Source organism: Hypanus sabinus, chromosome 6 (assembly GCF_030144855.1).
Source record: "Hypanus sabinus isolate sHypSab1 chromosome 6, sHypSab1.hap1, whole genome shotgun sequence".
Taxonomy (NCBI): Eukaryota; Metazoa; Chordata; class Chondrichthyes; order Myliobatiformes; family Dasyatidae; genus Hypanus; species Hypanus sabinus.
This window is the reverse complement of record NC_082711.1, coordinates 11,048,250-11,120,338: the sequence shown is the minus strand read 5'-3', so window position 1 is coordinate 11,120,338 and position 72,089 is coordinate 11,048,250. Positions and strand designations below refer to the sequence as shown.

The 72,089-nt window shown below is 48.4% G+C and overlaps 1 protein-coding gene and 1 non-coding gene across 2 annotated transcripts; one reads left to right on the top strand and one right to left on the bottom strand.

Annotated features, from left to right (window-relative positions):
• Window positions 1-12,090: 12,090 nt before the first annotated feature.
• Window positions 12,091-66,734, bottom strand: naprt (nicotinate phosphoribosyltransferase). Its single transcript, XM_059971706.1, has 13 exons — window positions 66,355-66,734; window positions 60,923-61,050; window positions 56,137-56,219; window positions 53,392-53,522; window positions 49,492-49,607; window positions 43,708-43,904; window positions 39,784-39,924; window positions 39,618-39,702; window positions 39,073-39,153; window positions 35,252-35,354; window positions 33,288-33,445; window positions 18,093-18,200; window positions 12,091-15,406 (listed from the first exon to the last, which is right to left on the bottom strand). Exons 1-13 carry the CDS (start codon window positions 66,605-66,607, stop codon window positions 15,212-15,214), a joined length of 1,779 nt encoding a protein of 592 aa, XP_059827689.1. The 5' UTR covers window positions 66,608-66,734; the 3' UTR covers window positions 12,091-15,211.
• A 3,850-nt stretch (window positions 66,735-70,584) lies between these two features.
• Window positions 70,585-70,709, top strand: LOC132396231 (small nucleolar RNA SNORA26). The gene has a single exon (XR_009512922.1). It is a non-coding gene; the product is annotated as a small nucleolar RNA SNORA26 (small nucleolar RNA).
• The last annotated feature ends 1,380 nt before the right edge of the window (window positions 70,710-72,089 follow it).

The window sequence follows — 72,089 nt, the reverse complement described above, 5'->3', positions numbered from 1 at the left end:
CTCATCCCCATCCTACACTCCCTCTCCTGACCCTTCATCCCCATCCTACACTCCCTCTCCTGACCCCTCATCCCCATCCTACACTCCCTCTCCTGACCCCTCATCCCTACCCTACACTCTCTCTCCTGACCCCTTATCCCCATCCTACACTCCCTCTCCTGACCCCTCATCCCTACCCTACACTACCTCTCCTGACCCCTCATCCCCATCCTACACTCCCTCTCCTGACCCCTCATCCCCATCCTACACTCCCTCTCCTGACCCTCATCCCTACCCTACACTACCTCTCCTGACCCCTCATCCCCATCCTACACTCCCTCTCCTGACCCCTCATCCCCATCCTACACTCCCTCTCCTGACCCTTCATCCCCATCCTACACTCCCTCTCCTGACCCCTCATCCCCATCCTACACTCCCTCTCCTGACCCCTCATCCCCATCCTACACTCCCTCTCCTGACCCCTCATCCCCATCCTACACTCCCTCTCCTGACCCTCATCCCCATTCTACACTCCCTCTCCTGACCCCTCATCCCTACCCTACACTCTCTCTCCTGACCCCTTATCCCCATCCTACACTCCCTCTCCTGACCCCTCATCCCTACCCTACACTCCCACTCCTGACCCTCATCCCCATCCTACACTCCCTCTCCTGACCCTCATCCCTACCCTACACTACCTCACCTGACCCCTCATCCCTACCCTATTCTCCCTCTCCTGACCCCTCATTCCCATCCTACACTCCCTCTCCTGACCCCTCATCCCTACCCTACACTCCCTCTCCTGACCCTCATCCCCATCCTACACTCCCTCTCCTGACCCCTCATCCCCATCCTACCTCTCCTGACCCTCATCCCCATCCTACACTCCCTCTCCTGACCCTCATCCCTACCCTACACTACCTCTCCTGACTCTCATCCCTACCCTACACTACCTCTCCTGACCCTCATCCCCATCCTACATTCCCTCTCCTGACCCTCATCCCCATCCTACACTCCTGACCCTCATCCCCATCCTACATTCCCTCTCCTGACCCTCATCCCCATCTTACACTCCCTCTCCTGACCCTCATCCCCATCCTACACTCCCTCTCCTGACCCTCATACCTACCCTACACTCCCTCTCCTGACATCCCCATCCTACACTCCCTCTCCTGACCCCTCATCCCCATCCTACACTCCCTCTCCTGACCCTCATCCCCATCCTACACTCCCTCTCCTGACCCTCATACCTACCCTACACTACCTCTCCTGACCCTCATCCCCATCCTACAGTCCCTCTCCTGACCCCTCATCCCCATCCTACACTCCCTCTCCCGACCCTCATCCCCATCCTACACTACCTCTCCTGACCCTCATCCCCATCCTACACTCCCTCTCCTGACCCCTCATCCCCATCCTACACTCCCTCTCCTGACCCTCATCCCCATCCTACACTCCCTCTCCTGACCCTCATCCCCATCCTACGCTCCCTCTCCTGACCCTCATCCCCATCCTACACTCCTGACCCCTCATCCCCATCCTACACTCCCTCTCCTGACCCTCATCCCCATCCTACACTCCCTCTCCTGACCCCTCATCCCCATCCTACACCCTCTCCTGACCCCTCATCCCTACCCTACACTCCCTCTCCTGACCCTCATCCCCATCCTACACCCTCTCCTGACCCCTCATCCCCATCCTACACTCCCTCTCCTGACCCTCATCCCCATCCTACACTCCCTCTCCTGACCCTCATCCCCATCCTACACTCCCTCTCCTGACCCTCATCCCTACCCTACACTACCTCTCCTGACCCTCATCCCCATCCTACACTCCCTCTCCTGACCCTCATCCCCATCCTACACTCCTGACCCTCATCCCCATCCTACACTCCCTCTCCTGACCCTCATCCCCATCCTACACTCCCTCTCCTGACCCTCATCCCCATCCTACACTCCCTCTCCTGACCCTCATCCCCATCCTACACCCTCTCCTGACCCCTCATCCCCATCCTACACTCCCTCTCCTGACCCTCATCCCCATCCTACACTCCCTCTCCTGACCCTCATCCCCATCCTACACTCCCTCTCCTGACCCTCATCCCTACCCTACACTACCTCTGCTGACCCTCATCCCCATCCTACACTCCCTCTCCTGACCCTCATCCCCATTGTACACTCCCTCTCCTGACCCCTCATCCCCATCCTACACTCCCTCTCCTGACCCTCATCCCCATCCTACACTCCCTCTCCTGACCCTCATCCCCATCCTACACTACCTCTCCCGACCCTCATCCCCATCCTACACTCCCTCTCCTGACCCCTCATCCCCATCCTACACTCCCTCTCCTGACCCTCATCCCCATCCTACACTACCTCTCCCGACCCTCATCCCCATCCTACACTCCCTCTCCTGACCCCTCATCCCCATCCTACACTCCCTCTCCTGACCCTCATCCCCATCCTACACTACCTCTCCCGACCCTCATCCCCATCCTACACTCCCTCTCCCGACCCTCATCCCCATCCTACACTCCCTCTCCTGACCCTCATCCCCATCCTACACTACCTCTCCCGACCCTCATCCCCATCCTACACTCCCTCTCCCGACCCTCATCCCCATCCTACACTCCATCTCCTGACCCTCATCCCCATCCTACACTCCCTCTCCTGACCCCTCATCCCCATCCTACACTACCTCTCCTGACCCTCATCCCCATCCTGCACTCCCTCTCCTGACCCCTCATCCCCATCCTACACTCCCTCTCCTGACCCTCATCCCCATCCTACACTCCCTCTCCTGACCCCTCATCCCCATCCTACACTACCTCTCCTGACCCTCATCCCCATCCTACACTACCTCTCCTGACCCCTCATCCCCATCCTTCACTCCCTCTCCTGACCCCTCATCCCCATCCTACACTACCTCTCCTGACCCTCATCCCCATCCTACACTACCTCTCCTGACCCCTCATCCCCATCCTACACTCCCTCTCCTGACCCTCATCCCTACCCTACACACCCTCTCCTGACCCTCATCCCCATCCTACACTCCCTCTCCTGACCCTCATCCCCATCCTACACTCCCACTCCTGACCCTCATCCCCATCCTACACTCCCTCTCCTGACATCCCTACCCTACACTCCCTCTCCTGACCCCTCATCCCCATCCTACACTCCCTCTCCTGACCCTCATCCCCATCCTACACTCCCTCTCCTGACCCTCATCCCCATCCTACACACCCTCTCCTGACTCTCATCCCTACCCTACACTCCTTCTCCTGACCCTCATCCCTACCCTACACTCCCTCTCCTGACCCTCATCCCCATCCTACACTCCCTCTCCTGACCCTCATCCCCATCCTACACTCCCTCTCCTGACCCTCATCCCCATCCTACACTCCCTCTCCTGACCCTCATCCCCATCCTACACTCCCTCTCCTGACCCTCATCCCCATCCTACTCTCCCTCTCCTGACCCTCATCCCCATCCTACACTCCCTCTCCTGACCCTCATCCCCATCCTACACTCCCTCTCCTGACCCTCATCCCTACCCTACACTACCTCTCCTGACCCTCATCCCCATCCTACACTCCCTCTCCTGACCCCTCATCCCCATCCTACACTCCCTCTCCTGACCCCTCATCCCCATCCTACACTCCCTCTCCTGACCCCTCATCCCCATCCTACACTCCCTCTCCTGACCCTTCATCCCCATCCTACACTCCCTCTCCTGACCCTCATCCCCATTGTACACTCCCTCTCCTGACCCTCATCCCCATCCTACACTCCCTCTCCTGACCCCTCATCCCCATCCTACACTCCCTCTCCTGACCCCTCATCCCTACCCTACACTACCTCTCCTGACCCTCATCCCCATCCCACACTCCCTCTCCTGACCCCTCATCCCCATCCTACACTCCCTCTCCTGACCCCTCATCCCTACCCTACACTCTCTCTCCTGACCCCTTATCCCCATCCTACACTCCCACTCCTGACCCCTCATCCCTACCCTACACTACCTCTCCTGACCCCTCATCCCCATCCTACACTCCCTCTCCTGACCCCTCATCCCCATCCTACACTCCCTCTCCTGACATCCGCATCCTACACTCCCACTCCTGACCCTCATCCCCATCCTACAATCCCTCTCCTGACCCTCATCCCTACCCTACACTACCTCTCCTGACCCCTCATCCCTACCCTATTCTCCCTCTCCTGACCCCTCATCCCCATCCTACACTCCCTCTCCTGACCCCTCATCCCTACCCTACACTCCCTCTCCTGACCCTCATCCCCATCCTACACTCCCTCTCCTGACCCTCATCCCCATCCTACACTCCCTCTCCTGACCCTCATCCCCATCCTACACTCCCTCTCCTGACCCCTCATCCCTACCCTACACTCCCTCTCCTGACCCTCATCCCTACCCTACACTCCCTCTCCTGACCCTCATCCCCATCCTACACCCTCTCCTGACCCTCATCCCCATTGTACACTCCCTCTCCTGACCCTCATCCCCATCCTACACTCCCTCTCCTGACCCCTCATCCCCATCCTACCTCTCCTGACCCTCATCCCCATCCTACACTCCCTCTCCTGACCCTCATCCCTACCCTACACTACCTCTCCTGACCCTCATCCCTACCCTACACTACCTCTCCTGACCCTCATCCCCATCCTACATTCCCTCTCCTGACCCTCATCCCCATCCTACACTCCTGACCCTCATCCCCATCCTACATTCCCTCTCCTGACCCTCATCCCCATCCTACACTCCTGACCCTCATCCCCATCCTACACTCCCTCTCCTGACCCCTCATCCCCATCCTACATTCCCTCTCCTGACCCTCATCCCCATCCTACACTCCCTCTCCTGACCCTCATCCCCATCCTACACTACCTCTCCTGACCCTCATACCCATCCTACACTACCTCTCCTGACCCTCATCCCTACCCTACACTCCCTCTCCTGACCCTCATCCCCATCCTACACTCCCTCTCCTGACCCTCATCCCTACCCTACACTCCCTCTCCTGACCCTCATCCCCATCCTACACTCCCTCTCCTGACATCCCCATCCTACACTCCCTCTCCTGACCCCACATCCCTACCCTACACTCCCTCTCCTGACCCTCATCCCCATCCTACACTCCCTCTCCTGACCCTCATCCCCATCCTACACTCCCTCTCCTGACATCCCCATCCTACACTCCCTCTCCTGACCCCTCATCCCTACCCTACACTCCCTCTCCTGACCCTCATCCCTACCCTACACTCCCTCTCCTGACCCTCATCCCCATCCTACACTCCCTCTCCTGACCCTCATCCCCATCCTACACTCCCTCTCCTGACCCTCATCCCTACCCTACACAACCTCTCCTGACCCTCATCCCCATCCTACACTCCCTCTCCTGACCCCTCATCCCCATCCTACACTCCCTCTCCCGACCCCTCATCCCCATCCTACACTCCCTCTCCCGACCCTCATCCCCATCCTACACTCCCTCTCCCGACCCTCATCCCCATCCTACTCTCCCTCTCCCGACCCTCATCCCCATACTACACTCCCTCTCCTGACCCCTCATCCCCATCCTCTCCCGACCCTCATCCCCATCCTACTCTCCCTCTCCTGACCCTCATCCCCATCCTACACTCCCTCTCCTGACCCCTCATCCCCATCCTACACTCCCTCTCCTGACCCTCATCCCCATCCTACACTCCCTCTCCTGACCCTCATCCCCATCCTACACTCCCTCTCCTGACCCTCATCCCCATCCTACACTCCCTCTCCTGACCCTCATCCCCATCCTACACTCCCTCTCCTGACCCCTCATCCCCATCCTACACTCCCTCTCCTGACCCCTCATCCCCATCCTACACTCCCTCTCCTGACCCCTCATCCCCATCCTACACTCCCTCTCCTGACCCCTCATCCCCATCCTACACTCCCTCTCCTGACCCTCATCCCCATCTTACACTCCCTCTCCTGACCCTCATCCCCATCCTACACTCCCTCTCCTGACCCCTCATCCCCATCCTACACTCCCTCTCCTGACCCTCATCCCCATCTTACACTCCCTCTCCTGACCCCTCATCCCCATCCTACACTCCCTCTCCTGACCCCTCATCCCCATCCTACACTCCCTCTCCTGACCCTCATCCCCATCCTACACCCTCTCCTGACCCTCATCCCTACCCTACACTCCCTCTCCTGACCCTCATCCCCATCTTACACTCCCTCTCCTGACCCTCATCCCCATCCTACACTCCCTCTCCTGACCCCTCATCCCCATCCTACACTCCCTCTCCTGACCCCTCATCCCCATCCTACACTCCCTCTCCTGACCCCTCATCCCCATCCTACACTCCCTCTCCTGACCCCTCATCCCCATCCTACACTCCCTCTCCTGACCCCTCATCCCCATCCTACACTCCCTCTCCTGACCCCTCATCCCCATCCTACACTCCCTCTCCTGACCCTCATCCCCATCCTACACTCCCTCTCCTGACCCTCATCCCCATCCTACACTCCCTCTCCTGACCCCTCATCCCCATCCTACACTCCCTCTCCTGACCCTCATCCCCATCCTACACTCCCTCTCCTGACCCCTCATCCCCATCCTACACTCCCTCTCCTGACCCCTCATCCCCATCCTACACTCCCTCTCCTGACCCTTCATCCCCATCCTACACTCCCTCTCCTGACCCTCATCCCCATCCTACACCCTCTCCTGACCCTCATCCCTACCCTACACTACCTCTCCTGACCCTCATCCCCATCCTACACTCCCTCTCCTGACCCCTCATCCCCATCCTACACTCCCTCTCCTGACCCCTCATCCCCATCCTACACTCCCTCTCCTGACCCCTCATCCCCATCCTACACTCCCTCTCCTGACCCTCATCCCCATCCTACACTCCCTCTCCTGACCCCTCATCCCCATCCTACACTCCCTCTCCTGACCCCTCATCCCTACCCTACACTCCCTCTCCTGACCCCTCATCCCCATCCTACACTCCCTCTCCTGACCCTTCATCCCCATCCTACACTCCCTCTCCTGACCCTCATCCCCATTGTACACTCCCTCTCCTGACCCTCATCCCCATCCTACACCCTCTCCTGACCCTCATCCCTACCCTACACTACCTCTCCTGACCCTCATCCCCATCCCACACTCCCTCTCCTGACCCCTCATCCCCATCCTACACTCCATCTCCTGACCCTCATCCCTACCCTACACTCCCTCTCCTGACCCCTCATCCCTACCCTACACTGCCTCTCCTGACCCCTCATCCCCATCCTACACTCCCTCTCCTGACCCTCATCCCTACCCTACACTCCCTCTCCTGACCCCTCATCCCTACCCTACACTCCCTCTCCTGACCCCTCATCCCTACCCTACACTCCCTCTCCTGACCCCTCATCCCTACCCTACGCTCCCTCTCCTGACCCTCATCCCCATCCTACACTCCCTCTCCTGACCCTCATCCCCATCCTACACTCCCTCTCCTGACCCCTCATCCCCATCCTACACTCCATCTCCTGACCCCTCATCCCTACCCTACACTCCCTCTCCTGATCCCTCATCCCTACCCTACCTCTCCTCACCCCTCATCCCTACCCTACACTCCATGACCCCTCATCCCCATCGTATGCTCCCTCTCCTTACCCTCATCCCTACTCTCCCTGACCCCTCATCCCCATTCTACACTCCCTTTCCTCACCCTCAGCCTACTCTCCCGGACCCCTGATCCCCATCCTACATTCCCTCTGCTCACCCTACTCTCCTTGACCTCTCATCCTCCGTCGCTCCAAGGAGAAAAGGCCAAGTTCATTCAACCTGTTCTCATAACGGGGCAGCTTGTGAGGCCAAGAGTTCAAAACTGAGAAAGACTGAGGAAGGAGAATTGTATCAGGATTTTGGACTGACAAGAGGGATGGTGCACCTGACCACTGGGGGCAGTGTGGTGCAGCATTAATGCCAGAGTCAGTGCTGCCCCCTAGCGGTCAGACTCCTGCAATGTTCATGGACTCCAGGTCTTGGACAGTATATATTTTTTGTGTGACTGTATTTCATTGACATCTTATATGTGATTACTGTCTTGTGGCTAAAACGAGGGGGCATAGTTTTAAGGTGCTTGGAAGTAGGTACCGAGGGTATATCAGTGATAGGTTTTTCACACAGAGAGTGGTGAGTGGCATGGAATGGGCTGCTGGCAATAGAGCCTCCTAGACAGGTACATGGAGCTTAGAAAAATAGAGGGCTGTGCACTGGAGATATTCCAGGCAGTTTCCAGAGTAAGTTACTTGGTCGGCACTATGTAGTGGGCCAAAGGCCAGATGTGCTGCTTTCTATGTTGTGTGTGATAGTCAGCACAATGTCTTGCACCTTGACCCCAGTGTTACACTGTTGTCTTTGCCTGTATTCATAGTTGGATAGATAGATACTTTACTGACCCCAAAGGAAATTACAGTGTCACAGTAGCACTACAAATGCACAGATGTATAAATGTTAGAAGACAAGTAAGAAAGAATAAAAAGTAAGTTACCTACCTCTTCCCCGGCTATAGTCGACTCAGAGAGCCTAATGGCTGAGGGTAAGAATGACCTCATTAGTGCTCTTTGGAGCAGCGCAGTTGTCTTAGTCTATAACTAAAAGTGCTCCTCTGTTCAGCCAAGGTGGCATGCAGATGGTGAGAAACATTGTCCAGAATCGCCAGGATTTTCCATTGGGTCCTTTGTTATATCACAGCCTCCAGTGTGTCCAGTTTGACTCCTATAACAGGAGCTAAGCCATTCTAATCAGATTATTGAGCCTGTTGGCATCACCCATGTCGATGCCACTGCCCCAGCACACCACCACACAGAAGATTGTACTGACAATAACAGATTGGTAGAACAGGTGAAGGAGAGGCCTGCATACTCCAAAGGACCTCAGTCTCCTCAGGAAGTAGAGGCGACTCTAGCCCTTCTTGTACACAGCCTCTGTGTTGGTGCTCCACCCAAGTCTGTCGTCCAGGTGCACCCCAGGTACCTGTTGGTCCCCAAGTCTGTCGTCCAGATGTACCCCAGGTACCTGTTGGTCCCCAAGTCTGTCGTCCAGATGTACCCCAGGTACCTGTTGGTCCCCAAGTCTGTCGTCCAGATGTACCCCAGGTACCTGTTGGTCCCCAAGTCTGTCGTCCAGATGTACCCCAGGTACCTGTTGGTCCCCAAGTCTGTCGTCCAGATGTACCCCAGGTACCTGTTGGTCCCCAAGTCTGTCGTCCAGATGTACCCCAGGTACCTGTTGGTCCCCAAGTCTGTCGTCCAGATGTACCCCAGGTACCTGTTGGTCCCCAAGTCTGTCATCCAGATGTACCTGTTGGTCCTCACCACATCCACGTCCTCACCATCAATAGTAAAAGAGAGCAGTGTAAGCTTAGTCTTTCTAAAGTCCATCACCTTCCCCTTTGTCTTAATGATGGTGAGCTGCAAATGATACAGCTTGCACCATTTGACAAAGTCCTCCACCAGAACCCTACAATCATCCTCCTGTCCTCCTTTTATACACCCAACTTTTGCTGCGTCATCAGAGAATTTCTGCAAATGACATGACGCAGTGTTTTATCTGAAGTCCAGGGTAAACAGGAAGGGAGCCAATACAGTCCGCTGTGGGGCCCCAGTGCTGCTTACACCCATGTCTGACACACAGCTCTGAAGCCGCACGAACTGTGGTCTGCTGGTCCATTATCCAGGATGCAACGGAAGTGACAACCTTCATTGAACAAAGTTTCTCCCCCAGTGATGAGGGCTATTATAAGTGCAGACTATTATCTAATGAGGAGAAAATTCAAACATCAGAGGTGCAAAAGGGCTTGGGAGCCCTTGTGCAAGACTCCCAGAAGGTTAATTTACAGATCAAGTCAGCTGTAAAGAAGGCAAATGTTGGCATTTATTTCAAAAGGGAACAGTATTGAAGGCACTTGAGAAATCAAAACAACACGATCCTCACAGTGCAGTGCTGCGCTGCTTATCCAAATGGGAATCGGCTCTGCTCAGCAGGTAGGTGACAGCATCATCAGCCCCAGTGTTCTCCAGGCAGGGATTGAGGGTTGATCTGACCAGGGGTCGGAGATGAGCCAGGACCAGCCTCTCTAGGGTCTTCATGATGTGAGAGGTCAGGGCCACAGGACAGATTCAAGACTTTATGTTGGCCCTTTTGGGTACTGGGACCACACATGATGTTCTCCACACAGTCAAGACCATTTCCAGGCTGAGGCTCAGATTGAAACTGTGTTGGAGAACTCCACAGAACTGCTTAGCACACTCCTTCAGGATCACACCATCCAGTCCCAATGCTCTGCTGTGTCTGAGTGTCCCCACCCGCTTAAGCACGGTGGGACTAACATCCTTCAATACAAGCAACGTTGTAGGAAAGGTGGTTGAGCTTCGGACTTGAATCAGCATGTGGAATTACGACATTGTGGCCATTAGTGAGACCTGGTTGCAGGAGGGGCAGGACTGGCAGCTCAATGTTCTGGGGTTCCGTTGTTTTAGATGCGACAGAGTGGGAGGGATTAAAGGAGCAGGGGTGGTGTTACTAGTCAGGGGAAGTGTCTTAACAGTGCTCAGACAGGACAGACTGGATAACTTGTCTAGTGAGGTTAATGAGGTGAACTGAGGAATAAGAAAGATACGATCGCATTATTGGGATTACAGACCACCCAGCAGTCTACAGGACTTAGAGGAACAAATTTGTAGAGAGATTTCAGACTGTTGTAAGAAACTTTAGGTTGTGATAGCAGGTGATTTTAACTTTCCACGTATTGATGGCACTCCCATATTGTAAAAGGACTAGATGGAATAGAACTTGACAAATGTGTCCAGGGAAGTTTCTTTAATCATAGAGGTCCCAACAAGCGAGTGTGTGACACTGGACCTGCTATTAAGGAATGAGATGGGACAGGTGACAGAAGTTTGTGTCGGGGAAAGCTTTGCATCTGGTGATCGAAATGCCATTAGTTCCAAAGTAAATATGGAAAAGGATATATGGGGTCCTCAAGTTGAGATTCTGGAGATTAGAGAAAGGCCAATTCTGAAGGTATCAGAAATAACCTGGCAAGTGTGGATTGGGACGGGCTGTTTTCTGGCAAAGGTGTACTTGGTAAGTGGGAGGCCTTGGAAAGTGTAATTTTGAGAGTACAGAGCAGGAAGAAGGCTTGGTTTTTAAGAGATAATGAGGCCCTGGTTAAGAAAAAGGAGATGTGAATAGCAGGTATAGACAGGCAGGAACAGGTGAGGTTTGAGGAGGGTAAGAAATGCCCTTGGGAAGGAAATCAGGAGGGGTAAAAGGCATGAGGCTGCTCGTGCAGACAAGGTGAAGGAGATTCCTAAAGACTTCCATGGGTATATTAGGAGCAAGAGGATGGCAAGGGACAAAATTTGTCCTCTGAAAGATCAGAGTGGTAACCTGCTTGGACCCAAAAGAGATGGGGGGGGGATCTTCAATGGATTTTTTGGATCTGTATTTACGCGGGAGTTGGACAGAGTCTGTAGAAATGAAGCAAAGCAGCAGCGAGGGCGTTGACCCTGCACGGATTACAGAGGGAGACATGATTGCTGTCTTGAGGTAAATGAGGGTGCATAAATCCTCATGGCAGAGAACATAGATCGAGGGGAGATTTGATAAAGGTGGGTGTGGGGGTCAATTTACAGTAAGTTTGGATGGGAGGGTTATGGAGGGCTATAGACTGGATGCAGGTTGATGGGACTGAGTAGTTTAATGGGTCAAAGGTCCTGTTTCTGTGCTATAATGTTCTATGACTCTAAAGGCCTATTAAAATAAAAACTTCATGCTATTTTAAGAAGTTTCTTTCCCCAGGCAGATAACCTAATTCACCATTCTTGTTTCCACCCTCACCTTCCTCTATCTGTTACCTCGTGATCGCACGTAAACACTTCAACCACTTTTTCTAGTGCTGACACTGTAAATAATGCTGTCATTTATGTATTTATACACATTTTATTCCATAACCGTACTTTAACCTCTTATTTTTATATAATTCTTTCTAATCGTTAAATGTTGCGGCCGATGAATTCACAGTCATCCCTCAGTCACACTTTATTTACTTGTGCACAAGGAGAAGAGCCTGGCCTCTCACCAAGAGACCACCACCTTTATACAGAAGTGACCAGCATTTATGGGTATTGATCATTTGATAAAGTGTATATGTTCAAATTCCTTATTTGTATCATCAATCGCCATTCAAATACAGGCGTTAAAAGTTAATAAAAACTACAAGTTATCAATAATACTTTGAGGTTAGTAATCGTCCCCCAGTTGTTTGATTACAGGCAGGTAGGTGGAGATCAGCCACGATCAGGCTCGTGGGGCTGGATGGCCGACTCCTGCCCCCATTTCTTGTTCATCCTCATCTTGTCACAGTATGCCAAATGGCTCCAATCTCTTGCTCAGCAAAGGGAAGCTATGTCCTCCAAATACACTCAGACCCTGCATAGTTCTGATTTGTTACAACACGGTTATTCAATTCTTTATTGAAATTTTTTTAAATGACAAAAATCATTATAAACAACACTTAACAGCTGCTATTACAGTAAACATTCAATCAGCCAATGAGAGAGCTTTACATATGCTCTGAGCCATCACAGCCAATCACGTGTTATTTCACGCTCAGCCTCCCCCTGCGTGTGTACATGTTCTTAATCCCTCAACAATTTATTCCATTTTTTTCAACTTTAAGTCTGGAAAAAGGCCTGTAACTTGCAGTGAGGGTTGCACATCTTCTCCGGCTGTCCATCAAAATCCGATGACAGCATCCACTCCTTTAACTGGGAGATCTTTGATGACTATACAGTCCATCCTGGACCCACAAGCTCTATTGCAGGTGGGACGTGTACATGTGGTAGTGATGGCAACCGTGGCTGCATTTCTCCCGGCTCTCTTCTGCTGTCTTCTGGTTGTTCTTTCCATCTCCAGAATACGAACCCCGTCCCTACACAGGGGTCGCCAAGTGTTACGGTCGGCAGCAACATCCTCCAGGTCCTCAGGTCTGATCTCGCACTTCTTTAAATCTTTCTTCAGCTGATCCCTATAGCGCTTCTTCGGCCCTCCAGCTGAGCGTCGACCATGACGTAGCTGGCCGTATAACACTCTGTGGGGTAGCCGACATGGGGGCATCCTTATCACCTGCCCCAGCCACTGCAGCTGACGCTGGGTGAACTTGGCCCCAATACTTCTGCAGTTGGTCTTCACAAGTATTTCAGTGTGAGGCGTCCGCTCACGCCGGGTAATTCCCAGGATGCGCTGGAGGCAGCTGATGTGGAAGCACTCCAAGGACTTGATGTGACGGTTTTAGGCTACCCAAGCTTCACAGCTATAAAGGACATCGAAGATGTCTGGGAAAGGCATTAGTATGGATGTGAAACTGCAAGGTGATATGGCGTTTGGAAGCTGGTGAGTGTCGAGTTGATGTTAGCGCCTCTTTGAAATTGGCTACGTCGATGATCAGAATCATTTTAAAAAGAAATGCAGACAAGACAAAAGCTTCTGCAGCAATTACCTCAAAGTTACCAGTTAATATTGAAGAGCTTCGAGAATTGGCAGAGATTGACACCGCCTGGGTCAATCTGAGGACACAGATGGAGAAGAGGAAACACCAGCAAGAAACCTCACCACAGAACTCAGCACCAGCATCATCACGATCACACAAATGGACCAGTTCATCGATAATGACCCTGACCGGGAGTGAAGCGATAAGGCAAAGAGGGGTGATTTGGATTTTTTTAAAATCAGGCACACATGTTCATTTATGTAATGTTATAATGACTCTCCATAGTGCTGAGTTACACAGCGTCATCTCCGAGGAATACATCCTCAGTGCTAAGCAGGGGGTGAGTGGACCTCCCTTGTCTGGGGTGTCTGCACACTCTCCGTAAGCAATCCTTGCCTGGATATTACCATAGCCTTTGCTTTGCCACAACTTCCACAGGTGCATGGTGCACCAACACAAGGGCATTGGTGTGTGGTTGAAATGACAATTAAACTTGAACTTGAACGAGTGTACTGGGATGGATACCAGAGGAGTTTATAATAAGTGCATTATAACTTGTTTATAACAAGTTCATTACCAAATGGTCAGTGTACAAGGGAATGGGCAGGCAAGAGGCATAATGGAAGCCAGGGGGCATAATGGGTGGGCACAGGGGCCTACCAGGTCAGAACGAGGTGGAATGGAGGCCAGAGGGCATAATAGGTGGTGTACTTATGGCCTACATTATAATAAGGGACTACTTTATGTTTTGGTAACACGTCGTTGCATGCGCTATTAGGCATGTATGTGTGTGTCAAAGTTTGGACTCTACCAGTAAAGAACCATGAAACTTAGTTCCCGTCTCCAGTGTTTTTATTAATAACTTAGTTTTGTAAACAGGCCACATGCACAGCAGGTGGGCACAGGGCCTACCAGGTTGGACCAGGGCGGAATGGGCGAGCCATGGAGGTGTCACACAGGCGACGACCTGTCACAGGAGCAGGTCAGATGACAATCTGAGGGGGAGTCACCATTAAATGCCCTTCCAGTCTCTGATAATTAGAGGGTTAAGGGGCGAGGAAGGAGGCTTGGAGTGACTGACTCAGTGGCCATTGCCTGAGGAGGCAGAGACAGTACCTGGACAAGCCCACGAATGTGTGAGGACAAGATCGGTGGAGAGAGTGGTGGGTGCGTGGTACAGGGGTGCTGGTAGAGGCAGACTCGTTAGGGGCAGTTAAAAGACTATTAGGTAGGCAGACGGATGGAGGGAAAATGGAGAGCTCTGTGGAAATGAAGTATCGGATTGGTTTTGCAGTAGTTAAGAAGGCGGTGGGCCGAGAGGCCAGTACTGTTTTATGTGTAACAACTTTTAACAGACAGTTGGACAGGTATACGAATTAGAAAGGGTGAAACAGTTAGGTGTTAAACATGGCGAAATGGGTCTAGTTTGGATGGGGCTTACTGGTTGGCACGAATCAGATGGGCTGAAAGGCCAGTTCCCCTGCTGTATAACTCGAGCAAACCGACAATTTAGGATCAACCACTGCAGGTGAAATTGCTTGGTTGCTCTCCCATTGGCTGCACTGCTGACCAATAGGGGAGCAGGGGGTGGGGCAGCTATGGGTTCAGGAAGTCACGTGACACCCACCATCGCCAACCCCATGGGCAGTGGCAGGGGGGAGGTCGAGCCCCTTGGTCTATGTCTGAGAACCCGGAACAAGTGAGGCGATGATTCCCTTCCCCAGGGGACTGGGGCTAAGGCTCTGAACGCATCTGGTTTCGTATCCTCGTGGAACCGAACTTGACTCTGTGCAGCGGGGCTCCACGGGGACCGAGACCCTCTCCTGGGCCAGCTCGCTCAGCAGCTGGTGAAGCTTCCTGGAGATGGCAACCTGCAGGAAGAGATGAACAAAGCCCTGCGTTTAAATAGCCGCCAAGTCAGGTGGAGAGGAGAAGCCGCAACTTTGCAAATCTCTGTCTCCAATAGGGCGGCAGGAGGTCCTAAATGGAAGTGAAACCGACGGGGAAGAGGCAGTGGTTGGGTCTCACTGAAACCATAAGATACTGAACAGCCAGGGTACAGCAGACATGGAGAGGATGTCTCCCTCAATAGCAGAGTCACAGATCGGGGGTCACAGCCTCAGAATGAAGGGAAGTCCCTTGAGGAGATGAGGAGGAATTTCTTTAGCCAGAGGGCGGTGAATCTGTGGAATTCATTGCCACGGACAGACGTGGTCAAGTGATCGGGGGTATTTAAGGCAGAGGCTGATCGGTCTTTAAGCGGGTTGAAGGTTACAGCGAGAAAGCAAGAAAATGAGGTTGCATCTCCTCTCTGTGGAAAGACTTATCCCGCACAGCTCCTTTCAACTTTCCACCCTCAACTTAAGTGCAAGCTCTCTAGTATTAGAGATCTGTCCCTGTCCGACTGACAGATGACGCAATAGCCACAGCTCTACACACCATCCTTACACATCTGGAGAAGAAGGATGCTTATGTGAGAATTCCCTCCAGGCTCAACAAGAAGCTCAGAGACCTCGGCCTTGACCCTGCCTTGTGCAGCTGGATCCTGGACTCCCTGTCAGATTGCCAGCAAGTGGTAAGAGTGGGCTCCCTCACCTCTGCCCCTCTGTCCCTCCACACAGGTACCCTCAGGGGTGTGTCCTAAGACCTTTCCTGTATACCCATGACTGTGTCACCACCCCAGCTCTAATCTGGCTAATTAAATTTGCTGACGATACTACACTGGTTGGCCTAATCTCAAATAATAACGAGGCAGCCTACAGGGAAGAAGTCATTACCCTGACACAGTGGTGTCGAGAAAACAACCTCTCCCTCAATGTCGCAAAAACAAAGGAGCTGGTTGTGGACTACAGGAGGAATGGAGACAGGCTCACCCCTATTGACATCAATGGATCTGGGGTTGAGAGGGTGAACAGCTTTAAGTTCCTCAGCATCCACATCACCGAGGATCTCACGTGGTCTGTACACACCAGCTGTGTGGTGAAAAAGGTACAACAGCACCTCTTTCACCCCAGACAGTTGAAGAAGTTTGGCATGAGTCCCCAAATCCTAAGGAATTTCTACAGGGGCACAATTGAAATCACTCTGACTGGCTGCATCACTGCCTGGTATGGGAACTGTACCTCCCTTAATCGCAGGACTCTGCAGAGAGTGGTGCGGACAGCCCAGCGCATCTGTAGATGTGAATTTCCCACTATTCAGGACATTTACAGAGACAGGTGTGCGAAAAGGGCCCAAAGGATCATTGGGGACCCGAGTCACCCCTACCACAAACTGTTCCAGCTGCTACCATCCGGGAAACGGTACCGCAGCATAAAAGCCAGGACCAACAGGCTCCGGGACAGCATCTTCCACCGGGCCATCAGACTGATTAATTCATGCTGATACAATTGTATTTCTGTGTCATGTTCACTGTCCTGTTGTACATACTATTTATTACAAATGACTAGAAATAGAGTAAATTCATTTCATTTCCCATCTCAAACTGGTCCCATTTGCCTGTGTTCGGCCCATATCTCTCTAAACACTTCCTATCATAGTAGCTTTTCAATGGTGTTAATATACCTGTCCCCCAACCACTTCTTCTGGCAGCTCACTCCATATATGAACGGAAAAGTTGCTCCCTGGGTCCGTTTTAAATCTTTCCCGTCGGATTCTTGGTTCCCTTTCCCTGGTGAGGAGGTCTGTGTGCATTACCCTACGCAAGCCCATTATGAGATACCCAGGTGCTGGGTTACGGCCTGTAGCTTTTGATGGGCTCAGGATCGAGGTCTGAATGCGGATTTTGCTATTGCTTGCACTGGGGGGGGGGGGGGGTCGATGGCACAATTAAGGGTAGGGGGAGGGCGGATGCTTCTGTGTGGGAGGGGGAGGAGGAGGGGGGCTTTGGGGTTCTGATTCAGTCTCTGGGGCTTCCTGCTTCCTGGATGTCTGTGAAGAGTAACAGTTACAGGTTGTATACGTTCTCTGATATTAAATGGAGCTATTAAACCATTTTGACTTCATACATCTCTGTAAGTTCCCCACCTTCTAAGAACAAAGTCCCAGCCTGCCCAACCTCTCCCTAAGACTCAGGCCCTCGAGTCCTGGTGACATTTGTGTAAATCTGGTGGCATGGCAGTTAGCGCAATCAGCAAACAGTGACTGAGGTTCGATTCCCGCTGCCGTCGGTAAGGAGCTTGCTTGTTCTCCCCGCCTTGTGTGTTTCCTCCGGGTGCTCTGGTTTCCTCCCAAATTCTAAAGACGTACGGGTTACAGTTAGTGAGTTGTGGATACGTTATGGTGTCCAGACACTTGCAGACTGCCACCAGCACATCCTTGGACTGCGCTGGTCTTTGACGGAAATATTTCCCCTGTGTCTTGATGTTTGGATACACGTGACAAATAAGTCTAATCTTTATCTTAATCTTAAAACATCGCTGGATTGATTTGACAGAAATTACCTACTTCACTGTATGTTTTGATGTACTTCTGATAAATAAAACTAATCCTTCTCATTCAATTCTACAAGGAAACGCTTCACTAAGCCAACCCAGAACCCCGAATCTGGTCTCCTACCTGGTACGGGACTGGCTCCACGAGGCATTTGTGCTGAGCAGGGAGCTTGTTCAATGAGACCTGGGCATAGCTCCTGATCTCCGTCGTGCTGGGTGCATCCCTGGACATCTGAAACCAAAAGGGATGCAGAGTTAGAACTGGAGGCATCGGTTCCATCCTGCCTTCTAAGACCATAGGAGCAGAATTAGGCCATTCAGACCATCAAGTCTGCTCCACCATTCCATCATGGCTGATTTATTATCCCTCACAACCCCATTCTCCCGCCTTCTCCCCATAACCTTTGATGCCCTGACTAATCAAGAGCCTGTCAACCTCCACTTTAAAAATACCCAATGACCTGGCCTCCACAGCTGTCTGTGGCAATGAATTCCCCAGATTCACCACCCTCTGGCTAAAGAAATTCCTCCTCACCTCTGTTCTAAATGGACGTCCCTCTATTCTGAGGCTGTGTCCTCTGGTCCTATATTCTCCTCTACTCCCACATTCCCTGCAACTGAGAGTTGTCCAGCAGAACGGGCCCTTCGGCCCACTCTGTCCCTGCCAGCCCATCCATACTAATCCCATTCAATCAGAATCATCACTGATTCAGCGTGGTAACAGGCCCATCTGTCTAATGAGCCCCTACTGCTCAGTTACACCCTCGTAACCAATTAACCTACTTCCCCGCACGTCTTTGGAATGCGGGAGGAAACCCACACGGTAACAGGGAGAACATACAGACAATAATGGGAATTGAACCCAGATGACTGCAGATGTCATTCATCCGTTCATTATGTGCTGTGTCGTATGACGTGGGTGATGGCTGTCTTTGACCATGATTGCTCTTGGGAAATTTTTCTATGCAGTTTGCCATTGCCTTCTTCTGGGTGACCCCAAGCATTATCAATAGTCTTCAGAAACTGTTGGCCTGGCATCAGCGGCCACATAACCAGGACTTGTGACCTGCACCAGTTGCTCAAACAACCATCCACCACCTGCTCCCATGGCTTCACGTGACCCTGATCGGGTGTTAAGCAGATAATCCACCCTGCTCAAGGATGATCTGCAGGCCAGCGGAGGGAAGGGGCACCTTACACCTCTTTTGGTAGAGATGTCTCTCTGCCCCACCAGGTGTAACAGTGACATGGTCAGATCAGCCATCATCTTACTGAATGGCGGGGCAGGCATGATGGGTCAGATGGCCGACTCCCGCTCCTGGTTCTTATGTTAACCTCTGCACTCCCGTGCTAATGTGCCATGAAATTTGTTGTTTTGTCACAGCAAGACATGAAGATTACTGTAAGTAATAAAGATAAGAATAAAAACTGCAAAAGAGGAAGAGTGAGGTAGTGATCACAAACTGTTCAGGAGTGTGATGGCGAAGGAAGAAACCGTTGCTAGAACATAGAGTATGGGTCTCCTCTCTGACAGTAAGAATGGGAAGAGGGCATGTCCCAGATGGTGAGGGTCCTTTGTGATGGGTGTCACCCTCTTGAGGCATCACTTCTGAAGAGGCCTTTGCTGGAGCTGGCTAGTTTACAAGCCTCTGGAGCCTCTTTCCATCCTGTGCATTGGAGCTTCCATACCAGGCATCTGCTTGCACTTGATCCAGAGCCTCGGAGGTCTTGGAGATGGAAACATTCACCGAAACCCCTCAACATTCCCAGAGCCTCTGCCTCGTCATCCCATCAGGCAGAGCGTTCCCGACTCTAACCTCCCTCTGGGGCAGAAATTCATCCTCCGATCCCAGGTGAAGACCTGGGTTTGGACACTATGGGAAGGGTTTGATTATTGTCACAGCGAAAAGCTTTTGTTTCCATGCCTGGCAGACCGATCGCATCGAGGTGGTACAGCGTGCAGTGCAGGCAAGGCCGTGCCGAGATAGACAGTGAGATCAAGACTTCATCTTTTCGAACTCGGGAACTGTTCAATTGCCTTCTAACAGCAGGTTCGCAGCTGTCCTTGAGCCTGGTGCTGCGTGCTCTCAGGCGTCTGTATCTCTTGCCTGATGGGAGGGGGGAGAGGAGAGGAGAGAAAGTCTGGGTGGGTGGGGTCTGTGATTACAATGGCTGCTTTACTGAGGCAGCGAGAGGTACAGACAGAGACCAGGGAGGGGAGGCTGGCTCCTGCGACACGCTGAACTCTGTCCACCACTCTCTGCTGTCCCTGGTGGTCGGGCAGAGCAGCTGCCATACCGAGCCGGGATGTATCCAGACAGGATGTTTTTTATGGTGAATCAATAAAGATTGGTGAGGGTTAAAGAGGATGTTCTGAATTCCTTTAGACTCATGAGGGAGTAGAGTTGGCTGTGGATTCTATACGGTTGGACCAGGACAGGCTATTGGTGATATTCACTCCTAGGAATCTACCTCATTATGACCTTGCACCTGCACTTTCTCCATAACCTCATGTGCCGGGGACATGAAGCAAATCGTGTAAACAATAAAAATAAGCATATAGGAATCAGAATTGAAATTCACTAAAGTAAGTCCTCAGCCTCAAAACCAGGCATCACTACATCCTGGCACTTAAATCATCCAAACCTGGGTTGTTCCTCGCTCAGAGACCCTGGTGGTCTCAGGCCCGGGCCCGGGCCCTGCCACCTTTCCAGTTCGGCCCAGCGGTTAGATCAAGCGAACCTCGGCTCTTACCCCAGAATGGCATGGAAAACAAGTGTTTTTACTGAAGCTCGATACAGGTGACAGTAATATACAAATTTTCCACTGCTGCGAGCAGCCTTGTGCCCCGAACAGTAGAGCGAAGGTTTCACTGACAGGCGTTCAAGGAGGGTGGGCAAACTGAAGAATGTAACCGGGTAGAGAGGGTGAAACACTGGTCTGTTTCCCCTGGGGCAGGGGAGATTAGGTGGAAATATCATTGTGATCACTAGTTATACTACCAAGGCACAGTAAAAAGCTTTATCAATACTCATATAACAGCACGCTGGAAGCTGTCCTTGAGTCTGGTGGTACATGCTTCTGCCCAATGGGGGAAGGGAGAAGAGAGATTGTTCAGCGACAGGGTGTCGTTTGCGTTCATGAACGTAAGGAAGGACAAGCCAATGACTGGGTACAAATGCAGACAGAGCAAAGACTAATTGTACCACTGAGGCAAAATTCAAAAGAGTGAAGAATGCAGGAGCGAAGGTGCTGTATTTAAATGCGTGTAGCATTCAGCATTAGGTAGACGAACTGGTGGGTCAATTAGAGACTGGTCGGCATGACGATGTGGGCGTCACTGAGCCGGGGCTGAAAGAAGGCCATAGTTAGGAGTTTAGCATCAAAGCATGTACTTTGTATCGAAAGGACAGGCAGGAAGGCATAGGCGGGGGTGTGGCTCTGTTGGCAAGAGGTGGAATTACATCTTGAGAACGAGGTGACAGGGTCAGAGAATGACGAGTGGAGTTAAGAAACTGCAAGGGTAGAAAAACCATTATGCGAATCAATTATAGGCCTCCAAATAGTGGCCAAGATGTGGGGTTGAGATTGCAAAGGGAGATGGAAAGGGCATGAAATAACGGTAATGTCACAATTGTAATGGGGGACTTCAATATGCAAGGGGACTGGCAAAAAACTGTTTGGTGTCTAATCACAAGAGAGGGAATTTGTTGGATGCCTGCGAGATGGCTTCTTACAGCAGATTGTGCTCTAGCCTACTTTGCCTCTGTCTTCACTGTGGAAGACACTCGCAGTGTGCCAGAGGTCCGTGAGTGTCAGGGAGCAGGAGTGAGTGTCATTGCTATTACAAAGGAAAAAGTGTCAGGCATGCTGAGAGGTGGATCAGCCTCCTGGACCAGATGAACTACATCCCAGAGTCCTGAGAGAGGTTGCTGAAGAGAATGATTGCAGTGGTCATGATCTTTCAAGAATCACTTGATTCTGGCATGGTCCCGGAGGACTGGAGAATTGCAAATGTCACTCCACTCTTTAAGAAAGGAAGGAGGCAAAAGAAAGGAAATTACAGGCCAGTTAGCCTAATCCCAGTGGTTGGGAAAGTGTTGGGTTGATTATTAAGGATAAAGTTTCGAGATATTAGAGAGTAATGATAAAATAGGTCAAAGTCAGCATGGTTTCTGTAAAGGGAAATCTTGCCTGACAAATCTGTTACGAGTTCTTCAAGGAAGTAACAAGCAGAGTGGACGAAGGAGAGGCAGTGGATTTCATTTTCAGAAGGTGTTTGACAAGGTGCGACACCTGAGGCTGCTTAACAAGATAAAATGCTACAGTGTTACAGGAAAGATACTGCCATGGAGAGAGGAATGGCTGACAGGCAGGAGGCAGTGAGTGGGAATAAAAGGGGGCCTTTTCTGGTCGGTTGCCGTGACTGCTGCTTTTCACGTTGTTTGTCAGTGATTCACATAATGGAATTGATGGCTTTGTGGCAAAGTTTGTGGATGATATGAAGAAGGGTGGAGGGGTAGGGAGTGCTGAGGAAGCAATGTGATTGCAGCAGGACTTAGACAAATTGGAAGAATGGGCAAAAAAGTGGCAGCTGGAACACAGTGTTGGGAAATGTATGATAATGCATTTTGGTAAAAGGAACAATAGTGCAGACTGTTATCTAAATGGGGAGAAGGTTCAAACATCAGAGGTGCAGAGGGACTTGGGAGTCCTCGTGCAAGACTCCCAGAAGGTTAATTTACAGGTTGAGTCTGTGGTGAAGAAGGTAAATGTAATGTTGGCATACTGTATATTTCAAGGTGAACAGAATATAAAAGCAAGGAGATAATGCTGAGTCTTTCTAAGACACTAGTCTGGCCGTACTTGGAGAATTGTCGACTGTTTTAGGCCCCATACCTCAGAAAGGATGTGTTGTCGTTGGAGAGAGTCCAGAGGAGGTTCACAAGGATGATTCTGGGAATGAAGGGGTTAATATATGTGGAGCGTTTGGCAGCTTTGGGCCTGTACTCACTGGAATTTAGAAGAATGTGGGGAGATCTCATTGAAACCTACCGAATATTGAAAGGACTAGATAGGGTGGATGTGGAGAGGACGTTTCCTCTGGTGGGGGTATCCAGAACTAGGGGGCACGGCCTCAAAATTGAGGAGCAACCTTTCAGGTCAGAGGTACGGAGGAATTTTTTAGCCAGAGAGTGGTGAATCTGTGGAATGCTCTGCCACAGACTGCGGTGGAGGCCAAGTCCATGGGTATATTTAAAGCCCAAGTTGATAGATTCCTCATTGGTTGGGACATCAAGGGACATGGTGAGAAGGCAGGTGTATGGGGTTGAATGGGATCCAGGATCAGCCATGATGGAATGGCAGAGCAGACTCGATGGGCTGAATGGCCTGGTTCTACTCCATCAGAAGAAGCAGAACACAGAATGAAGTGTTACAGTTACACAGAAAGTGCAGACAATAGTGCAAGGGCAATCACTCACATTTTGACTTGGTGGTAAGGAAGGCAAATGAAATATTATCATCCATTTTGAGAGGACTGTAAGGATGTAAAGTTGAGGCTTTGTAAGGCATTGGTCAGACAACACTTGGGAGTATTGTGAGCCCCTTCCCTGAGAAAGAATGTGCTGGCACTGGAGAAAGTCTAAAGGAGGCTCGCAAAAATCATTCTGGAAATGAAAGGGTTAACAGATGAGGACCACTCGGTAGCCTGGGCCTGTACTCACTGGAATTTAGAAAAATGAGAGGAGTGGAAGCTACCAAATATTGTAAGGCCCAGACAGAGTGGATGTGGAGAGGATGTTTCCTATAGTGGGGGAGTCTCGGACCAGAGGACACGGCCTCAGAGTAGAGGGCTGTCCGCTTATAACTGACATGCGGGAGGAACTTCTTTAACCAGAAGGTGGTGCATCTGTGGAATTCATTGCCATAGACGGCTGTGGAGGCCAAGTCACTGGGCATATTTAAAGTCGAGGTTGTCAGCTTCTTGATAAGTCAGGATGTCAAAGGTTATGGGGAGAAGGTATTGGAGTATAAAAGTTGCATTATTTGCTGTGTAACCAAAACTATGTAGTCAGCTTACTATGCATGTGTCCAAAATGAAATCCTAGGAATGTAGAAGACAATGGTGTGTTAATGAGAGGTAGCTAAAGAGATGTAAATTAGAACATTGGTCAGTTCTGAGTTTGCTATTTGCTATGCATGTACCCAATTTAGCAGGAGAATGAAATATTAAGAATGTAAAAGACAATGGTGGGTTAATGAGAGGTAGCTAAGAGATGTAGATCAGAACATGATTAAGTCAATGGGTAGAAACAATAGCGACAAGATCTACGTGTGGTACGTGTGATACGCAACTATAGCAACTGGACCAGGAGATTGCTATAAAAAATGCTGTGTCCAAAGATCGGTGAGCAATCAGCGACTAGCTCAATGACGGTCTCAGCTTTGATTTGCAAATTAAAGTTTAACCCTTCTTGAAGAATCTTCTGCGTCTCCTGGTCGTTTGTGGGGCACGAGAAACCACGACAAAATTGGCGACCGCGGCTGGACCGGAAAGAGACCCGCGGAAAGGAAGCGGTAGATTGGGGACGCTTCCCAGTCCTCTAGGGACCCCCACAAGGCTAACAGAATTAAGGGTGCACCCAAACAAAAGGTAAGCGCTTTTGCGACAATTTGGACTAAGAATTCTGTTGGTTTTGGGGAGGTCTTGGAGTCTCAGAAGTGTGGAACCACTGCCGAAGGGTCTCTCCGGTCCAAAGAATCTGGCAGAATTGGGGGTTAACAGAGGCTCAGATTGATCAAGAACACTGCAGTGAGGGTAAGTACAAATAAGTTAATAAGAAGTTAAGTTAAGAAAAATTCCACGAGGTGTTGGTAAGTCCCTGTGGATACCGCTTCATATGAAACGAAGGTCTGAACGGGCAGGGAAAGGAAAATAGAGAAAAATCCTTGTGGATACCGCCTTAAGAGATAAGGGTCTGAATAGACGAGTTGCAAAGAGAAAGTTCTGTGGATACCACTCTGAATAGAGGTCTGTACGGGCAGAACAGAATAGGAAACAAGGACAGTCCAATATATCGTTTAAAGCGCTGGTAGATAGACGATAGACTAGGCATAGAATTAGAGTAAATAATATTATCCTGTAAACGAACTGTGAATCTCTGAAATACCTTAAAAAGGGAGAATAACATGACAGGTAAAGGAACGGCAGTACAGATTCTGAGCAAAAAATTCCTGTTAATGAAATATGAGATCACAAAAACTTCAGGAAAATGGGAAAGAAGAACCAATAACCTGGTCACAAAGTGGCCAAGAGAAGGAACGTTTGATGTAAGTTTGTGCGAAGAAATGGAGGGACTAATTAAAAATTACAAACCAAAAGATAAATCTAAGAAGAGGGCAAAAAAGAGAACGAGAAATTGAAGTGCTAAAACTCTTCAGAACGGAGGGAGAAAGGCTGAGGAGGACAGGTAGAATATTGATTACAAGCGAGGAAGACACTAAGGTGCTGGAGAAACAGCCTGTTGGAGAGAGAGGAAGGTACAGTGAAAAGCTGGCTTCAGCTCCGTACCCGGATGCGAAAGAAACAGAAAAGCCCCCTCCCTATAATGAGGAAGGAACCCCTAAACAGTGCTCCCTGCTGACGGGGACAGTAAACATGCAGGAAGAAGTACATGTTTGGGAGAATGAGGAAGAAAAAAAATACGAGAAGGAAAAAGCGGCAATATGGAAGGAGATACAGGCAGAAAGGATAAAGGTGGAACAGGCACAGAGAGAAATGGAAGAAGGGATTGAACGGATGAAATACTTGAGAGAGGAAAAGGAATATGAGGAGTATCGGTTATACCATAGAAATAAACAGACTAGAAAAGAAAGTGGCTCATTGGAGGAGCAAGAGTTAAGTGGAGAGAGAGAGAGGATGCGAGAATTTGTGGGGAAGAGGTAGGAGGCAGAAGCCTAGAGGAGCAGAAGGAGGCGGTAGGGGAGCGACCTGCGGAAGTAGAGAGAGAGCCAGATAAGGTACTGAGAGGGGGTTGCCAGAGGAGATGCGAAAAATACTCCAGGGGCCAACCAAGTATTGAATCAAGACAGAAAGGATGGACTCTACAGGGAGACCAAGGGAAGAAGAGAACCCCGGAGACATTTGTGTGGGAGGCAGTAAAGACATACCCTGAGACAGATGGGGAGTCAGGTGAGGAGGAGAGCCAGGGCAGGTGGGAAGAAGGAGGAAGAATGATGCCGATGTTAGTTAAAGGATCAGGACAAGTGCAGTATATCCCTTGGGGATCCCAGGACCAAGAAGGGCTGAAAAACACTCTGCCCAATCTACATGAAGGAGCAGGGAAATGGATTAGAGCCTTTGAAGAAGAAATGACGGGATGATTATTGGCTATGGGAGATTTGAAGGCACTATTGATAAGGTTGATGGGAACCTCCAAATTTAACGAACTAATGGAAATGGCTGGCATAGTAAACTCGAACGACCAGAGAACTGATGGAGACGGGTTTGACAGAGTGAGGCAGAGGGTATGGCAGGCCCTCAGGAAGCTTTATCCACCCAAAGTGGACCCCAGAGCCTTAAAGGGGGATCCACTGGGAGACACTGAAAACCCAGCAACCTACGCAGAAAACCAGTTGAAAAGGTGGAGATTGGAGACTGAGCAAGAGGTGGAAAATAGCTTATTTATCACCACACTGTTCCGACATAGCATTTTGGATGCAATGCCTCCGCAAGTAAACTCCAAACTGGAGGAAGTGGTTAGGCTGACGTCAATGACCCCACAAGAATTTAGAGACCACGTAGTCCATGCGGTTGAGAAATACCAGAAAGACAAACGAAGGTTGGCTGAGCAGCAGGAAGAGGTGCAATGAAAGTTAATACAAATGCAGCTCGAAGAACTCAAAAAGAAGGAAAAAGAGAAAAGCAAAAAGATGCTGCCAGCAACCACCAGTCCGAATACAGCCATCGAACTGGACAAAGCACTGCTATATGGAGGAACCGATCATACTGTAAGACAAGGGCTGGAAAACCCCATGCCAATAATCAATGTCTTTGGAGGAGCATTCCCACAAATGCCCTATCAGGAACAGACTAAATTCAAACAGCCCAGACAGGACTGGAAGTCCCAAGGAGGGGGACAGAGGAGCTATGGGCAGAGGGGACCAGTGAGGAAACAGGGGGAAAGAGAGGTAGAGAGATTGTGCTGGGGATGTAATCAGCCAGGTCACATGAGAAGATATTGTCCATTTACACCATGGCCTGTCACACACCAGCAGGAACTGATAAGAAGGGAACTAAAGTTTAACCAAGGACCAGCCCCCACAGGCCCAAGCAGACCTGTGAACCCCTATGCGAGGTATTAGGGGTGCCTCGAGAACTCGAGTGGGAAGGGACATTACCCAATGATAACAAGGGAGGCAGACGAGGAACCCATCGTTCAGGTTATGTTAGAACGGCAACTGACACCAATGATGATAGATACTGGAGCCACGTACACTTGTGTACAGCCACAGTATGCCCTTCACCTTCCCATGTCAGGAAAGTTTATTAAGACGGTAGGGTTCTCGGGGAAAACACAGTTGACACAGTGCACGGCTCCAGTGCGGTTGAGAATGGGAAATAAAGGAATTGTTTTGCCAGTGCTAGTATTTAAAGGAACTCCGATTAATTTGTTAGGCAGAGATGCCTTATTGAAACTGGAATTTAAATTAGAATGCACCAGAAATGGGCTGAGTGTGGAAAGAGCAGGGGCTCAGTTGATAGTGCGAGAAGACAAGAAGGCTAATGTCTTTTGGATAGGAGACATCGCAGATCAGATATAGGAAACCTGGGAAAAATGGAAAAAGGGCATGCAGGCTATATAACCCAGGGCTGTAATGCCCAAATCTGAGCTACATTGTACAGTGATTTTTGACGAGACTCAGAACAGGGAGTTAGAAGAGAAATGGTACCTGGAGGTATGTACCCAACAGCACCTGGAAGGGGAGGCTGTGATAATTGGAAAGCAAGGGGCAGCTTTACAAGTTAAGTGGAACACCTTTTTAGAAAAATGGTACAGGATACCGGAGGCTGCGCCCCACGTAACATTGTTGGTAAACAAGGGATATCAGTCTAAAGACTTAGGACCCTTAGTCAAGAGTGTTGAAACCGTAATAGTGTGGAGGAAAATCACACCAGAGGTGTGGATATCAGAAGACCACAATTGCATTAAAATAATGGTAAGTGTAGATATGGTGGGGACAGTGAGAGAGGTCGAAATAACTCCCCAACCACACCTGCCCTTGCTGGGAAAGGAAAGAGGCCAGCAGAAAGATAGAAGGTTAGATGAGTTGCCGTCTATTCTGTGGTCGCAGCATGACACGGACGTAGGGAAAATAAAAACAGCTAGTCCGGTGGAAATAAGGCTGAAAAGGGGAGCAATTCCACCCAGGAGACCACAATACCCTCTAAGACCAGAAGCAGAAGAGGGAATAGCATCGACAGTGCAGGAGTTGCTTGAAATAGGAGTGCTTAAAAGAACAAACAGTTCATGTAATACCCCGTTGCTGCCGGTCTTAAAAGCAGATAAATCTAAGTGGAGATTGGTGCATGATTTGCGAGTGGTAAATGATGTGGTAGAGGACTGGCCAGCGGTAGTCCCCAGCCCACACACGCTTTTGACTAATGTTCCACCAGAAGCAAGTTACTTTTCAGTGATTGATTTGTGTTCGGCTTTCTTCAGCATTCCTCTAGCTGACCAGTGTCAGTATCTGTTTGCATTTACTTAGAGGTGCTCAGTATACCTATACCAGAATGCCGCAAGGTTTTAAACATTCACCACACGTTTTCAATCAGGTGTTGAAGGCAGACCTAGAGGGCATACCATTGGAAAGTACATTGTTACAGTATGTGGTTGACCTGTTGATTTGCTCCCACAGTAAGGAACAGTGTGAGCAGGACACTGTAACTCTGTTAGAGAAGCTGGCATACGGAGGACATAAAGTATCCAAAAAGAAACTGCAATTTTGCATGCAGCAAGTGGAATTCTTAGGCAGGGTAAATTCCAAGGGAGTGAAGGCAATAGCACCAGATCAGATTGAGGCAATAACTAAGGCCCCCAAACCCCAGACTGTAGGGCAGCTGATGACGTTTTTGGGAATGGCAGGGTACAGCTCAGATTGGATAGGAGAATATGCTGAGATTGTGGCACCTTTGAGAAAGATAATGAAAGAAGCAGGACATACAAATTTGAAGAACGGCTTACAGTGGCATGGAGAGGCGGAGATAGCTTTCAATACTATTAAGCAGGAATTGCAGTCAGCACCAGCATTAGCTTTGCCTGACTACGAGAAGGTTTTTCATTTGTATGTATCCAACCGACAGGAGGGTTATGTTACAACGGTTCTAACACAAGAGACTGGCACAGGAAAAGCAAAGCAGCCGATAGCATACTACAATATGAGACTAGATGAGGTGGCTCAGGGGTATCCACCCTGTTATCAGGGATTGGCAGCGCTGTACTATGCATATGAAAAGGCATCATCTGTAACCCTGGGCTATCCAGTGACTCTGTACACATACCACAAAGTAGCAGAATTGCTGGAAAGAGGGAAATACGCCAGCCAGGACAGCAGCGTATCAGATGCTATTGACATTTCCTGACATAACTATACAGAGATGCACTACCAGTAATATAGCCGATTTTGTCCCTTTGGGCTATGAAGGAGAACCCCATGATTGTGTAGGGAAGACGATGGCATTTGCCAAATTGAGAGCAGATTTACGGTCAGAACCACTGGAGGATGCAGATAAAAAGGTTCTGTTCGTAGAAGGCTCTTGTTATAGGGATTATGATGGAAATCATGCAGGGTTCTCAGTAGTGCAGCAGGATCAGTCGAGCTATAAGATTATTAGGATGGAGTCCTGTCCCCAACCGTGTTCCGCCCAACTAGCGGAAATCAAAGCCCTGACAGCTGCGTGTGAAATGATGGAAGCTGAGAAAGTAGACATCTATACTGATTCGGCATATGCCCATGGAGTATGCCATTTGTTCGGGGCAGTGTGGAAGCAGAGAGGTTTTAAAAAGAGTAATGGAGATCCCATACAACATTGTCAGCAAATTCTAGACTTGATAAAAGCCATAATGAAACCTGAAGCATTGGCTATAGTAAAGTGCCAGGCACATAAAAAGGGAAATGATGTAATAACAAAGGGAAATGAAGCTGCGGACGGGGCAGCCAGAAAAGCGTCTGGGTGTACATCAGCTGTCATTGCCCCCCAGGTAAGCCCAGCTCCAGAACCTGAGGTAGAGGACCTAATGGAAATACAAGGTAAGGCAACTTTGGCAGAACAGACAATGTGGAGAAAAATGGGGCCAAGCAGAACCTGGAAGGCTTGTGGAGCACGGAAGACAGTTTGTTGTTACGCCCACCCCTCTACTGACGTTTCTGATTTCAGAAGCGCATGGGATGGACCATTGTGCAAGGGGGGAAGTGATAAAGAAAATAAAGAAGGATGGTTTTTGGTCACCTTATTTACAGGCTTCAGTGGACTTTGTCTTGTCACAGTGCGAGGTATGCGCACAGAATAATGTTCAAAAGGGAATTACAACCCCAATAGGTCACATTCCTGTACCTGAAGGACCATTTAAACATCTAGTGATCGATTACGTAGACATGATAAAGACAGTGAGAGGGAAAAGATACATGCTGGTAGTAATTGATCGATTTAGCAGATGGGTGGAGGCGGTACCTTCAAGAGATCAAGGGGCAAAAACAGTGGTAAAATTTCTGACAGATGAAGTGATCCCAAGGTTTGGAATACCTACAGAAGTTAGCTCAGACAATGGTTCAGCTTTTATCCAGAAAGTGGTACTACAGGTGCTGAGGATAAAGCAAAGATTTGGATGTGTATACCACCCTCAGTTGCAGGGCATGGTAGAGAGAATTAATGGAACCCTGAAAGCCGAACTAAACAAAATCTGTGCAGACACTAAACTTAATTGGGTCGATGCTTTACCGTTAGCATTGATGAGTTACCGCATGCAAACTAATCGAATCACATGCCTGACACCGCATGAGATGCTCACTAGGAAGCTATCATACCTGTAATAGGGGTAAGCAAAAATGTTGAATGGATAAACTATATATACTACAATCAACAGAGATTCATCAACTACACCGATGATGCACTGGAGGTCTTAGGGCAACAGCTAGATGCAACTAGCAGGATGGCGTGGCAAAACAGACAGGTACTGGATTGGCTTTTGGCAGAAAAAGGGTGTGTGTGTGTAATGTTTGGAGAACAACGCTGCACTTTCATACCGAACAATACTAGCCCAGAAGGGTCTTTCACCAGAGCAATGAATAAATTAAAGAATCTGCGGACGGAGGTCAAACAGAATGCAGGATTTGAACATTAGCTCTTTGATTGGTTGGAAAATAGACTCGGAGGACGGGGAGCATGGCTGACTAAAATAGCAGTAACTGTCAGTATTGTATTGTTGAGCTGTGCTGTTTTCTTCCTTGTCTCAAGTCCCTTGGAGTGCGTGCTGCAACCAAACAATTTCCGACGCTCGTGGCAATTACTGAAGCAAGCTTAGTGGAGAAAGAAACACCGAAAATGTATCGTTACAGCCTACAACACCTGCAGGATGAACAAGAGCAAAACGATAATGTGGGAGTAGATTGTAAGGGCTTCTGAGTCTTTTTCCCTGTCTCAGGTACAAAGGGACAGGTTTTTGTCTCAGCGGCCCAGGGTAACAGGGAGAGAATACTTTGAGGTCTTGGCGCAGAAAATTATAGTTTACCCGAGATTTAGGAATAAGTGCTTGAGTTTATTGGGGCTTTTGTGCACCGACTCTTAGTCTTCTGTCTCTGTGTCTCAAAGGGGGGATATATTGGGAGTATAAAAGTTGCATTATTTGCTGTGTAACCAAAACTATGTAGTCAGCTTGCTATGCATGTATCCAAAATGAAATCCTAGGAATGTAGAAGACAATGGTGTGTTAATGAGAGGTAGCTAAAGAGATGTAGATTAGAACATTGGTCAGTTCTGAGTTTGCTATTTGCTATGCATGTACCCAATTTAGCAGGAGAATGAAATATTAAGAATGTAGAAGACAATGGCGTGTTAATGAAAGGTAGCTAAGAGATGTAGATTAGAACATGATTAAGTCACGAAGTATTAAGAATGTAAACTTGCTATTAGCTAGAGAATGAAATCTTAGGAATGTAAAAGACAATGGTGTGGTAATGAGAGGTAGCTAAGAGATGTAGATTAGAACATGATTAAGTCAATGGGTAGAAACAATAGCGACAAGATCTACGTGTGGTACGTGTGATACGCAACTATAGCAACTGGACCAGGAGATTGCTATTAAAAATGCTATGTACAAGGATCGGTGGGCAATCAGCGACTAGCTCAATGACGGTCTCAGCTTTGATTTGCAAATTAAAGTTTAACCCTTCTTGAAGAATCTTCTGCATCTCTTGGTCATTTGTGGGGCACGAGAAACCACGACAAAGGCAGAGGGATGGGGTTGAGAGGGATGATAAATCAGCCATGAAGGAATGGTGGAACAGACTCGATGGGCCGAGTGGCCTAATTCTGCTCCCTTTCCATGGTCACAATGAGGCAGGTTGGGAGATTAATGGTTCATCATTACTGTATGAGAGATCCACTCAAGAGACTGATAAGAGTGGGACAGAAGCTGTCCTTGAGCCTAGTAGAGCTTGTTTTCAAATTTCTCTACCTTCCATCTGAGGAGAGGGTCTTTGTTTAACGTGGCTGCTTTCTGAAGGCTAGACTGAGGGATCAAGGTTGAGGTTTATAAGATTATGAGGGGTAAAAATAGGGTAGACTGCAGGAATCTCTCCCCCATATCAGGGACTGATAAAACTAGAGGGCATAGATTTAGGATCAAGGGGAAGGGATGTCCGATTAGAATAAGCACAGGAGATTCTGGAATCCAGGGAACACACACAAAATGCTAGAACTCAGCAGATCAGGCAGCATCTATGGAGAGGAATAAACAGACAATGGCTTGGGCCTGGATTGGAAAGGAAGAGGAAGAGGAAGAGGCCAGAATAAGGAGGTGGGGGAGGGGAGAGAAAGGAGTACAAGTTTAAAGGTGACAGGTGAAGTCAGGCACGTGGGTGGGGGAGGGGGATGAAGTGAGTAGGTGGAAAAAATGTTAGACTTTAGAATTCTTATTTTTCTTGTCGTTTAACTTTCCTATGCTTGCTTATAATTTGTAATGTGTAATTGTTGGGTGAACTGTTGTGTAGCTGTACAACCTCCCACCGTCTGCCGCAATGCCCGGGGGCGGTCACTCACCCGTCCGTGCTCGAAGTAAACATGGTGAAGGAGCTCCACTCTGGTCGCCCTGACTGCCACAGCCCCTCCTCCGGGACGCAGGACGTGACACCAAATCTCCTCTCCAGCCTTGGGCACCGACTCACTGTCCAGCGTCAACAGGTCGAGGAAGGGGCTTCCTGAGGACAAGGTAGTGAGAGGGAGAGCCGTCATCAACTGTTGTTCGATCAGAGTGTACGATCGTTATTTTTTACCGTAGTTTGACTTTCTTATGAACATAGAACATAGTCCAGTACAGCACAGGTACATGCCCTTCGGCCCACGATGTTGTGCTGAACGGACTGGCCAATTAAACTAATTCCTTCTGCCTACACAATGTCTATATCCTCCATTTTCCTCCCATTCATGTACCTGTCTCTTAAAAGTCCCTGATGTCTCTGCCTCTACCACCTTCCCAGGCAGTTCATTCCAGATACCCACCACTCTCTGTGTACAAATAACTTACCCCTCACATCTCCTTTGAACCTACCCCCTCTCGCCTTCAATGCCCCGTGGTATTAGGCATTTCCACCCTGGGAAACAGATACTCCCTGTCCACTCTATCTATGTCTCTCATAATCTCATAAACCTCTATCAGATCTCCCCCCAGCCTTCACCGCTCTGCAGAAAACAAGCCCTTGAATCCGGGCAGCATCCTGATAAACCTCTTCCGGTTCCTCTGCAAAGCCTCGACATCTTCCCACAATGAGCTGACCAGAACTCTCTGCAATACGGCAGATGCAGCCTAACTGGAGCTTTATAAAGTTGCAACATAACCTCCTGCGTTTTGAACCCAATGCCTCGACTCAAAAAGGCAAGCTTTTTTAACCAAGGGACACCCTGTGCTTGCTTATATTTTTACATAACCACCCATGTGTGTAATTGTTCAGTGAATTTTGCAATAATTGCAGCATAGCAGGTTTTGTATTTTTCTAAAAACGTCTTAGTTTTCCTGTAACATGTGTCATGCCACTTGAATCTGGCAATTTCACAGATTAATTGTCATTGGAATACAGCCATAGGAAAGTACAGCACAGAAACAGGCCCTTTGGCCATCTAGTCCATGCCTGACCAATCTGCCTACTCCCATCGACCTGCACCCGGACCCTAATTCTCCATACCCCTACCAACAATGTACCTATCCAAACTTCTCTTAATTGTTGAAATCGAGCTCACATGCACCACTTGCGTTGGCAGCGCATTCATTCCACACTCTCACGACCCTCTGAGTGAAGAAGTTTCCCCTCATGTTCCCCATAAACTTCTCATCCTTAACCCTTGGTTGTAGTCCCACTCAACAAACAAGAGAAAATCTGCAGATGCTGGAAATCCAAGCAACACACACAAAATGCTGGAGGAATTCGGCAGGCCAGGCAGCATCTATGGGAAAGAATACAGTCGACGCTTAGGGCTGAGACCCTTCCTCAGAACTGGAGTAAAAAGTTGAGGAGTCGGGGTTAGAAGCTGGAGGAAGAATCACAAGATGATGGGTGAAATAAGAAGATAAACTTATTTCATCGATCTTTCCCCCAGGGCTGAGGAATCATGAACTAGAGAGTGTGGAATGGGATCAAACCTGGTTCTCTGGAACTGTGAGGTAGTGGCTCCCAAGGGAGACTCTGAGGCCACTACCAGGGCTCTGGGGAAGTGTTGACCCCCCAGGGGGAAAACAAGGCACTGGAAGAGCTCAGCACTTCGGGCAGTGGCTGTGGAGGAAGGACATTGGCTCTTCGGGTCTAAGAGGGCCGGGGGGAGGATGAGACAGGCGCTGAAAGGTGCATGAACCCAGGAACACTGCCTCAATATTTCTGCTCTCTCTTTGCACTATGTATTTCTCACTGGCATTTAGAGTATATATAGCACTGCACTGCTGTAGCAAAACAACAAATTTCACAACGTACGTCAGTGATAATAAACCTGATTCTGATCCGGCCCCAAGCACTCACCATCAGCCCCGAAAAATCTGTATGCCGTCTTCTTCCCCGGGAGGGTCATCTTGTCCTCATCCTCCGTCAGCTTCATGCAAGGGTCACCGTTCACCTGCGTCAGCTGCAGAGGGAGGGGCAGGTCAGCCACTGCAAGGCTGGGGAAGACGGCTGGAGATTACTGGGCAATGACCCATCGATACCAAAGTGGGGACTGGCCAGAGCGGGCAGGTGAGGGGACATCTGACCACTGTGTCCACAACCACCTCTCCTGTCCTGTCCCGGTCGAGGGGGGGGGGGGGGGGACGGTTCACAATCCGCCCCAATAAATTAGACTCCTTTTCCCAGAGCACAATTCAAAATTCAGTTATATTCATTTTCTTGCAGGCATTTTGAGGGGAAAAAATACTACAGAATTTATGGAAAAAACTACATATAAACAGTTCAGAGTTGTGGTGAGTGAGGTTATCTACGTTGGTTCAGGAGGCTGGTGGTTGGAGGGTAATAACTGTTGCTGAACTTGCTGGAGCAGCACCCTAAGACTCCTGTACCTCCTTTCTGATGGTAGTAACGAGAAGAGGAGAGGGCCTGGATCGTGGGGGTGTAATGAGCTCTTCAGGGCTGTGTGGGGCGCTGACCACCTGAACTGGTTACTTGTTGTTTAATGCGAGTAGTTAATTGTTCCCTGTGTTTTTCCTGAGCAACTCGCTCTCTGTGATGCAATCTGCTACAGCTCGTTAAGTTTATTTTGATTGGCCCGGGGATTCTGCGGCAGTTGTATTATTTAAGCGGACGCCTGATTATCGCTAATCATGGGGTCCTAGGTTCGAGAATGTGTCTTGCGGTGTCACTTGGCCGAACTGCCGATGTTCTGTTGGAATTCTTGTGAATAAATTCAGGTTGCCATCTCCACATTGGAGTCTGTCTTTCATTCGCACTTGGGTTCCAACATTACCAATGCACATTGTGACGGGGGTGTCTTTGATTACATATGTTGTGTCAGTTTCATAGAGTAATACAAATCAGAAATAGGCCATTCAGCCCAACCGTCCATGCTGACCATCCGAACTGGTCTGTCTTACCTGTGCTTGGCCCATATTTCTCCACATCTTTCATATCCATGTACCTGTCCAATTTTTTTTTAATGTAGGTAAATTGCATTGGTAAATTTGTTTATTATTGTTACATGTTCTGAGCTACATTGTAAACTTAGATTTACATGCCAGCTATACAGATCATTTCATTTTTTAAAAAGCGCATGGGAAAACAGTAGCAGAATGCAGTATTTGTGTTACAGGTAGAGAAGTGAAGGTGCAAGGTCATAACAAAGTGGTCTGAGGTCATAGTAGGAGACCGTTCAACAGTCTCATAACAGCACGACAGAAGCTGTCCAAGACCCTGGCGATAAGCGCTTTCTGGCATTTGTACCTCCTGCCCGGTGGGAGGGGGGAGAAGAGGGAATGTCTGGGCGAGTGGGGTGTTTGATTACGCCAGCAGTGAGAAGTGTAGACAGAGTCCAGGGAGGAGAGGCTGGTTCCTGTGACGTGCGGAGCTCTGTCCACAACTCTCTGCAGTGTCTGGTGGTCTCGGGCAGAGCAGTTTCCGTACCGAGCCGAGATGTATCTGAAAAGGTTATTTTTAAGATGAATTGATAAAAATTGGTGAGGGTCTAAGACAGAGGTTTCCAACCTGGAGTGCACGGACCCCTCTGGTAATGATAGGGGTCCGTGGCATAAAAAAGGTTGGGAACCCCTGGTCTTCTGGACTTCTTTAGCCTCCTGAGGAAGTAGAGTCCTCAGCACACGTGACAATAACAATGAGTAAAGGCCTCAGAGAGTGTGGAGGGGATTGACCAGGATGCTGCTTGAATCAGAGAGCATGTCTTATATGAAGATAGTCTGAGTGAGCTAAGAATTCTCTCTCTGGAGCAGAGGATGATGACAGGTGACTGGATGGAGGTGTACAAGATGATCAGAGGCATAGATTGAGTGGAGAGCCCGAGACTTTTTCCCCCAGAGTGGAAACGACAAATACAGGTGAGATTAATTTTAAGGTGATCGGAGGAAAGTGTAGCGGGGAAGTCAGAGACGGGGTTTCCTTTAGACAGAGTGTAGTTGTGCATGGAACACCCTGTCAGGTGCAGATACATTAGGGACATTTAAGACACTCTTATTTCACACTTATTGATATATACATGGTTTCCTCCAGGGAAAATCTTGCCTAATAAATCTGTTGGAATTCTTTGAAGAAATAACAAGCAGGATAGACAAAGGAGGATGTTGAGTAACTTGGATTTTCAGAAGGCCTTTGATAAGGTGCCACTCATGAGGCTGCTTAACAAGTTATGAGCTCACAGTATTACAGGAAAGATTCTAGCATTAATAAAGCAGTGGCTGATTGGCAGGAGGCAAAGTGTGGGAATAAATGGAGCCTTTTCTGGTTGGCTGCCGGTGACTACACTGTTCCACAGGGCTCTGTGTTGGAACCGATTCTTTTTATGTTATATGTCAATGATTAGTATGATGGAATTGATGGCTTTGTTGCAAACTTTGCATAAGGTATAAAGACAGGAGGGGGGTGTAGGTAGCTTTGAGGAAGTAGAGAGGCTACAGAAGGACTTAAGACAGATTAGGGAATGGGCAAATAAATGGCAGATGGAATACGGTGTCGGGAAGTGTCTGGTCATGCACTTTGGTGGAAGAAATGAAAGGATTGATTATTTTCTAAATGGAGAGAAATTACAAATAACTGAGATGCAGAGGGACTTGGATGTCCTTGTTCAGGATTCCCTACAGGTTAATTTGCAGGTTGAGTCTGTGGTGAGGAAGGCAAATGCGATCTTAGTATTCATTTCAAGAGTTCTAGATTATAAAAGCAAGGATGTAATATTGAGACTTTATAAAGCACTGGAGAGGCCTCACTTGGAGTATTGTGAGCAGGTTTGGGCCCCTTGTCTTAGAAAGGAGGTGCTGAAACTGGAGAGGGTTCAAAGGAGGTTCACGAAAATGATCCCAGGATTGAATGGCTTGTCATATGAAGAGTGTTTGATGGCTCTGGGCCTGTATTCACTAAAACTCAGTACAATGAGGGTTGACCTCATTGAAACCTATCGAATGGTGAAAGGGCTTGATAGAGTGGATGTGGAGAGGATGTTTCCTAAAGTGGGAGAGTCTAAGACCAGAGGACACAGCCTCGGAATAGAGGAACGTCCTTTTAGAATGGAGATGAGGAGGAATTTCTTTAGCCAGATGGTGGTGAATCTATGGAATTATTTGCCACAGGCAGCTGTGGAGGCCAAGTCTTTATGTATGTTTAAGGCAGAGGTTGATAGATTCTTGATTGGTCAGGGCATGAAGGGATACAGGGAGAAGGTAGGAGATTGGGGTTAAGGGGAAAATTGGAGCAAACATGAAATAGCAGAGCAGATGTGATGGGCCAAATGGCCTTATTCTGCTACTATATCTTATGGTCTTATAGTCACATGATGATATAAAAATGGAGGGCTGTATAGGAGGGAAAGGTTAGATTGCTCTTGGAGCAGGCTAAAGGGTCGGCACAACATTGTGGGCCGAAGGGCCTGTGATGTGTTGTGATGTTCTGTGCTGAGTTTGAAAGGGCATTTGGGCAGGTACATGAGTAGGAAAGGTGCAGATGGGTGGATAGGGCCTGTTTGTTTCACAGTGGTTCTCTTAACCTGGTTTTATCATACTGATGCTTGTGGAATCTTGCTGTGCCCTGGCACGTCTCTGACCCGACAGTGTGGAAGGGCCTGATTGGCTGAAATGCCTTCCGGAGGCATTGAGGAGGACGGAAGGGGAACGGAAAGCTTTTTTTTGCCTTACCTTGTAGACACAGCCCAGCGAGGGCTGAGCAGGGCAGGTGACCAGGTGAGTGCCCACTCCCACCGAGTCCACCGCATTCGGCTGCGTGCAGCAGAAGGGACGAGGGAGCGAGAGTGAGAGAAGTGAAGGGGGGGGATTGAGAGGGAAGGAGAGGGGGATTGTGGGAGAGGGAAAGAGTGAGGGAGGGGGAGTGAGATAAAGAGAAAGGGGAAGGAGTGAAAGGATGAAGACAGAAACCAGCAGTTAAATTAAGTGATATATTTGCTTGCTTTGGAGAAATATTTCCCCTTGGTTTCTCTCTCCTAACTCCCTCCACTTGCTCTCCCCCTCATTCTTCCTCTCCAAACCCCCCTTCCTGCCTCTTTCCTCTCCCTGTGTTTCCAACCCTCTCCATCTCTCTTCTCACCCTTACTCCTTTCCTTTTTCCACACACACAGACACACACACACACACACCTCTCCCCTCCCCCGGCTTTTCTTCCAACCCTTCTTCAGTCTTCACCCCCCCCCCCCCTCTGCCCCCCACGTTGGATTCCTGCCCCTCACCTGCTGCTGGAGATTTATCAGATCCTTCTCACTGATGCCATTGGTGACGATGATCTGCATCTCTGAGAGCCCGGGCACTGCAAACCTGGAGAGGGGGAGGAGGACAGTGACGGGTGAGAGCGGAGCCGGAGGCGGGAGCTGGCGGACGGCCGGCGTCTGCCCTTACCTGTTTGCGCAGACCCGCAGCATGCGTCGGACCACCAGCGACTGGTGGAGCAGGTCGCCGCTGTCCAGCCGAAGCCCCAGGGCTCGGTAGCCGAGCTGATGGAGGGCCAAAGCCACGGCGCAGAAGTTGGGCACGCCGCTCCTGGGGACAACAGCACAGATTTCAGCCACCCTGCACCCGCAGAACTGGCAGCATCTCCTCCTTTTTCATCTTTTTATTAATTTTAAACAAACATAAATACAAACAGCTTGAGAGTACATGATGAATAGGTTAAGGTACAAATACATATAGATGATAAACCATATATAAACTCATAGCAATTACGAAAAATGGAGTAAATAAGAAAACCCCCCTCCCCAAAAAAAGAAAAAAAAACACTAACCAACATGGGTCATTGCATTATGTCAAATATACACAGTAGCGTCAATAACTCCGCACCTCCATTCAAATTATTAAGAATGATAAGAGTAAGGTTTAGGAAAAGTCAGTTTAGCTCATATTGAATAAATGGTCTCCAAGTTTCTTCAAATTTAACTGAAGGGTCAAAGTCAACACTTGTAATTTTTTCTAAGCTCAAACAAGAGATAGTTTGAGAAAACCACTTAAATATAGTTGGAGGATTAATTTCTTTCCAGTTCAATTGGACAGATCTTCTAGCCATTAATGTAACAAATGCAATCATCCGCCGAGCTGAGGGGAATAAACAAATATTATCCACCATTGGTAAACTGAAAATTGCAGTAATAGGATGTGGTTGCAATTTGATATTCAGAACTGTTGAAATAATACCGAAAATACCTTTCCAATAATTTTGCAACAGCGGCAAGACCAAAACATGTAGGTCAACGAAGCGACTTCAGAATGACATCTGTCACAGGCTGGATTAACATGAGAGTAAAATCGAGCAAGTTTATCCTTGGACATGTGAGCCCTATGAACAACCTTAAATTGTATTAGGGCATGTTTAGCACAAATAGAAGAAGAATTGACTAATTGTAAAATTTTCTCCCACTGCTCAGTGGGTATAAGACAGTGAAGTTCAAAGCTAGAATTTTTTCCGTAATGTCCATTGGACATAATTTTGGAAAAGACTAACATATTATTCAAGAAATTTCTAACTTGCAAGTATCTAAAAAAATTAGTTTTAGGCAAATTATATTTATTGGATAGCTGTTCAAAGGACATAAAACTGTTGTCTAAAAATAGATCACGAAAACATGTTATACCTTTTGTTTTCCATAATACAAAGGCTTGATCCTTAAAAGAGGGCTGAAAAAAAAAGTTAGATATAATAGGGCTTGATAAGATAAACTTATTCAAGCCAAAGAATTTACGAAATTGAAACCACATTCCTACTGTATGTTTAACAATGGGATTAGTTATTTGTTTATTCAATTTAGATGAAGCAAAAGGAAGTGAAGATCCTAAAATAGAAAACAATGAGAAGTCTTGTACAGATTTACATTCCAAATTTACCCATTATGGGCAAGGTGCTATAATCGATTCTTGTGTCCAAAATATTAAATATCGAATATTAACTGCCCAACAGTAAAATCCTAGGTTTGGCAAAGCCAAACCACCTTCCTTCTTAGGCTTCTGTAAGTATTTTTTACTTAATCTAGGATTTTTATTCTGCCACATATATGAGGATATTTTGGAGTCAATAATATCAAAAAAAGATTTAGGAATAAAAATTGGTAATGCTTGGAATAAATATAAAAAGTTGGGTAATACTATAATCTTAATAGTAAATAGTACTAATTCGACCAACCAATGACAAAGATAATGGGGACCACCTGGTAACAAGTTGCTTTATTTGGTCAATTAAAGGTAAAAAATTAACTTGAAATAAATCCTTATGTTTCTTGGTAATTTTAATACCCAAATAATTAAATGATCTGCGACAATTTTAAATGGTAAGTGTTTATAAATTGAAACTTGCATATTTAATGTAAATAGTTCACTCTTATTAAAATTCAGTTTGTAGCCAGAAAAGCTACTAAACTGAGCAAGTAAGGATAAAATAGCAGGAATAGATCTCTGAGGGTCAGATATGCATAGTAACAAATAATCAGCATATAATGATAACTTTTATTGGGGGGGGGCACTGTGTATAGATTTGGTCATCCTGTTACAGGACAGCAGAAAGCAGTGGTTCTAGGCCCAGAGTTCAAAGTCTATAATCAATGAGAGTCCTGGGGTCAGAACTTGGGAATGAAAGGGTTAACGTGTGAGGAGCATTTGATGGCTCTGGGCCTGTACTTCTGGGCTGGAGTTCTGAAGAATGACAGGGAATCTCAATGAGACTATTGAATATTGAAAGGCCTGGACAGAGTGGACATGAGGTGGATGTTTGCTGTAGTGCCGGGAGTCTAGGGCTGGAGGGCACAGTCTCAGAATACAGGAACATCCCTTTAGAACAGAGATAAGGTGTCTCTTCAGCCAGGGGGTGGTGAAACTTGCGAATTCATTGCCAAGTCATTAGGTGTGTTTAAAGCCCAGGTTCACGGGTGTCAAAGGTTAAAGGGAGAGGGCAGAGGAATGGAGTTCAGCCATGATTGAATGGCAGAACCGATTCGATGGGCCAAATGGCCCAATTCTGCTCTTATGTCTTATGGTCTAATATCAGAGGTCGAAACTGAAGTTGGTGAGTCTGGAGGTTGTCTGCGAATGCGGGACAGGAACGACCGCCCCCGCGATCACAGGGGCGTGTCTGGTGGCAGACAGTCTGTCTGTTCTGCTGAACCTCGTGGGCGGGCTGTGTCGGCATCAGAACGTGTGGTGAACACTCGCAGGCACGTCCTCAGGTCGTGTTGGTCAGCGCAAACGAGGAGTCTCACGGTACGCTCCCACGTACGCGTGACACAGCGCGTGGACGCGTCTCACTCCGGGAACTCTGCGGATTGTCTGTTGGCTGGTTCGCACCATTTGTTCCTTCTTTTTCACACAATGGATACTTGACAGTTTGTTTCCGAGAATTTTACTGAACTCTGAGCTGTCATTGTGTTGTGCTGACCACTGTTACCATGGCATCGCAGACTAATAACCCTGATTCTGAAGCCTCACGAGGACGCTGCCTGGACACCGGCCCCCTCTCTGCCGCCGGGCACGTACCACCAGGCTCAGGGACAGCGTCTATCCTGCTTTAAATAAACCCAGTGACTTGGCCTCCGCAGCAGATAAACTAATTCCAACTCCAAAGTTAATGGGAACGTGCAAACCACAAACCACCATTCCCCCCCGCCTTCCTAAAGTCCTGGGACTAGCTGATCTGCTCTGCCTCCATTCCAAACACCCACCACCATCGGACTGGGTAACACAGCAGTCAGCATGAACCCCAGCAGTCGGGGTTCTATTCCCGCTGCTGCCTGTAAGGAGTTTATACTTCCTCGCCGTGACTTTGCGAGTTTCCTCTGGGTGCTCCAGCCTCCTCCCACGGTCCAAGTGTCTGCAGACTGTAGAACTAAACCAATTCTTTTACTGCACACCCTCCAATCTCAGCTTCTCCACACTGCACGTTGTATTAATGCGATCACTCGAGTCAAGCACACTGTTCTCCCACGGGGTTAGTCCCTTAATGGAGGACGACTGTGCGTGACTTTGTTTAACGTGGGGAGGCTGCCGCCGGCAGCCCTGGACAGATTGGGGTCAGGGTCCGGATGGGCGACCATTCTCTGCCATTGTGACGTGCCGTCACCCTCTGCTTGCTGCACCACTCGCGGTTGGACTGCTCTTTGTCCGGAACCTACCCCTCGAACTTTCCGCCACGGGTGACCCCACCAGGAGCCGAGCTCCGGACGGCATCACTCCCGGGGCCTCAGGGACTCACGCGCCTCCCCACCGGGACAAAGCGGGACAAAGGCCCCCATCCCTTTCCACACTGTGATCGGATCGTGCCGACCTGGAGTGGCTCCGGCCACCTACCTCGTCACATTGTAGGTGTCCACCACGGCGGCAAAGTTCCTGGGAGACGAGGAGGCGAAGGAGACGAAGGCCGCAAGCTCGGACAGGTTGACCTGGCGCTCGGGAACCTCGAGGACCTCACAGACCCGGGAGAGCCAGTCTTTGCAGAGAGATGCGAAATCCAGCGCTGGCGTAGACCCGCACGCAGGCCCGAGACCCTGCGAGAGACAGAGACACACTAAATCCAGCGCTGGCATAGACACACACGCAGGCCCCAGACCCCGCGAGAAACAGAGAGACACTAAATCCAGCGCTGGCGTAGACCCGCACGCAGGCCCCAGACCCCGCGAGAGACAGAGAGACACTAAATCCAGCGCTGGCGTAGACCCGCACGCAGGCCCCAGACCCCGCGAGAGACAGAGAGACACTAAATCCAGCGCTGGCATAGACCCGCACGCAGGCCCCAGACCCTGCGAGACAGAGAGACACTAAATCCAGCGCTGGCGTAGACCCGCACGCAGGCCCCAGACCCTGCGAGAGACACAGACACACTAAATCCAGCGCTGGCATAGACCCACACGCAGGCCCCAGACCCTGAGAGAGACAGAGACACACTAAATCCAGAGCTCGTGTAGAACCGCACGCAGGCCCCAGACCCCGCGAGAGACAGAGAGACACTAAATCCAGCGCTGGCGTAGACCCGCACGCAGGCCCAGACCCTGCGAGAGACAGAGACACACTAAATCCAGCGCTGGCGTAGACCCGCACGCAGGCCCCAGACCCCGCGAGAGACAGAGAGACACTAAATCCAGCGCTGGCATAGACCCGCACGCAGGCCCCGGACCCTGCGAGACAGAGAGACACTAAATCCAGCGCTGGCGTAGACCCGCACGCAGGCCCCAGACCCTGCGAGACAGAGAGACACTAAATCCAGCGCTGGCGTAGACCCGCACGCAGGCCCCAGACCCTGCGAGACAGAGAGACACTAAATCCAGCGCTGGCATAGACCCGCACGCAGGCCCCAGACCCTGAGAGAGACAGAGACACACTAAATCCAGAGCTCGTGTAGAACCGCACGCAGGCCCCAGACCCCGCGAGAGACAGAGAGACACTAAATCCAGCGCTGGCGTAGACCCGCACACAGGCCCCAGACCCTGCGAGAGATACTAAATCCAGTGCTGGCATAGACCTGCACGCAGGCCCCAGACCCTGCGAGAGACAGAGAGACACTAAATCCAGCGCTGGCATAGACCCGCACGCAGGCCCCAGACCCTGCGAGAGACAGAGAGACACTAAATCCAGCGCTGGCATAGACCCGCACGCAGGCCCCAGACCCTGCGAGAGACAGAGAGACACTAAATCCAGTGCTGGCATAGACCCGCACGCAGGCCCCAGACCCTGCGAGAGACAGAGAGACACTAAATCCAGCGCTGGCATAGACCCGCACGCAGGCCCCAGACCCTGCGAGAGACAGAGAGACACTAAATCCAGCGATGGCGTAGACCCGCACGCAGGCCCCAGACCCTGAGAGAGACAGAGACACACTAAATCCAGAGCTCATGTAGACCCGCACACAGGCCCCAGACCCTGCGAGAGACACTAAATCCAGTGCTGGCATAGACCTGCACGCAGGCCCCAGACCCTGCGAGAGACAGAAAGACACTGAGACACTAAATCCCATGGGTATGGGGAAGAGGAGGCGGGACATCATTCTCCTGGACTCTGTGGGAGTACACCTTCCTCCCAGCGTGCTCCTTACCACAGCAGTGCTACCTGCACAGGGCTCCGTGGGCACTGTAGCGCAGTGGATAGAGTTGCTGACTCATGGCTCCAGAGCAATCCCAGACTCCAGCATCATCCGCGTGGAGCCCACACCTTTTCCCCGTGACCAGGCAGGTTTCCATCGGGAGCCCAGGTATCCTCCCACATCCCAACAAAGTCCGCGAGCTAACTGGCTGCCGTAAGGAGTTGTTAGCGGGTAAGTGGGGGAGCAGTTGGTGGGAATGTGTGAGGAATTAAATTCCTCAGGAAGGCAGCATCCATTGTGAGGGAGCTTTGCATTGCAGGTCATCTCCTCTTCTCATTACTAACATCGAGGAGGAGGTACAGTGACCCGAGGACCCACACTCAACAGCCTCTTCCCCTCAAAATCACAATTCCCAGTGGTCCATGAGCACTACCCCACTATTCCCCCTTTGCACTGGCTATCTATCTATTTGCGAGTATTTTTTATTGTAAATGACAGTCATTTTCTTTATCTTGCACTGTATCACTGCCGCAAAACAACAAATTTCACACCTGATTCGTAATCTGAACCTGGGTCGCACACACAAAATGCTGGAGGAACTGGCAGCATCTCTAGAAAAAAGTACAGTCGTCGCTTCAGACCGAGACCCTGCGAGGTCCTGCCAAAAGGTTTTGGCGCGAAAAGGTCGACTGTTCTTTTTCCATCGATGCTGCCTGGCCTGCCGAGCTCCCCGAGCATTTTGTGCGCGTTGCTCGGATTTCTAGCACCTGTTTGTAGCGTAAGTTGTTACGTACTCGTGACACGTGACAGTGGTACCCTTGTCACGCGACAGGTGTTGAAGCCATACTGGACTTGAGGTAATGGTCTTGTGATGGTGGAGTGATGTCATTTTCCCGCCAGTAGAGATCATGTGACTTTTTTTTAACAGGTTATAAAAGGAAGACCCCACCCTGTGAGGGGGGGGCAGTTCGTGGCTGGATTTGCCAAGTTGACTTCATGCCACTGCGTGATTTAATGTGATGACGCAGTTTAGTTGAAAGATGAAGTTTTATCTAATGCCTAAAGTTTAAAAGGTCATTGCCAGCAGGTTCTTTACAATACTGCATTTGAAAATCAGTGGAGAGTGAAGATCGGATTTCGGGAGTTAAAGATCGAGGAGAATCGATTTACGACAGTGAAATGGGTTCGACCTTATTTAATCCTTATTTGAAAGGAATTCGTTGACTTGTTCTCATGTTAATCTCTGCGGGATAGCAGAAGATTGAGGACAGTGTGATAAAGGAAAGGCTGTGATATAGAGAAAAATCGCGTCACACTATGTGGATTCGGGTGTTTTTAATGATTCGGTTTTAGAGTCGTTTCCAATAAGTAATCTGGAGATGCAGTTGCAAATTGAACAAATGAGGTTGGAACAAAGTAAAGCTGATTTGGAGCGTTGTAAATTGGAGGCGGATCTAAAGAAGAGAGAATTTGATTATGCAATGGAGGAATTAAGGTCTGGGAATCAGTCTTCTGGTTCTAAAAAACCGTTTGTTGCTAGTCAAGAAATTAAATTGGTCCCTCCATTTAGTGAAACAGAAATGGAAAGATATTTTCAACATTTTGAAACTATTGCTGGGATGTCAGAGTGGCCGAGAGATAAATGTGTTGTTACAGAGTGTAATTAAAGGCAAAGCACAACAAGTTTACACAGCTTTAACTGCTGCACAAGCACTTGATTATGATATTGTGAAGATGCATATTCTAAACGCATACGGATTAGTCCCAGAAGCATATAGAGAAAGATTCAGAAGTTTGAAAAAATCTGTGGAAAAAACTTATGTGGAATTTGCCTATGATAAAGCTATGTGTTTTGAGAGATGGGTTTCTTCTAAAAATGTAAATGGGGACTATAATACATTGAGAGAGCTGATTTTAATGGAGGAATTTAAAAGAAGCATTCCTGTTGAAGTAAGGACCTACTTAAATGAGAGGGGTACTAATAAATTGCAGGATTGTGCTAGATTAGCTGATGAGTATGTTTTAATCGATAAGAATAAATTTCCTCAGGGAATAAATTTTAAGCAGAAAAATAACATGGAGACTCAAGGTAAATCAGAAATTAAATCAGAAGTTTATGAGAAAGGTAAGGAGGAAGGAAAACCTGTGAAGGAAAGACAGTTTGGTCTTATTTGTAACTATTGTAAGAAGCCTGGCCATGTAATAGCTAACTGTTTCAGATTGAAAAAGGAAAGAGAAGGAAGCAGTTCCAGATGCTTTTGTGCAACATACTGAAGCACCTGTAAAATTAAAGGGTTTGATAAACACAAATGAGGCTTTGTTAGAGTCTGACCAGGTTAAAAAGGGATATGATCATTTTATAACTGAAGGGTTTGTATCCTTGAAAGAAGGATCTACTCCGGTGCCAATAAGAATCCTTAGGGATACTGGAGCTTCTCAATCACTGATGTTAGACAGTGTGTTGGAGTTTAATGAAGAGTCTGATACTGGTGAGGTAAATTACATAAGAGGTGTTGGGAGTGATTTTATGCCTGTACATTTACATAAAGTAAATTTAAAGTCAGGGTTAGTTACAGGATTTGTTAAAGTAGGATTACAGCATAGCTTACCTGTGAAGGGTATTTCTTTATTGTTAGGTAATGACTTGGCAGGTGGACATGTTTTTCCTGAAGTGCATTTGACAATGGAGTCAGAGGAACCAGAGTTGAATTCCAACACAGATTCTTCCTGTGTTGTGACTAGAGATATGGCTAAAAAGATTGATGCACAGAATGAGGTTGTTACTCAGGACTGTTCAACTCAGGATTCGAGTTTTGAGGATGTGCCAGAGACTTTATGACCTTCGTTGTTTGAACAAGATTCTTGGAGTAAGTCTGACTATGAAGATTTATCTCTGTCTAGGAAGGAGATGATAGCAGAGCAGAATAGAGACTCTGAGATTATAAAATTAAGAGAACAAGCTTTACTAGGTAGTGAAATTGAGAAGATGCCAGTAGGATATTACTTGGAAAAAGGAGTGTTGATGAGGGGGTGGAGATCGCCTACAATTCCTGCAAGTGAGGATTGGAATGTTGTTTACCAGGTAGTTGTCCCTAAAATTTATCGAAATGAGATTTTGACTTTAGCTCATAGTGTGCCCTTAGGTGGACATCAAGGGGTAAGGAAAACTGTGGACAAGATTTTAAAACATTTTTACTGGCCTGGTCGAAGGAAAGATGTGGCGATGTTTTGTAAAACGTGCCATACTTGTCAAATTGTGGGTAAACCAAATCAGATTACACCAGTAGCTCCATTACAACCTATTCCAGCATTTGGTAAACCATTTTCTAACGTTATTGTAGATTGTGTTGGTCCATTACCAAAGACAAAAACTGGTTATCAGTATTTGTTGACTATAATGTGTACTTCGTCTAGGTTTCCAGAGGCAGTACCACTTAGGAATATAAAAGCTAAAACTGTGACGAAGGCTCTTATAAAATTCTTTACTTATTTTGGATTACCTAAGGAGATACAAACTGATCAAGGCAGTAATTTTATGTCTGGATTGTTTCAACAGACAGTTTATAAATTGGGAGCGAAGCAAATCACTTCGTCTGCATACCATCCAGAGTCGCAAGGTGCCTTGGAGAGGTTTCATTCTACCCTCAAGAATATGATTAGGACATATTGTGTGGAAAATGAAAATGCCATAGTAAAGCAAAGTGCTGCTAAACCTTGGGGTGGTGCGGTTAGAGAAACACTGCACAGTAGCAGTTACTCAGGTTCAACTCTGCCGCTGTGTGTGAGGACCCGCTCTCCCATGACCCCGTAGGTTTCCTCCCTGATTCTACAGACTGGTCGCCTGGGTGTAACTGGGCAGCTCAGGCTCACTGGACAGGAAGGCCTGTTACCATGCTGGTTCTCAAACTAAAATCAAATAATCAAATCAACCTGGAGCAAACATGCCAGAGATGCTTCCCATTTCCCCTTTGTGCCTTACGCCGTTACTTCAGACGACTGGCTGTCGGAGAGCCTGGAACAAAAGACACGGCGGGGGTGGGGGGGGGTGAGGCACTTACCTGAACTTTCACCTCTGACATTGATGTGAAGGAAGTGATGTAAGAATGCGCCACAGATCCAAACAATGGAATACCATACAGCTTCCCAGCTAGGACGTTGCTTGTACCGTTAAACCCTGTGGTGCAGAACAAGGGCAAAAATTAATGCAATGTATTTTCCTTTCTAGGAGTGTTGCACTTGTACTAGGAATAGTGGGACACCCGGCGTTGTAACGGAACTGAAGGCCTCGGAGTGCACACACATCAGGTGACATGGCAACTGGCAGTTAGCATAATGGTTTACGGTGCCAGCGATCGCCGATCAGGGTTCGATTCCCGCCACTGTCTGTGAGGAGGTTGAACAATTCTCCCCGTCATCGGGTGGGTGCTCCGGTTTCCTCCCACGTTCTAGAGGTGTACTGATTAGCGTTAGTGAGTTGTGGGCATGCTATGCTGGAGCCAGAAGCGTGCTGACACTTGTGGGCTGCCCTCAGCACCCTGGACTGCGTTGGTCGTTGACGCAAACAATGCATTTCACTGTATGTTTTGGTAAGTGACAAGTAGAGCTGATCCTTAACCTTTAGAAAGCTGCGTGACAGGCAGACAGGGCGGTAAAAATGACGCTTGGCATCCTGACCTTCATCAGAAAGGGCACTGACTACAGGAGTTGGGACGTTATGTTGCAGTTGTAGGAGATGTTGGTAAGGCAGCAGAGTACCCTTCTACTCGCCCTGTTGAGGAAAGATATGGTTAGTCAGAAAAGAGTGAAGAGAAGATTATGAGGATGTTGCCAAGTTTAGAGGGCCTGAGCTGCAGGGAGAGATTGGCCTGGCTGGGTCTTTATTCCTTGGAATGTAGGACCTTACAGAAGCGTTGGAAATTGTCTGTGCCATAGAAAACACGGAGATAACAATCTTCACCCCAGGGTAGGGTGACAGGGTGGAGATACGTCTCTTCCACAGGAGGTGTAAGGGTCTCCCTCCCTCTGTTGTCCTGCAGGTCACCCTGGGGCAAAGTGTATAGCCCCTGCTTAGCCCCTGAACAGGGTCACGTGAAGCCACAGGAGCAGGTGGTGGACGGTCGTATGAGCAGCCGGTGCATATTACAAGTCCTGGTCATGCGACCACTGACGTCAGGCTGACAATCTCTGAAGAGTATTGATAACGGCTGGGGTCACCATTTTGTAAAGACACCGCCCAGAAGGCAGCAATGGCAAACCCCTTCTGTAGAAAAATCATGGTTGTGGATAAGACTATGATCGCCCATGTCATACGACACGGCACATAATGATGATGTCATACGACATGGCGCATGATGATGATGATGATGATGCATGTCTAAAACTAGAAGGCACAGACTTCGGGTGAGAGGGGATAGACCAGTCTGTGCTGTATTACTCTACGAGACTTAATGTGATGTTCCAATTTCCTCTCCTGAAGATGCAGCTCAAGTCCAAGACGGTGACACCCACCCTCACCTTTGCCTGTCCTGGGACAAATCATCATGTACCACACGGAGTGGCCAGGGACTCTATCCTGGGAAACTCAGACCCGGGGGCGACATCAGAGACGGGATTACTGTCATTGGCATGTTGGGGAATTTGTTTTGTACAGTGCATGACATAAAAATTATTAAAAATCACAACAGAAGTAAATTAAAAAGAACAAAAAAAAAGGAACAGTGAGTTAGTGACCATCAGACATGGGAGCAAATTAAGCCATTTGGCCCATCGAGTCTGCTCCACCATTCCATCATGGCTGATTTACTATCCCTCGCAACCTCCTTCTCCCCAAAACCTTTCACGCCCCAACTAATCACGGACCTATCAACCTCTGCTTTAAATACACCCAATGACTCGCCCTCCATAACTATCTGTGCCAATGAATTCCACAGATTCACCACTCTCAGGCATAAGAAATTCCTCCTCATCTCTGTTCTAAATGGACATCTTTCTGTTCTGAGGCTGTGTCCTCTGGTCCTAGACTCTCTCAATATAGGAAATACCTCTCCACATCCACTCTAGCCAGGCCCTTCAATACAATAGATTTCAACGAGATTCACCAATCGCCTCCGCCCCGCGTAATCGGTAGATGTACTTGGGGCTTTGGGTGAGGTGGAGTTGGGGCTTGTTCAGCCATTAGCTGACTGAATGTCATTTCAGTCGTGACCTCAGTGCACCTGGTTGTGACCTTTGCACCTTATAGACTACCTGCTCTGACGTGGGGTGGATGGGTGGAGGAAACAGCACAGATAGAGGGGTGTGAACAGAATCAATGTGAGGTTGGTATATAGCCCTCCCTATCTCTGTAGCCCCCTCTGGCCTCCACACCCCTCCCTGTCTCTGTAGCCCTCTCCATCCACTACACCTCTCCCTGTCTCTGTAACCTCCTCCAGCTTCAGCTCTTACACCATCCCTATCTCTGTAGCCCCCTCTGGTCTCCACACCCCCCCTGTCTCTGTAGCCCCCTCTGGCCTCCACACCCCTCCCCATCTCTGTAACCCTCTCCAGCTTCAGCACTTACAACCCTCGTCTCTGTAACCCCCTCCAGCCCCTTCATTCTCCCTGTCTCTAACCCTCTCCATCCCTTACATCCCTCCCTATCTCTGTAGCTCTCTCCAGCTCCAGCTCTTACACCTCTCCCTGTCTCTGTGATCCCTTCCAAACCCCACACCCCTCCCTGTCTCTGTGTCCACCTCCACCCCTCCCTGTTGTCCAGGGTGGTGTGATGGATCCCACGGTGCGGTTTCAGATAGACCCTCCCCCCCCCCCCCCGTTGTCCAGGGACGGGGTTGTGTGATGGACCCCACGGTGCGGGTTCAGATAGACCCCCCCCCCCGTTGTCCAGGGACGGGGTGGTGTGATGGACCCCACGGTGCGGTTTCAGATAGACCCTCCCCCCCCCCCGTTGTCCAGGGACGGGGTGGTGTGATGGACCCCACAGTGCGGGTTCAGATAGACCCTCCCCCCCCCGTTGTCCAGGGACGGGGTGGTGTGATGGACCCCATGGTGCGGGTTCAGATAGACCCTCCCCCCCCCCCCGTTGTCCAGGGACGGGGTGGTGTGATGGACCCCACGGTGCGGGTTCAGATAGACCCTCCCCCCCCCGTTGTCCAGGGACGGGGTGGTGTGATGGACCCCACGGTGCGGGTTCAGATAGACCCCCCCCCCCCCCCGTTGTCCAGGGACGGGGTGGTGTGATGGACCCCACGGTGCGGGTTCAGATCGACCCCCCCCCCCCCCCCCCCGTTGTCCAGGGATGGGGTGGTGTGATGGACCCCACGGTGCGGGTTCAGATAGACCCTCCCCCCGTTGTCCAGGGACGGGGTGGTGTGATGGACCCCACGGTGCGGGTTCAGATAGACCCTCCCCCCCCCCCCCCATTGTCCAGGGACGGGGTTGTGTGATGGACCCCACGGTGCGGGTTCAGATAGACCCCCCCCCCCGTTGTCCAGGGACGGGGTGGTGTGATGGACCCCACGGTGCGGTTTCAGATAGACCCTCCCCCCCCCCCCGTTGTCCAGGGACGGGGTGGTGTGATGGACCCCACGGTGCGGGTTCAGATAGACCCTCCCCCCCGTTGTCCAGGGATGGGGTGGTGTGATGGACCCCACGGTGCGGGTTCAGATAGACCCCCCCCCCCCGTTGTCCAGGGACGGGGTGGTGTGATGGACCCCACGGTGCGGGTTCAGATAGACCCTCCCCCCCCCCCCCCCGTTGTCCAGGGACGGGGTGGTGTGATGGACCCCATGGTGTGGGTTCAGATAGACCCTCCCCCTGTTGTCCAGGGATGGGGTGGTGTGATGGACCCCACGGTGCGGTTTCAGATAGACCCTCCCCCCCCCCCCGTTGTCCAGGGACGGGGTGGTGTGATGGACCCCACGGTGCGGGTTCAGATAGACCCTCCCCCCCATTGTCCTCACCTCCAATGTACGAGTACCTCGAGGCCGAGATCCCCCCGTCTGGGCCCTGGGCTCTCCGAAGACCCAACTCCAGGAGTTGTCTGTCTGGTCCAGCAGCAAGACGGAACCTGGCTGCATTGGTGGCCACCAGGCTGGGGGGACAATATGATCAACAGACTCCCACCATATCCCCCTCCCCAATCCATGTACCCCCTGCTGAAATCCCCCCTTTCCCATCCCATCTCCCCCCCAACCATATCCCCCTCCCCAAATCCCCCTTTCCCATCTCATTTCCCCCCACCGTATCCCCCACCCCAATCCATGTACCCCTGCTTAAATCCCCCCTTTCCCATCCCAACTCCCCAACCCTCCCACCACCATCCCATTTCTTCACCCCCACCCAGTCCTACGCTGCCAGTTGCAATATTAACCATTTCCCCTCCCACCACCCAAAACAGGTCTATAGTGGCACCATCTCCCTCACCCTCACTCACTCCCGGAGCAACTGGACAATAAAGATACTGACACCCAGAGGCCACTTTATTAGGTACACCTGCTCATTAGTGCAAAAATCTAATCAGCCAATCATGTGGCAGCAACTCAAAGCATAAAAGCATGCAGACGTGGTCAAGAGGTTCAGTTGTTGTTCAGGCCAAACGTCAGAATGGGGGGGGGGAAGGAAAGGAATGTGATCAGAGTCACTTTGGCTGTGGAATGATTGTTGGTGCCAGATGGGGTGGTTTGAGTATCTCAGAAACTGCTGATCTCCTGGGATTTTCACTCACAACAGTCTCTAGAGTTTACAGAGGATGGTGCGAGAAACAAAGGAACATCCATCAGCGGCAGTTCTGTGGGTAAAAATTCCCTGTCAATGAGATCAGAGGAGAACGGCCAGACTGGTTCAAACTGACAGGAAGTAACTCAAGTATAACATCAGGGGTGTGCAGAACAGCATCTCTGGACCTTGTCAAACTTCAAAGTGGCTGGGCTACACAGGCAGAAGACCAGGAACACACACAGAGTGGCCACTTTATTAGGTACAAAAGTTAGCTGATAGAGAGGCCACTGAGTGTATGTCAGACTGCTCTTTATCGAGTTCAGCTTCACTTTCAAACTACTATTCCAAAACTTCTCTGGACGCTGGGAGTCAACACCTCCCTATGTGACTGTATCCTTGACTTCCTGACCAACAGACCACAATCAGTAAGAACAGGCAGCAACACCTCTGCTACAGTTATTCTCAACACTGGTGCTCCACCAGGTTGTGTCCTCACCCCACTTCTCTACTCCCTGTATACTCAGGACAGGTCCTGCTCTAACTCCATCTACATGTTTGCTAATGATACCCCTACAGTGGACCGTGTCTCATAACGATGAGTCAGAGTACAGGACAGAGATAGAGAGCTTAGAGACATGTTGTCATGACAACAACCTTTCTGCCAAGGTCAACTAAACCAGAGCTGGTCACTGACTTCAGGAAGGGGGGCAGTGCACATATTTCTGTCTACATTAGCAGAGTTGAAGTTGCAAGCTTCAAGCGTCTGGTGAGAACATCACCAATAGCCTGTCCTGCTCCAAACACAGGTTATCACAGTTAAGAAAATTCACCAACGCCTCTACCTCCTCAGGAGGCTAAAGAAACTTAGCCCGTCCCTGATCGACCTTTAAGAAATTTTAATTGCGGCACCTTAGAAAGCATCCGATCCAGATGCATTACGTCTCAGTACGGAAACAGCTCTACACGTGACAGCGAGAAACACAGAGCTGTGGACACGACTGAAACTAGCCTCTGTCTACATCTCTCACTGCCTCAGTAAACATGCAAGATTATAAAGGGATTGGACATGCTAGAGGCAGGAAACATGTTCCTGATGTTGGGGGAGCCCAAACCCAGAGGCCACAGTTTAAGAATAAGGGGTAGGCCATTTAGAACAGAGTTGAGGAAAAACTTTTCCACCCAGAGAGTTGTGGTTCTATGGAATGCTCTGCCTCAGAAGGCAGTGGAGGCCAATTTTCAGGATGCTTTCAAAAGAGTTAGATAGAGCTCTTAAAGATAGCGGAGTCAAGGGATATGGGGAGAAGGCAGGAACGGGGTACTGATTGTGGATGATCAGCCATGATCACAGTGAATGGCGGTGCTGTCTTGAAGGGCCGAATGGCCTACTCCTGCATGTATTGTCTAAAGCAGTCAGCATAATCACAGACCCCACCCACCCACCCCAGATGTTCCCTTTACTCCCCCCTCCCACTGGGCAGGAGGTACTTAAACTTGAAGGTACATACCACCACGATCAGAGACAGCCTCGATCTCGCTGTTAGAAAACTACTGAATGGTTCCCAGTATGATAAGATGGACTCTTGACCTCACAGTCTACCTCATTACCATCTTGCACCTCATTGTGTCCCTGCGCTGCACTTTCTCTGTAAGTGTAACACTCTATTTGGCACCCGCTTTTGCTTTCTCCTCTACATAGTGCGCTGTGTAATGAAATGGTCTGTATGGATGGCATGCAAAATAATATTTTCCGCTGTACCTGGGTACATGTGACAATAATAAATAAATACCACCCAACCTGTCAAGAATTTCCACATTTTCTGGATGATTTCCAGATTTCCCAGAAATGTGTTTTACAGTGGCTGTGTGATTGCTTGGTGCACGATTGTTTGACAGTGTGACAGGCTTGTTGGTCTCGGTGACAGTGGTGTGTGCAAGGCCTCTATCTCATTCGCAGAAGCCCAACCAACCAAAAGATGATGCGGCCTGACCTGGCGTAGTTGACCAGCGTGAGCAACGATGTTTCCAGGATCTGAACAACGGCCAGGGGACCCTCAACTTCCAACAGCGCGACCTGGAGAGAGATTCACAAACAACACCGAGAGGAGGGTTCAGAAACAATCCCATCGGCAGCGGCTCACAGAGAGATTCATAAACAACACTGTTACGAATGAGGAGCAACTCTGATGGGCCGAAGGGTACAGAATCGCCAATGCCTGCCCCCCGCCCCTTTTGAGAATCGCAAGATCGCTATTATTTCAGGTCTGATACCCAGGAAATGAGAGAGATACACATCATGTCAGTAATGAGAGAGAGACAATGCCAGAATACACAAGGTGGAATGTCTCCTATTGACAAAGAGAGAGATTACTTGGAGACGGAATTGTGTATTGAGTACTGTACTATTCATTGAAACCCCTCAGGGGACAACCAGAGTGGTCTGGTTGAGGGATTGCATCATTCCAACCTGATTGACATCTGAGACCCCATGAGTAAGGATAAAAGTAGGGTCTGGGGAACACCCCTCAGACGCACCAGGAGAGACGCTACGAGAATGGTGGGGGCTTGTGTGTGTGTCTACCCTTGCCTGGGTGACGAATCCTCCACGGAACAGTCTAGCTAAAGGACTGAGGTGGATCAAGATCGTAAAAGGAAAGTCGGCAAGTTTCTCTCTCTCTCTCTCACAATTGAAACACAGCGACCAACAACGACCGCAGCCTGCATGAACTGAACTGAACTTTATATTTCCATCGGACAATTCATTATCCCCTAGACAACGATAGAGCTTATTTCTTACTGATGATTATTATACCTGCACTTTTAGGTTTAGTATTGATGACGTATATTATCTGTATATTTGCATTGATATTATTTTTGTGTATTTTTACTAATAAATACTGTTAAAAATAGTATCATCAAACTTCAACAGCTACTCCTATCTTTGCTGGGGTAAGATACCCAGTTACGGGGTTCGTAACAACACCGAGAGAGGGATTCAGAAACAATCCCATCAGCAGCAGCTCACAGAGTGATTCATAAATGCCGTCCATACCCTTCTCAACCCGCCAGAGTCTGCCAGCAGAATCCCCCTCATCAACAAAACGGGATGTACTTCCGGTAAAATTCCAGCTTCCCCAGGACACACTGATGAAATTCCACACTGCCATCACAGAGAGCATCCTCACATCAGCCATTACTGTCTGGTTTGGTACAGCATCCTCTCACAACGTACAAGAACTCCAGCGAACTCTCAGGCCATCGGCTGCAGTCTACCATCGCTGCGTGACTTGTACATGCCCGGGGCAAAGACGCGGGCAGCAGGAAAAATCATTACAGACACCACCCACCCCGCAAATTGCCTTTACACAAGCTCCTTTCTGGAAAGCATAAAGAGCTATTAAAATAAAAACCACGCCATTTTAAAAGTTTCTTCCTCCAAGCACTTAATCTGATCGGTCATTCTAGTCAGAGCCCCCCACCCTCCACCTCCTCCATCCATTACCCTGGTCGATGCAGCACACCATAAACACTTTAAACCATTTTTATACTGTTGTTTACATTGTAAATACATGCAGGTATTTATGTACATACATTGTATTCTATATCCAGACTTTAACCTCTAACTTTATATTTTATGTAATTGTTTATGTGTTGAATGTTGTGCTGATACCTCACAGAAAGTTCCTAATACATTAATGCAAGTGTACACCACACTCAGCAGCCACTTTATTCAGTACTTCCTGCACCTGATAACGTGGCCACTGCTCACCGTATGCTGGTGGCCTGCTGATAACGTGGCCACTGCTCACCGTATGCTGGTGGCCTGCTGATAACGTGGCCACTGCTCACCGTATGCTGGTGGCCTGCTGATAACGTGGCCACTGCTCACCGTATGCTGGTGGCCTGCTGATAACGTGGCCACTGCTCACCGTATGCTGGTGGCCTGCTGATAACGTGGCCACTGCTCACCGTATGCTGGTGGCCTGCTGCCGGAGCCCATCCACCTCAAGGTTTGACACGTTGTGCATTCAGAGATGCCCCTCTGCACATCACTGCTGTTACACATGGTTATGAGAGTTACTGGCACCTTGGAACCAGTCTGGCCGTTCTCCTCTGACCTCTCTCATTAACGAGGTGTTTTCGCCCACAGATCTGCTGCTCACTGGATTTCTTTTTGTTTTGTTTTTCACACCATTCTCTGTAAGTTCTACAGATCGCCGTGTGTGAAAATCCCAGGAGATCAGCAGTTTCCAAGATACTCAAACCACCCTGTCTGGCACCAACGATCATTCCACGGTCAGAGTCACTTCGATCACTGTTCCTCCCCATTCTGATGTTTGGTCTGAACAACAACTGAACCTCTTGATAATGTCTGCATGCTCTTATGCATTGAGTTGGTGCCACATGATTGTCTCATTAGATATTAGGCCCTAAGACCATAATATATAGCAGCAGAAGTAGGCCATTCAGCCCATCGAGTCTGCTCCGCCATTCAATCATGGGCTGATCCAATTCTTCCAGTCATCCCCACTCCCCTGCTTTCACACCATACCCTTTGCCCTGGCTAATCAAGAACCTATCTATCTCTGCCCTAAATACACCCAATGACTTGGCCTCTACAGCCACTCGTGGCAACAAATTCCACAGATTTACCACCCTCTGAATAAAGTAATTTCTCCACATCTCTGTTCTAAAAGGACGTCCTTCAATTCCGAAGTTGTGCCCTCTTGTCCTAGAATCCCCTACCATGGGAAATAACTTTGCCATATCTAATCTGTTCAGACCTTTTAACTTCCAGAATGTTTTTATGAGATCCCCGCCCCCCCCCCCCCCCGCTAACTCTCCTGAACTCCAGGGAATACAGCCCAAGAGCTGCCAGACTTTCCTCATATGGTAACCCTTTCATTCCATTATTTGCATTAATAAGCTGGTGTACAGATGTACCTAATAAACTGGCCATTTAAGTGTGTATGGCGAATGAAGTTAATCCTTCATCCTTCAGAAGATCAGAACCAAGCCTGTTCATTAGCACAGAAACACTCACAAGAGGACACACGGACAGTCAGAAACAGGGACACATGAAATGATGTGCACCCTCACACATGTATGTACACCCAGTCCTGTATAGGTATGCACACTGATGCACAAACAGAGACACAGATACACTTGCTACCATACACACACACACCTGTGCACATGTACCTATGAGTATACACCTCTGCATTTATGTCTGTACAGATCTACACACCTGTATGCACACACATGCTCAAAGTTTCAAAGTAAGTTTATTTTCAAATTACTTAAATGTCATGATATACCACCTAGAGGTCCATTCCCTTGCGGGCACTTCCAGGAAAACAAGGCAATCCCACGGATTCCGGTTCATTGAGCCATGGGTTAATCTTCGAGAACACAAGCTAATCAAGAAAATAGCTTCATTTGGGTCACTTTGCCATCTCACTGGAACAGGAGACTGTTGCCGAACAGTTTCAAACTAGCATCAGTTGCTTGGCCGTTAGACATTACTGTTCAAAGAGCAGTGATTTTTGTTACTGCTAGTTGGAAAAACATAAGCAGTAGGACAATCAGAACTGCTTTGCTCACTGCAGTTTCAAGCACTCAGGCTTGGAAAAGCCAGAAATGGCCAAGGGCGAAAATGAAATAATTTCACTTTTTCAACAAGTTAGGACTTATGAAGAATTTGAAGTTATCAACAATCACCTTGAATGTTACAATGAAAATGAAGATTTGGTGGATGTAATCACAAAGAAGCATTGTATGAAGGCAGTCTATAATCTCACTCAGTGTCTGCATTGATTTTGTTCATTTACTGTCAACCAAAAGAACAAGGACGCAAACCCTGGATGAACTTCTCTATTGATAAACATTTGGAATTAATATAAATTTCTCTAGTACTGTAGTACTTTTGATAGTGTTCTAATTTGTTCTGTATTTCATTTAAATGCATAATTTGTTACTCAGTTAAACAGTAGTTTACCTTTTAAGTATTTTCATGAAGCCAGCTAATTGGGGCAGCTGCTTAATTAGGCCACAATGTACAGGTCTCACTGTGTCCTAATTAACCGGAATCCATTGTGCAGAGACAAACGCTGATACATGTACATGCTGATACCAATGCACAAAACTCACACACACACATATACACACTCACTCACACACACTTTCACTCACACACATACACATTCACACACTCTCACACATACACATTCACACACTCTCTCACACACACACACTCTCTCACATACACACGCATACACATTCACACACACGCATACACATTCACACACTCTCTCTCACACACACATACACATTCACACACTCACATACACATTCACACACTCTCTCACACACACACGCGAGTTTTAGACTCAGTTTGGTTTAGTTGTCGTGGGTACATTGAGACACACAGAGGCAAACAGGGTTTCCTCTGGGCATTCCGCTTTCCTCCAACAGTGCAAAGATGTACCGATCGGTAGGATGAATCACTGTCCTACCATTAGGCTAGGGTTAAATTGGTGGGTTGCTTGCTGGTGCAAAAGGGCCTTGTTCCGCACTGTATTTCTAAATAAATTAATATTCCTCTCTCTCTCTCTCTCTCGCACACAAACACCCTCTATGTCCCTCACACACACAATTCCTCATTCTCTCACACGCACGCAAGCACACCATTCTCCCTCCGACACACAGACATAACCATGCACCAAGAGACCAGGTAGCCCCGGGGAAACGTGTTCTGGGGGGGGGATTCCCGGTTACCTGTGGGAAGACGATCGATCCCTCAGGAACAGCACGCACCGTCACCTCGGAGGTGCTGATGTTGAGCAGGTAGTTGAAGAAGCTTTCCTCTGTGGTGGGAGGGAGCACCGAGCGCAGGAACTGTACGTCTGTGGGGAAGAGCGGTGGGGCCCGGTTATCTTTGATCTGAACAGCAATCAGCCCGACCCTCTCCCACAGTCATTGTTGGGGAGTCCCTGGTAACCCCTCACCATATGGGAAGCATCCTATCCGGACACATCACGGCTCGGTACAGAAACGGTCCTGCCCGAGACCGCAGGAAGCTGCAGAAAGTTGTGGAGACAGCTCGGCACCATCGTGGAAACCAGCCTCTGCTCCACGGGCTCTGTCTACGCTTCCCACCCCAGCTCGGTAAAGCAGCCAGGATAACCAAAGACCCCCTCCCACCCCAGACATTCTCTCGTCTCCCCCTCCCATCAGGCAGAAGATACAAAAGCCTGAAAGCTCGCACCACCAGGCTCAGGGACGGCTTCTATCCCGCTGTTGAACAGGCTCTTACATATTAAAATATGAACACTGAGCGTTGTGACCCTTGGACATGGTATGCTTGCTCTGCACTTATCAACTGCAAGGCTGTACAAAAGGTGCTGAACACGACCCAGTCCGACACAGAGCGCTGTCGCAGGAAAGCAGCATCCCTCATCAGGGAACCCCCCCACCAGGACATGCTCTCTACTCACTGCTGCCATCAGGGAGGTGGTACAGGAGCCTCAGACCCCCACCACCAGGTTCAGGAACAATTATTAACCCTCAACCATCAGGCTCTTGAAAATATATTTTTTTTAAATTTGCTCAGTTTGTCTTTTGCACACTGGTTGCCTGCCTTGTGGGAGGCCTTTCATTGAATCTACTGTGTTTCTTAGTATTTAACGTGAAATGCCCGCAAGAAAATGAATCTCAGGATTGTAAATAAACAAATTTCCTTTTGAATGTTGAAATTCTGCTTTCTGTTTTTCTCTGTATAGCCTAAACCTCTCCTATCCGTGTACTTATCTATTTGACTTGTCAACGTTTGTTAATGTGGCTGCCTTGATCTCTGTTCCTGGCAGCTCGTTCCAAATATGCACCAACCTTTCTGTGAAGAATCTGCCCTGCCCGCCCCCGTGTTCGTTTTAACTCTCTGGTCTCTGATCTATGGCATCTTGTCTTTTGCAACCCCACCCCCACCCCGGGGAAAATATATGTGCTTTCACCCTGTCTATGCCCCTCCTGATCTTATATAGCTCAACCCTCTCAGTTCCTCCACCATTTTGTGTCTGTTGCTCTGCATTTCCCATGTCTGCAGTGTCTCCTCTATTTATGGTAAATCTTTTCTGGCTTAATAGCATCTCTCGTCTAACAAGGCAGCCGGAACTGTGCACAGTGCTACAAGTGTGGCCTAGCCATAAACTTGTGTGACTGCAGCATACAGAGGCTTGCAGAAGTTTGGGCACCCCAGTCAAAATTTCTGTTACTGTGAGTAGTTAAGTGAGTAGAAGATGAACTGATCTCCAAAAGTCATAAAGTTAAAGATGAAATATTCTTTTCAACATTTTAAGCAAGATTCGTGTATCATTTTTGTTTTGTACAATTATAGAGTGAAAAAAAAGGAAAGGAGCACCATGCAAAAGTTTGGGCACCCCAAGAGATCTGAGTTCTCAGATAACTTTTACCAAGGTCTCAGCCCTTAATTAGCTGGTTAGGGCTATGGCTTGTTCACAATCATCATTAGGAAAGGCCAGGTGATGCAAATTTCAAAGCTTTATAAATACCCTGTCTCCTCAAACTTGTCCCAACAATCAGCAGCCATGGGCTCCTCTAAGCAGCTGCCTAGCACTCTGAAAATTAAAATAAATGATGCTCACAAAGCAGGAGAAGGCTACAAGAAGAAGTGGTCGGCTATGGATGGAACCAAAAAGAAATGGGGGAGATCTTAAATGGGTTTTTTGCATCTGTATTTACTAAGAAAACTGGCATGGAGTCAATGGAAATAAGGCAGACAAGTTGTGAGGTCATGGAACCCATACAGATTGAAGAGGAGGAGGTGCTTGCTATCTTGAGGCAAATCAGAGTAGATAAATCCCCAGGACCTGACAGGGTATTCCCTCGGACCTTGAAGGAGACTATTGTTGAAATTGCAGGGGCCCTGGCAGATATATTTTAAATGGCGATATCTATGGGTGAAGTGCCAGAGGATTGGAGGATAGCTCATGTTGTTCTACTATTTAAAAAGGACATCGGTAGTAGGTAAATTATTGGAAGGAGTACTGCGAGATAGGATCTACAAATATTTGGATAGACAGGGACCTATTAGGGAGAGTCAACACGGCTTTGTGAGTAGTAGGTCATGTTTATCAAAACTATTAGAGTTTTTCAAGGAGGTTATAAGGAAAGTGGATGAAGGGAAGGCAGTGGATGTTGTCTACATGGATTTCAGTAAGGCCTTTGACAAGGTCCCGCATGGGAGGTTAGTTAGGAAGATTCAGTCGCTAGGTATACATGATGAGGTAGTAAATTGGATTAGATATTGGCTCACTGGGAGAAGTCAGAGAGTGGTAGTGGAGGATTGCTTCTTTGAGTGGAGGCCTGTGACTAGTGGTGTGCCACAGGGATCAGTGCTGGGTCCATTGTTATTTGTCATCTATATCAATGATCTGGATGATAATGTGGTAAATTGGATCAGCAAATTTGCTGATGATACAAAGATTGGAGGTGTAGTGGACAGTGAGGAAGGTTTTCAAAGCTTGTAGAGAGACTTGGACCAGCTGAAAAATGGCAGAAGGAGTTTAATACAGACAAGTGTGAGGTATTGCACTTTGGAAGGAAAAACCAAGGTAGAACGTACAAGGTAAATGATAGGACACTGAGGAGTGCAGTAGAACAGAGGGATCTGGGAGTACAGATACAAAATTCCCTAAAAGTGGCGTCACAGGTAGATAGGGTAGGAAAGAGAGCTTTTGGTACATTGGCCTTTATAATTCAAAGTATTGAGTATAAGAGTTGGAATGTTATGGTGAGGTTGTATAAGGCATTGGTGAGACCAAATTTAGAGTATTGTGTGCAGTTTTGGTCACCAAATTACAGGAAGGATATTAATAAGGTTGAAAGAGTGCAGAGAAGGTTTACAAGGTGTTACAAATTATGAACTACTCTGATGGGCAGAAGGGTACAAAATCGCCAATGCCCCCCCCCCCTTTGGAGAATCGCAAATCGCTACTATTCCGATGCTGTTATCAAGGAAGTGAGAGAGACACAGGACTCTGCCAGGGCAGTTGTTATTGATAACAGCTCACGAAAATTAATGGGAGAGAGGCACAGCTAAGGCTGAATGTCTCCAGCTAACAAAAGAGAACTTTGATTACTGCTATTGTCTTTTGGAGAAGGTTTGTGTACTTGATACTGTTCTATTCACTGAAACCCCTCAGGGGACAACCAGAGTGGGCTGGTTTGATGGGTTACACCATCTCAACCTGATTGACACCTGAGACCCCGTGAGTGGGGATAAAAATGAGGTCTGGGGGTAACACCCCTCAGACACACCAGGAGAAACGCTAGTGAGCATCAGAACCCCCATGAGACAGGGTGGGAGATCGGAGACTGAAAGAAGGGTCGGTAAATTTTAACTCACAGTGTTTGTGTAGCAAGACTGGTGGGGGCTTGTGTGTGTGTCCACCCTTGCCTGGGTGACGAGTCCACCACGGAAGAACGGTCTAGCTAAAGGACGGACGGGTCATACGTGAATGGCCACAACAACACATCATCGGATCAAAATCGTAAAGGAAAGTTGGCAAGATAATAGCTGTTACTGTTCTCTCTCTCTCTCTCTCTCTCTCTCACACACACACACAAAATTGAAACACAGCGACCAACAACGACCGCAGCCTGCATGAACTGAACTGAACTTTATATTTCCATCTGACAATTCATTATCCCCTAGACAACGATAGAGCTGATTTCTTATTGATTATTATTATACCCACACTTTTAGGTTTAGTATTGATGACGTATATTATCTGTATATTTGCATTGATATTATTTTTGTGTTTTTTTACTAATAAATATTGTTGAAAATAGTATCACCAGACTCCAACGGACACTTCTAACTGCTGGTAAGACGCCCAGTTACGGGGTTCGTAACAAAGGATGTTGCCGGGACTTGAGAAACTGAGTTACAGAGAAAGGTTGAATAGGTTAGGACTTTATTCCCTGGAGTGCAGGAGAATGAGGGGAGATTTGATAGAGGTGTATAAAATTACGATGGGTATAGATAGAGTGAATGCAAGCAGACTTTTTCCACTGAGGCCAGGGGAGAAAAAAACCAGAGGACAAGGGTGAAGGGAGAAAAGTTTAAAGGGAACATTGGGGGGGGCTTCTTCACACAGAGAGTGGTGGGGGTGTGGAATGAGCTGCCAGATGAAGTGGTAAATGCAGGCTCACTTTAAACATTTAAGAAAAACTTGGACAGATACATGGATGAGAGGTGTATGGAGGGATATGGTCCAGGTGCAGGTCACTGGGACTCGGCAGAAAAATGGTTCGGCACAGCCAAAGGGCCTGTTTCTGTGCTGTAATGTTCTATGATTCTAAGTCCAGTGGACTGATGAAGTTAAAATACAACTTTCTGGCTGCAATGTGCAAAGGTATGTTTGGAGAAAAAGGGTGCAGAAGTTCATGAAAAGAACAACTCTTCAACTGTTAAGCAGGGGGTGGATTGATCATGCTTTGGGCTTGTGTTGCAGCCAGTGGGACGGGGAACATTTCACTGATAGAGGGAAGAATGAATTCAATTAAATACCAGCAAATTCTGGAAGCAAATATCACATCGCCTGTAAAAAAAAAGCTGAAGGTGAAAAGAGGATGGCTTCTACAACAGGATAATGATCCTAAACACACCTCAAAATTCACAATGGACTACCTCAAGAGGCACAAGCTGAAGGTTTTGCCCTGGCCCTCACAGTCCCCCGACCTAAACACCATCGAAAATCTGTGGATAGACCTCAAAAGAGCAGTGCATGCAAGACGGTCCAAGAATCTCACAGAACTAGAACCCTTTTGCAAGGAAGAATGGGCGAAAATCCCCCAAACAAGAACTGAAAGGCTCGTAGCTAACTACTGAAAGCATTTACAAGCTGTGATACTTGCCAAAGGGGGTGTTACTAAGCACTGACCATGCAGGTGCCGAAACTTTTACTTCGGGCCCTTTTCCTTTTTTGTTATTTTGAAACTGCAAAAGATGGAAATAAAAAAGTAACCTTGCTTAAAGTATTAAAGAAATGTGTCACCTTTAACTTCAGGCCTTTTGGAAATCAGGTGATCTTTTACTCGCAGAGCTAGTCGCAGTAAGAGATTTTGACCGGGGTGCCGGGTGCCGGGTGCCTGTGGGGAAGCGCGGCCCCGGCCTCACCCTCACCGACCTTCCTGGCTCAGCTGGAACTCCGACAGGAAGCTCAGGCAGTCCTGCAGCCCCGCGAAGATGGTGAACTCTCCCCCGAGGGGGTTCTTCCTGAAGCACATCTCGAACACCGCCCGCTCCCCCTGCCTGCCGCTCTTCCAGTACCCGTAAGCCATGGTGAACTGGTAGAAGTCGGTCAGGAGCGGCTGCACGCTGCGCTTCGGAAACATGCCCGCACTCGCAGGCTCGGTCCGCCCTGCCGGGTTCCCAGTCATCGGCGCGGCTGACCTCTCTCGTCTGGACAGAGCTCAAGTGCGCTCACATTCCCACAGCACACAACTTTAGCGCGGCCACACGGCATTACATAAGCAGCATTGGCAAGAGAAGATCCAGGAGTCATGTGACAAAGGAGCAGGGTGAGGCCATTCCGCCCATCGAGTGAGTCTGCTCCGCCATTCAATCATGGATCCTGGATCCCACTCGACCCCATACGCCTGCTTTCTCGCCATATCCTTTGATGCCCTGACCTGTCAACAGGAGACTAACAACTTCTGCCCTAAACCATAAGACAGAGGAGCCGAATTGGGCCATTCGGCCCATCGAGTCTGCTCTGCCATTCAATCATGACTGATCCTTTTGTTAATCTTCTCCTCAGCCCCAGTTCCCGGCCTTCTCCCCGTAACCTTTGATGCCGTGTCCAACCAATCTCTGCCTTAAATACACCCAGTGACCTGGCCTCCAAAGCTGCCTGTGGTAACAAATTCACCTACTTTGGCTAAAGAAATTTCACCGCATCTCTGTTTTGAAAAGGGCGCCCCTTTATCTTGAGGCTGTGTCCTCTTGTTCTAGACTCCCCCACCATGGGAAACATCCTTTCTACATCCACTCTGTCTAGGCTTTTCAACATCCGAAAGGTTTCAATGAGATCCCCCCCCCCCCATCCTTCTGAATTCTAGTGAGTACAGACCCAGAGCCATCAAACGTTCCTCGTATGATAACCCTTTCAATCCTGGAATCATCCTTGTGAACCTCCTCTGGACCGTCTCCCATGCCAGCACATCTTCTCTAAGATGAGGGGCTCAAAACTGTTCACAATACTCAAGGTGAGGCCTCTCCAGTGCTTTATAAAACCTCAGCATCACATAGCCACGGACTTGGCCTCCACCACAGTCTGTGGCAGAGCATTCCACAGACTCACTACTCTCTGGCTAAAATAAATCCCTCCTTACCTCTGTTCCAAAAGGTCACCCCTCAATTTTGAGGCTGTGCCCTCTAGTTCTGAATACCCCCACCACTGGAAACAGCTTCTCCATATCCACATTATCTATTCCTTTCAAAATTAAGTAGGTCTCAATGAGATCTGCCCCCCACCCCAACATTCTTCTAAATTCCAGTGAGTACAGGCCCAAAGCTGCCAAATACTCCTCATATGTTAACCCCTTCATTCCCAGAATAATCCTCGTGAACCTCCTCTGGACTCTCTCCAATGACAACACATCCTTTCTGAGATATGGGGCCCAACACCATTGACAACACTCCAAGTGCTGTCTGATTAGTGTCTTATAAAGGCTCAGCATCATCTCCTTGCTTTTATATTCTATTTTCCTTGAAATAAAAGCCAACATTCCATTTGCTTTCTTTACCACAGACTCAACCTGTAAATTGACTTTCTGGGAGTCTTGCACAATGAATCCCTCTGCACCTCTGATGTTCGAACCTTTGCCCCACTTAGATAATTCGTGAATGTTTAACAACATTTCCAGCACACGAGTGTAAAAAGAACAAAATAATTGTTACTCTGGATCTGATACAGCGCAAAAAAAGATGAGATAAAGAACACAAAAACAAAATAAATATAAATACATAAGATAGCTTTTAACATAGATTGATTGTATGCCCATAAAGTGACACTAGCCACAAGAATGTCTGTACATAAGATGACTGACAGGAAATGATAAGGTAGTGGTGGGGGGTGTGGAGGGGAGGGTTAGTGGGTGGAGGTGTTGATCAGCCCTATTGCTTGGGAAAAGTCACTGTTTTTGAGTCTGGTGGTCTTGGTGTGGATACTACGTAGCCTCCTCCCTGGTGGGAGTGGGACAGTCCATGAACAGGGCGTACGGGATCCTTCGTGATGTTACTGGCCCTTTTTGTCTCTAAATGTCCTTGACTGCAGGTAGGCTGGTGCCAGTTACACAATTATGCACAATTTTTAGAAGAAATAACACAATTTATTCCCTTTGTTCGAGAAAGGAAACAGGGGTACTCTGGGGTAGGGATAGACCAGGGAGTTTTATTTCAGTGGTGGGGAAATTATTGGAGAAGATTGTTAAAGACAGGATTTGCATGCATTTAGAGATGTGTGGACTGACTAGGGATAGTCAACGTGGCTTTGTGAAGGACAACTGTGCCTCATGAACTTGAATGAAATCTTTGAGGCCATGTTAAAGCATATTGAAGGTAGAGCAGTGGACGTGGTGTATATGGATTTTAGCAAGACATTTGATAAGGTTCTCCATGGTACGGTTATTCAAACAGTCATAGGATCCCGGGAAAGTTGGCAGAGTTGTGCAGGACTGCCACAGTTTGTAATTGGACATTGACAGGGTGCTGAGCTCAGAAGCACAGTTGAAGTTCAACCTGTGACGTGATACACTTTGGAAGGTCAAATTTGAAGGAAGAATACAGGGTTAATGGCAGAATACAGGGTTAATGGCAGGATTCTTAGCAGTGTGCAGGTACAGAGGGACCTTGGGGTCCTCATCCATAGATCCCTCAAAGTTATTGCACAAGTCTAGGGCTGTTAAGAAGGTTTACGATGAGTTGGCCTTCTTTAGTCCAGGGATTGAGTTCATGAGCTGCAAGGTAACGTTACAGCTCTATAAAACTAAAGTTAGACCACCCTTGGAATGTGGAAGCTTTAGGGAGGGTGCAGAGGAAATTTACCAGGATGCTGCCTGGATTAGAGAGCATGTCTTACAAGAGAGCTGGGGCTTTTCCTCTTTGGAGAGATGATGATGAGAGGTGACTTGTCTGAGGTACACAAAAAGCACAGATCAAGACATTTTCCCCAGGTCAGAAATGGCTAATATGAGTGGGCATAACTTTAGGGTGATCAGAGGAAAGTATGGTGGGGGGGGGGATGAGAAGTTAGTTATTTTACACAGAGAGTGGTGAGTGCATGGACAGATACAGTGCCTATAAAAGGGGGGGAGGGTTGAGTAAGTTTTCAACACTGAATGACAGTGGATTTAATTTGGCTTTTTTGACACAGATCAACAGAAAAATACTCTTCAGTGTCAAAGTGAAAACATCTCCACAAAGTGATCTGAATTAACTACAAATATAAAACACAAAATAATTGGCTGCATAAGTATTCACCCCCTTTAATATGACACCCCAAATCATCAATGGGGTAGCCAATTAGTTTTAGAAGTCACATAATTACGTAGTTAAATGGGGATCACCATGCGCAGTCAAGGTGTTTCAACTGATTGTGGTAACGATACACCTGTGTCTGGAAGGTCCAACTGCTGGAGAGTCAGTGTCCCGGCAAAAACTACACCATTAAGACGAATCCAAGAACACTCCAAGCAACTCTGCAAAAAAGTTATTGAAAAGCACAAGTCAGGTGATGGATACAAGAAAATTTCCAAGTCACCGAATATCCCTTGGAGTACAGTTCAGTCAATCATCAAGAAATGGAAAGAATATGGCACAGCTGTAAATCTGCCTAGAGCAGGCCATCCTCAATTTTTTGAGGATGTGACTAAACACATTGTTGAAGGTAGACCAAACACGAGGAAATCTGCAGATGCTGGAAATTCAAGCAACACACACAAAATGCTGGTGGAACGCAGCAGGCCAGGCAGCATCTATAAGGAGAAGCACTGTCGACATTTCAGGCCGAGACCCTTCATCAGGACTAACTGAAAGGAAAGATAGTAAGAGATTTGAAAGTAGTGGGGGGAGGGGGAAATGTGAAATGATAGGAGAAGACCGGAGGGGATGGGATGAAGCTAAGAGCTGGAAAGGAGATTGGCAGAAATGATACAGAGCTGGAGAAGGGAAAGGATCATGGGATGGGAGGCCTCAGGAGAAAGAAAGGTAGAGCCATAGATGTAATGTATATAGATTTCAGTAAGGCATTTGATAAGGTTCCCCATGCAAGGCTTATTGAGAAAGTAAGGAAGCATGGGATCCAAGGGGACATTGCTTTGTGGATCCAGAACTGGCTTACGCTCCCCCTTTATCATTGCCCATCTAAGATTAATAATGTCTTGGGTGACGGTGACTAACACAGAAGGGTAGAGCAATTTCTTTCTGAAACACAAAGCAAATGCATCTTCATTGTTTTGGATCCTGTCGTAAGAAACAGCTGTTTCTGTTATAAGCTGCTGTTTCATATTGACTGAATGAATCCTACCTGACTTGACAAAATGTAATCTCGGGGGGGTTTAAACTAGATGTGCAGGGGGCAGGGATCCAGATTACGAGAGAAGATAATATGATGAAGGATAGGGACAGGTGGGGAATACACGTTTCCCAAATATTAATTGTGTAAAGGAGAAAGGTGAGACAGAACATGTGTTGGAAAAGTTACATGTACAGAGGGTTGGTCAGAAGGAGCAAGGGGTTAAATGTGTGGAAGGTTTGGGTGATCTTGAGAAGGTCATCAAAATTCAAGGTGCAATTAGGCTGATGGAAGTTCAAGGAGCTGGTTTAGGTACAGTAGACAGTGTTTTAAGCAAAGAGAGGAGGAATGGGCTAAGAATTCTATACTTGAATGCGCGTAGTGTCAGAAATAAGACAGGTGAGCTTGAAGCTCAGATGAAAATGGGGAACTACGATATTGTTGGGATAACGGAGACATGGCTGCAAGGGGATCAGGCCTGGGAATTGAGTGTACCAGGGTATACGTGCTATCGTAGAGACAGAAATATGGGCAGAGGGGGTGGGGTGGCCCTGTTGGTGAGGAATGAGATTCAGTCCTTAGCAAGGGGTGACTTCGGAAGTAGAGTCTGTGTGGATTGAGCTGAGGAACAGTAAGGGTAAAAAGACCCTAATGGGTGTTGTGTACAGGCCCCCAAACAGTAGCGTGGATATTGGGTACAAGTTGATTAGGGAGTTAACATTGGCATGTGCTAAAGGTAATGCAGTCGTTATGGGAGATTTCAACATGCAGGTGAACTGGGAGAATCAGGTAGGTGCTGGACCCCAGGATAGGGAGTTTGTGGAGTGTTTAAGGGATGTATTTTTGGAACAGCTTGTGCTTGAGCCAACCAGGAACGAGGCTATTTTGGACTTGGTGATGTGTAATGAACAGGAATTGATAAGTGATCTTGAAGTAAAGGAGCCATTAGGAAGTAGTGATCATAACATGATAAGTTTTTATCTACAATTTGAGAGGGATAAGGGCAGATCAGAGGTGTCAGTGTTGCAATTAAATAAAGGAGACTACGGAGCCATGAGGGAAGAGCTGGCCAAAGTTAAATGGGCGGATGCCCTGGCAGGAAAGACAGTGGATCAGCAGTGGCAGATATTCTTGGGGATAATACAAAAGATGCAAATGCAGTTCATTCCAATGAGAAGGAAGGATTCAAAGAAGGGGAAGGGGCCACAGTGGTTGACAAAGGAAGTCAGAGATTGTATAGCATTAAAGAAAAAGAAGTATGACAGGGCTAAGATGAGTGGGAATACAGATGATTGGGAAAGTTTTAAGGAACAGCAGATCTTAACTAAAAAAGCAATACGGAGAGA

Excerpts from the sequence above, each read along its gene's own strand:
- naprt (XM_059971706.1), bottom strand. The coding sequence starts at position 66,607 with ATGACTGGGAACCCGGCAGGGCGGACCGAGCCTGCGAGTGCGGGCATG. Across the intron at positions 33,446-35,251 it reads CAGATTTTTCGGGGCTGATG|GAAGCCCCTTCCTCGACCTG; the intron begins GTGAGTGCTTGG and ends CCTTGTCCTCAG. Across the intron at positions 15,407-18,092 it reads TGGAGCCAGTCCCGTACCAG|GTTGCCATCTCCAGGAAGCT; the intron begins GTAGGAGACCAG and ends CTCTTCCTGCAG.